This window comes from Canis lupus, chromosome X, assembly GCF_003254725.2.
Source record: "Canis lupus dingo isolate Sandy chromosome X, ASM325472v2, whole genome shotgun sequence".
NCBI lineage: Eukaryota > Metazoa > Chordata > Mammalia > Carnivora > Canidae > Canis > Canis lupus.
In genome coordinates, this window is record NC_064281.1 from 23,299,575 (window position 1) to 23,371,663 (window position 72,089).

Here is a 72,089-nt window from a genome sequence, read left to right on the forward strand (position 1 = left end):
TTTACATGTGTCTGTTGACCATTTATATGTCTTCTTTGAAGAAATAGCTGAATATGTCTTCCACCTATTTCTTGACTGAATTTTTTTTATTTTTGGGTATTTGGTAAATTTGTTAAATTTGGTAAATTCTTTATAGCTTTTAGATATTAACCCTTTATGGATATGTCATTTGTGAATATCTTCTTCCATCCTGTAGCTTGCCTTTTAGTTTTGTTGATTATTTCCTTTGCTGTGTCAAAGCATTACATCCTGATGAATTGCCAACAGTTTATTTTTCCTTTTGTTTCATTTGCCTTCAGAGACGTGTCTAACAAGAAGCTCATGCAAGCCAAAGTCAAAGAGATTGCTGCCTGTGTTCTTCTCTAGGATTTTGATGAAATCCTGTCTCAGATTTAGATCTTCCATCCACTTTGAGTTTGTTTTTGTGTGTGATGTAAGAAAATAGTCCAGGTTCATTCTTCTACATATGGCTGTCCAGTTTTCCCAGCACAATTTGATGAAGAGACGGTCTTTTTTCCATTGGATATTCTTTCCTGCCTTGTCAGGAAGATTAATTGGCCATAGAGGTAAGGGTCCATTTCTGAGTTTTCTGTTCTGTTCCATTGATCTATGTGTCTGTTTTTGTGCCCATGCTATATTGTCTTGATGATTACAGCTTTGTAATACAGCCTTAAAGTCTAGAATTGTGATGCTTCCAGCTTTGGTTTTCTTGTTCAACATTCCTCTGGCTATTTGGGGTCTTCTCCAGTTCCATACAAATTTTAGGATTCTTTGTTCCAGCTCTGTGAAAAATGCTGATAGTATTTTGATACAGATTGCATTGCACATACAGATTACTTTGGGTGGCATAGACATTTTTACAGTATTTGTTCTTCCAATCCATAAGCATAAATGTTTTTCCAGTTTTTGTCTTCCTCATTTACTTTCAGAAGTGTTCTATAGTTTTCAGAGTACAGATCCTTTACCTCTTTGATTATATTTATTCCTTGGTATCTTATGGGTTTTGGTGCAACCATAAATGCGATCAATTCCTTGATTTCTCTTTCTTCTGCTTCATTGTTGGTGTATAGAAATGCAACTGACTTTAATGGTTTGATTTTATATACTGTGACTATGATGAATTCCTTATCAGTTCTAGCAATTTTTTTGGTGGAGTCTTTTGGGTGTTCTACACAGAGTATCATGTCATCTGTGAAAAGTCAAAGTTTGACTTCTTTGCTGATTTGGATACTTTTTGTTTCTTTTTGGTGTCTGATTGCTGGGGCTAGAACTTCCAGTACTGTGTTGAAGAACAGTGGTGACAGTGGACATACCTGATGTGTTCCTGCTCTTAGGAGAAAAGCCCTCAGTTTTTCCCATTGAGGAGGATATTAACTGTGGGTCTTTTCTATATGGCTTTTGTCATGTTGCAGCATGTTCCCTACACTGCAGAGAATTTCTATCAAGAAAGGATCCTGTATTTTGTCAAATACTGTTTCTGCATCTACTGAAAAGGTCATATGATTCTTATCCTTTCTTTTATTAATGTGTATTGATTGACTTGCGGATGTTGAACCAACCCTCCAGTCCAGTAATAAATCCCACCTGGTCATGCTAAATAATCCTTTTAATGTATTGTTGGATCCTATTAATTAGTATCTTTGTGAGAATTTTGCCATCCATATTCATTGGGGATGTTGGTCTGTAATTTTCCTTTTTAGTGAGGTCTTTGTCTGGTTTTGGGATCAAAGTAATGCTGGCCTCATAGAATGAGTTAGGAAGTTTTCCTTCCATTTCTATGTTTCTTGAACAGTTTTGGAAGAATAAGTTTTAATTCTTCTTAAAATGTTTAGTAGAATTTCCTTGGGAAACCATCTAGTCCTGGACTCTTTGTCATGGGAGATTTTTGATTACTGCTTCAATTTCTTTGCTGGTTATGTGTCTGTTCAAATTTTCTATTTCTTCTTGTTTCAGTTTTGGTAGTTCATATATTTTTAGGAATTTATTTCTTCCAGATTGCGTAATTTGTAGGCATATAATTGCTTATAATATTCTAATTGTGGTCTCTCCTCTTTCAATCATGATTTATTGTGTCCTCTCTCTTTTTGATGAGTCTGGCTAGATGTTGATCAATTTTGTTAATTCTTTCAATGAATCACCTCCTAGTTTATTGATCTGTACTACTATTTTTTTTTATTTCTGCATCGATTTTTGCTCTATACTTTTTCGTTTCCCTTGCTGGATTTAGGTTGTATTGGATGTTCTTTTTTTTTAGCTCCTTTAGATATAAAGTTAGGCTGTATTTTTGAGACTTCTCTTCTTGAGAAAGATCCATATTGCTATATACTTCCCTCCTGTGACTGACTGCCTTTGCTGCATCACAAAGGTTTTGAACTATCGTGTCTTCATTTTCATTTGCTTCCATGTATTTTTTTAATTCTTCAATTTCCTGGTTGACTCATTCATTCTTTAGTAGCATGTTCTTTAACCTCCATGTATTTTTGGTTCTTCCAAATTTCATCTTGTGGTTGACTTCAAGTTTCATAATGTTGTGGTCTGAAAATGTGCATGGTACCATCTCAATCTTTTTGTACCAGTTGAAAACAGATATGTGACCCAGTATGTGATCTATTCTGGAGAATGTTCCATGTGCACTCAAAAAGAATGTGTATTCTGCTGCTGTAGGATGAAATGCCCTGAATATATCTGTGAAGTCCATCTGCTCTAGTGTGTCATTCGTAGCCACTGTTTCCTTGTGGATCTTCTGCTTAGATGATCTGTCCATTGCTCTGAGTGGGGTGTCAAAGTCCCGTACTATTATTGTATTATCATCAGCGAGTTTCTTTATGTTTGTTATTGTTTTATATATTTGGGTGCTCCCATGTTGGGTGCATAAATATTTATAGTTGTTAGATCTTGTTGGATAGACCCCTTTATTATGATACGGTGTCCTTCTTCATCTCTTATTACAGTCTTTGGCTTAACATCTAAAGGATGGCTACTCCAGCTTTCTTTTGATGTCCATTAGCATGATAAATGCTTTTCCATCCCCTCACTTTCAATCTGGAGGTGTGTTTGGGTCTAAAATTAGACTCTTTCTTATAAGTAGCATATCAATGGTCTTGTTTTTTTTTTGTTTGTTTGTTTTTGTTTTTTAATCCATTCTGATACCTATTTCTTTTGTTATAAGCATTTAGTCCACTTTCATTCAGAGTAATTATTGAAAGATAAGAATTTAGTGCCATTGTAGTCCTGTAAAGTTGCTTTTCCTGTAGCTTGCCTCTGTTGCTTTCTGGTCTTTGTTGCTTTTGGCCCTTCCTTCTCATTCAAAGATTCCCCTTTAATATTTATCGAAGGGCTGGTTCAGTTTCCATGAGCTCCTTCAGTTTTTGTTTGGGAAACTCCTACTCTCTTATTATATTATGGAATGATAGACTTGCTGGATAGAGTATTCTTGGCTGCAGATTTTTCCCACTCAGCACATTGAATTTTTCATGCTATTCCTTTCTGGCTTGCTAAATTTCAAAAACGATGTTTCAGATCTTTGTGTTTGTGACTAAATAGAATACTATGTTTTATATGTGAATCAGAGGGCTTCTTATCTTGAGTAACAGGTTCTAAGTCATTGGAATTGAGGACAAAAATAGCTAGACTATTGTTATCTGTGATCTCATGATAAGACCACAATAGAATTTATTATTTATTAATACCATGAAAGTTAGATATTGCCATATTAAAATGATAGGTCACACGTAAGATTTTACAAATGAAATTTGTATAAAATAAGAACAATTTGTTCTGCTAATTTTCTATATAGTAGATGCTGTGTAGTGTGCAAGAAAATCTTGGATTCCATCCCCAGTTCTGACACTTGCCAGCTATATGGCTTTAGATGTGTCATTAAACTTTGATAAGCTTATTTTCTTCTTCTGCTTCTAAAAATAGCTTTAACCATCTACAGAATAATTATTTTTAGAATTAGAAATGTTTGTAAAGCAGTTAGCATAGTGCCTGACTCATGTTAGGTGTTAAAGAAATGGTAAGAATTATTTTTATATTGCATATGTTGGGTATTTCTATTACTAAGGATATGATATAAGTATAGTTTGATTATATATCTTAGTTCTTATTCTTTTTCTTAGATGGTATGGTCCCATGCTAATGTTATTTTCATCACCTTGATTTCTTAAAATGTAATTTCCCTTAGAAACCTTTACTTACCTGACTGGACTAGATAGAAAGCACTAATCAGAGACACTGAAATAATTCAGCTCCTCAATCCTTGCCTATGCCTGCCAAAATTATTTTTGTGTGTCCTTGTATTAAAATCTACGGCCCCATTTACAACAGCATCAAAAAGAAAAAAACACTTTGGAAAAGTTTAACCAGGAAAGTGAAAAGTATGAAACATTGAAGAAAATAATTGGAGAAGACACAAATAAATGGGAAGATAATTTTTTCAGTCCATGAACACAGGATAAGATTGTTAGTTAAAATGTCCATAGTAACCAAAGCAATGTACAGATTTAATATAACTTGTATCAAAATTCCAATGGACTTTTTCACAGAAATTGAATTCTTTCAAAAATTTGTATGAAACCAAAAAAGACCCAAAATGAGAAAGGATAACAAAGTAGGACACATTATACTACCTTATTTAATATATTACTTCAGTAAATAGTTCTGGAAGACTGGATATTCACATGCAAAAGAATGAGATGGGATCCTTCTTTCAGCCACTCATAAATTTCTTTTGTTTGTTTTCACTCATAAAAATTAACTCAAAATGGATTAATGACATAAATGTAAGACCTAAAACCACATAACCCCTAGAAGACAACATTGAGAAAAAGTTCCTTGACATTGGTTTTGGCAATGATATTTTGGATATGACACCAAAAGGACATGCAACAAAAGCATAAATCAACAAATGACACTATATCAAACTAAAAAGTTTGTGCGTAGCAACAGAAACAAAATGAAAAGATATTTTGGAATAGAAGAAAATTATGCAAACCATAGAGCTGATAGGTGGCTAAAATAAAAATATATAAGGAACTCCTATAACTCAGTAGCAAGAAATATAGTCCAATTAAATAATGGGCACAAAATCTAAGTAAATGTTTTTCCAAAGAAGACATACAAATGGCCAAAAAGTATATGGAAAGGTTCTAAACATCATAATTTTCAAGGAAATGCACACTGAGAAATCATCTCATACCTGTTAGAGTAGCTATTACCAAAAAAGTCAAAATATAGCAAATGTTGGCAAGATTGTGGAGAAAAAGAAATCCTTGCACATTGTTAGTGGAAATATAAATTTATAGAGCCATTATAAAAAACATTACAGAGGTTCCTCCCTAAAATAAAAGTAGAACCACCATATGATCCAACAATCCCAACTTTGCAATACCTGAAGGAAATTAAATCAGTATCTCTCTTAGGAGATACCTGCATTTCCCATTGCTGGTTTATGCAGCTTCCAGGTATTCTCACCTGCCCTTTGTTCAGATGGAGCAATTTTACATTTCCTTTGCTTAGGCAAGATGGGAAGGGGCCACTCCAGGCCTTTCCTTTTTTTTCCAAACAAACTTTCCATTCCAGAGAGGCCAGAAGCTACCATTACTCTTGGTTATAAAATAATCCCTCTGGCTGGGCATAGCAAGGGGAACCCTCAGTGAAATTACACAAAGGATCAAAAAGAAAAAAGAAAAAGAGTGAAGAAAGCCTTTGAGCATTATGAGACACAATGAAAAGAAATAATATTTGCTTTATGGGAATTTCAAGAGTTGGAGACAGAAAGGAACATAAAGTATATTTAAAGCATTATTGGCTGAAAACTTCCTGAACCTTGGGAGAGAAATCAACATCCAGCTGCATAAAGCCTAAAAGAACCCAAATAAGAAAAACTCCTAGGGCTACATGAGACATATTATAATTTGTCAAACTTCTAAGACAAAGAATACTAAAAGCAGAAAGAAAAAAGTGAAAAGTTACATACAAGAGAAGCCCCATAAGATTATCAGATTTCTCAACAGAACATTTTCAGGCCAGGAAATAATGGGATGACATATTCAGAATACTGAAAGAAAAAAATTGTTAACCAAAATTCTATACCAGGCAGAATTGTACTTCAGAAATGAAGGATGGATAAACACTTTCCCAAGCAAAGAGAAGTTAAGGAAGTTCATTACCACCAGATCTTCCCTACAAGAAATTCCAAAAAGAGTTGAGTGGAAAGTAAAGGATACTAGTTTACATCAGAAAGAGATTAAAAATTTCTGTAAAACTGACTGGTAGTGGTAAGTATATAGTCAAAGTTAGATACTGTAAATTGGTAATAGTCCAGAATTCACTTAAAACTTAATTTTACTCTGTTCATTTTTTTTAATTTTTAACCATGACTATAATAAAAGGTTATTAAACAGTAACAAATATGTAAGTTATAACAGCAATATCCTAAAATGTGAGTAGGAGAAGTAAAAGTGTGAAGTTTAGGAATTCTACTGAAATTAAGTTGTTATCAGCTTAAATTAAGATGTTAAACTTTAAAGTATTTTATGTAATTCTCCTGATAACCTAAGAAGAAAAACCTGTAGCACTTACACCAAAGAACATGAATTAGAAGGCAATGCATAATGATATTAGAAGATATTAGGACACAAAAAAAGAGTAGGGTAAGAAATAATAAATAATGGATCTACAAAAACCAACAATATGGCAACAGTCTTTATCAATATTTACTTGAAATATAAGCAGATTAAATTTTCCAATCAAAAGACATACAATGGCTGTCCAGTAAAGCATAAGATTCAATGATATGCTGCCCAGAAGAGTCACTGTGGCCTTAAAGACACACAGACTGAGAGTAAACAGTTGGAAAAAGACACCTCAAATAGTAACAACAATAACAAAAAAAGCAGAGATAGCTATACTTCTATAAGGCAAAATACATGGTAAACTAAAAACAGTGATAGACAAGAACATAATTGTATAATAATAAAGGGGTCAATCAAAATAAAAAAGTCAAGTTTTTTTATCTTATCAAGAGATAAGACATTTGTAAATGTTTGAGTCCAATGCAGAGCACCTAAGTAGATAAAGCAAAAAGCTAAAAGAGTTAAAAAGAAAATAAACAGCAATACAGTAATCGTTGTGGGATTTAATACCTCTCAACAGTGGATAGATCATCCACAAATACTCAAAAAGTCAACAGTGTGTTAGAATAAAACTATAGAACAAATGGATCTAACAGACCTATGCAGAACATTCTATTCAATAAACACAAAATATATATTCTTCTAAAGAGAACATGGAACATTAATTTTTTGGATAGAACATATGTTAAGCCATGAAGTATGTCTTAGCAAATTCAAGAAGATTGAAATCACGAAATATTGTCTCTGATCACAGTGGCATGGAAGTACAAATCAGTAACGAGAGGAAAACTAAAATATTTATGAATACATGGAAATTAAGTAACATTCTCCTGAACAACCAGTGGATCAAAGAATAAACCAAAAGGGAAATAAAAAATCTTCTTGAGGGCACCTGGGTGGCTCAGTGGTTAAGCATCTGCCTTTGGCTCAGGTCGTGATCCCAGGGTCCTGGGATCAAGCCCTGCATCAGGGTCCCCAGAGAGAGCCTGCTTCTCCCTCTGCCTATGTCTCTCTTTCTGTGTCTCTCATGAATAAATAAAATCTTAAAAAAAATCTTCTTGAGACAAAAGTGGAAACACAATATACCAGAACTTATGGCATAGAGCAAAAAAGCAGTTCTAAGATGAAAGTTCATGGCCATAAACAATTATAAGTAAACAATCTAACTCTATGCCTTAAGGAACTAGGAAAAGAACAAATTGAGTTCAAGAACAATAGGATAAAACAAATAATAAAGATTAGAGCAAAAATAAATGTGATAGCAGAAAAACAATAGAAAAGATTAACCAAACTTGGTTTGGTTGAAAGACTTGGTTCTTAGGAAGATAAACAAAATTGACAAACCCTTAGGTAGCATAACCAGGGAAAAAAGAGAAAACTCATGATGGCTGAGGAGTAAAGGGACCGTAAGTTTGTCTCCTCCCTCTAATACAACTAGATAGCTATCAAATCATTCTGCACACCTGAGAAATATATTGGCACTCAGAGAAAAAAAATGCTGCAAGTCTTCAAATAGAAAAGGGATCAACATTTGGAAGTAAGAGGTGTGGAGACTTGAATCAGGTGTGATGTAGCTGAGGCTACAGCAAAGTATTATAAGCATTGGAGTGCACAATAGGAACTTTTGGATGTACTTGGATTAAAGGTGTTCAGGGGGTGAAGTGTGAAAGCATAGTCTTAGGATGCCAAGGGTGCAAGAAATGGTGGTCTCTGAGTGGGGCAGAGTTTCCAGGCATAGGAGCAGGAAAGCCGGCTGAGAACAGGGAGTCTAGGTGCTAGTGTTTCTGTTCTGTATTGCCATAAACTGCCAACTGCTGCAAGGGTGAGCTGCCACTTTCCTGGGAGGGGGCTAGCCAAAGGCAGAAGTGTGGAAGGCCCCTCCCCTTCCCAGGGAGGGACAGTGCTGGTCTGCACCTCGGGAGTCTATAAAATTTGGAGTTTAGAAAGTCACATGCATGAGATAAAAATGCTTGGTCATTGGCCTGGTGGACACCTAGTTCTGATGGAAACCCGGGAGACAAGAGTGACCGATTGCTTTTCTGCAAAGCAGAAAGAGAAGTAAAAGTGTGCAAGGGCTCACTCAAGAGTGAGGGGTACAAATTTTCAGCTTGGGGCTAGAGAGTGGGGCACACAGCCATTTTCTTCCTGCCCATCAGTGCTGAAAGCCTTCATGGAAAAAAACAGCGCCACCTAGTGGAACCCGAAGCTGCTTACACCAAACCCTCCCTCTGCGCAATGGAGGCAAAGGCACCTGAGAATTTTTCCACCAGGGCAAGTCCACCTAAGAATCAGTGCAGCAGGCCCATCCCCCAGAAGACCAGCACAAACAACTTGCTATCACCAAGTTTACAGATCTTAGAGGGCTGCAGAGCTTCAGCTGTTGGGGAAAACAGTATATAGCATGCTTTGTATTTTTATTCTTTAGTTCTTTAGTATTATTTTTTGTTATTATTTCTTCAATTTTTTAATTAGAAAAATTTATATATACTTTATGCATTTTACTTTTTGTTTTCCTCATTGTATTGTCATATATATATAGATATCTATCTATCTATCTATCTATATATATATCTGTTTTTCTTATTTTGGGATCTAGTTTCTTTTAATAAGCTGACCAAAACACACTGAGGATTTAGTTTTTTGCTTTTATGTTGCTTTTGTTTTTGTTGTTTTTCTATTCTTTTCTTTTCTGGACAAAATGACAAGACAAATTCACCGCAAAAGAAGCAACAGGAAGTAGTACTCATTGCCAGGGATTTAATCAATGTGGATTTAAAATAGATTTCTGAACTAGAATTTAAAACCAAGATTATAAAGATACTAGCTGGGCTTGAAAAAAACATAGAAGATACTAGAGAGTCCATTACTATAGAAATAAAAGAATTAATATCTAGTCAGACCAAAATTAAAAATGCTATTATCAAGATGAAGACCCATTGGAGGCCATAAAAACAAGGATGAACAAAGCAGAAAATCAGTGGTACAGAAGATAAAATTATGGAAAATAAGAAAGCTGAAAAGAAAAGGGAAAGAAAACAGATTACTAAGGTAGGTTTAGGACATTCATGGATTTCATAAATTGAAATATTATCTATATTATAGGAAGATGAGGAGTGGTAAAAAAGGGGTAGAAGGTTTATTTGAACAAATTGTATCTGAAAACTTCCCTAATCTGGGAAGGAAACAGGCACTCAAGTCCAGGAGGCACAGAGAAGCCCCCTTAAAATCAACAAAAATAGGTCAACACTTCAACATATTATACTGAAGCTTGCAAATTACAAAGAAAAAGATAAAATGCTGAAAGCAGTTTGGGGCAAGAGGTAGACACATAAGGCTGGCATCAGATCTGTCCATAGAGACCTGGCAGGCCAGAAAGGAGTGGTATGATATATTCAACGTGCTGACTGGGAAAAATCTGCAGCCAAGAATACTCTATCCAGCAAGTCTATCATTCCATAATATAATAAGAGAGTAGGAGTTTCCCAGACAAACAAAAACTGAAGGAGCTCATGGAAACTGAACCAGCCCTTCGATAAATATTAAAGGGGAATCTTTGAGTGGGAAGGAAGGGCCAAAAGCAACAAAGACCAGAAAGCAACAGAGGCAAGCTACAGGAAAAGCAACTTTACAGGACTACAATGGCACTAAATTCTTATCTTTCAATAATTACTCTGAATGTAAGTGGACTAAATGCTCATAACAAAAGAAATAGGTATCAGAATGGATTAAAAAACAAAAACAAACAAACAACAACAAAAAAAAAACAAGACCATCGATATGCTACTTATAAGAAAGAGTCCAATTTTAGACCCAAACACACCTCCAGATTGAAAGTGAGGGGATGGAAAAGCATTTATCATGCTAATGGACATCAAAAGAAAGCTGGAGTAGCCATCCTTTAGATGTTAAGCCAAAGACTGTAATAAGAGATGAAGAAGGACACCATATCATAATAAAGGGGTCTATCCAACAAGATCTAACAACTATAAATATTTATGCACCCAACATGGGAGCACCCAAATATATAAAACAATAACAAACATAAAGAAACTCGCTGATGATAATACAATAATAGTACGGGACTTTGACACCCCACTCAGATCAATGGACAGATCATCTAAGCAGAAGATCCACAAGGAAACAGTGGCTATGAATGACACACTAGAGCAGATGGACTTCACAGATACATTCAGGGCATTTCATCCTACAGCAGCAGAATACACATTCTTTTTGAGTGCACATGGAACATTCTCCAGAATAGATCACATACTGGGTCACATATCTGTTTTCAACTGGTACAAAAAGATTGAGATGGTTCCATGCACATTTTCAGACCACAACATTATGAAACTTGAAGTCAACCACAAGATGAAATTTGGAAGAACCAAAAATACATGGAGGTTAAAGAACATGCTACTAGGGGCACCTGGGTGGCTCAGTAGTTGAATGTCTGCTTTTGGCTCAGGTCCTGATCCTGAGGTCCTGGGATTGAGTCTCACATCAGGCCTATCGCAAGGAACCTGCTTCTCCTTCCGCCTATGTCTCTGCCTCTCTCTGTGTCTCTCATGAATAAATAAATAAAATCTTTAAAAAAGAACATGGTACTAACTAAAGAATGAATGGGTCAACCAGTAACTCAAATTAGAAATATAAAAAAAATAATATGTGGAAACAAATGAAAATGAGAACACAATGGTCCAAAACCTTTGGGATACAGCAAAAGTAGTCCTGAGAGGGAAGTATATACCAATATAGGCCTACCTCAAGAAGGAAGAAAAATCTCAAAAAACCTAACCTTCACCTAAAGGCACTATAAAAAGAACAATAAACAAAGCATAGAGCCAACAGAAAAGGGAAATAATAAAGATTAGAGCAGAAATAAATGATTTAGAAACTAAAAAAAAAAAATAGAGCAGAAAAATGAAACCAAGAACTGGTTCTTTGTGTTTTTCTTTTTCCTTTTTTCTATTTTTTGTATATTTTTTATTGGAGTTCGATTTGCCAACATATGGCATATCACCCAGTGCTCATCCCATCAAGTGCCCCCCCTCAGTGCCCATCACCCAGTCACCCCATTCCCCCTCACCCACTTCCCCTTCCACTACCCTTGTTCGTTTCCCAGAGTTAGGAGTCTCTCATGCTCTGTCACCCTCTCCGATTTTTCCCACTCATTTTCTCTCCTTTCCCCTATAACCCCTTTCACTATTTTTTATTTCACTCATATGGGGAATATAAAGAACTGGTTCTTTGAAAAAAGGAATAAAATTGATAAACTCCTAGCCAGATATATCAAAACGACCCAAATAAATAAAATCACAAATGAGAGGAGAAATAACACCACAGAAATATGAACAATTATAAGACAATATTATGAAAAACTATTTGCCAACAAATTGGACATGGAAGAAATGAATAAATTCCTGGAAACATATAAGCTACCAAAACTAAAACAGGAATAGAAAATTTAAACAGGGGATCCCTGGGTGGCTCAGTGGTTTAGTGCCTGCCTTTGGCCCAGGGCGTGATCCTGGAGTCCCGGGATCGAGTCCCACATCAGGCTCCCTGCATGGAGCCTGCTTCTCTCTCTGCCTGAGTCTCTGCCTCTCTCTGTGTGTCTCTCATGAATAAATAAATAAAATCTTTAAAAAAAAAAAGAAAATTGGGATCCCTGGGTGGCGCAGCGGTTTTGCGCCTGCCTTTGGCCCAGGGCGCGATCCTGGAGACCTGGGATCGAATCCCACGTCGGGCTCCCGGTGCATGGAGCCTGCTTCTCCCTCTGCCTATGTCTCTGCCTCTCTCTCTCTCTCTCTGTGACTATCATAAATAAATTAAAAAAAATTAAAAAAAATTTTAAACAGATCAATAACCAGCAATCAAAAATCTCCTAACAAACAAGAGTCCAGGTACAGATGGCTTCACAGAAAATTCTACCAAATATTTAAGGAAAAGTTAGTACCAATTCTTCTCAAACTATTCCAAACAATAGCAATGGAGGGAAAACGTACAAATTCATCCTACGAGGTCAGTATTACCTTGATTCCAAAACAGACAAAACACCTCCTCTAAAAAAAAAGAACTATAGGCCAATATCTCTGATGAACATGGATGCAAAAATCTCAACAAAATACTAGCAAATTGAATCCAACAGTACATTAAAAGAGTCATTCGCCACGATCAAGTGGGATTTATTCTAGGGCTGCAGTGGTAGTTCAATATTCACAAATCAACCTGATACACCACAATAAAAGAAAAGCAAAAACCATATGATCCTCTCAATAAATGCATAAAAAGCATTTGACAATGTACAACCTCCATTCATAATAAAAGCCCTCAACAAAGTAGGAATAGAGGAAACATACCTCAACATAATAAAGGCCATATATGAAAAAACCCACAGGTAATATCATCTTTAATAGGGAAAAACAGAGCTTTTTCTATACAGTCAGGAACAAGACAGGGATATCTACTCTCACCACTTTTATTCAACACAGCAGTGGAAGGCCTAGCCATAGTAATCAGACAATAAAAACAAATAAAATTGGCAAGAAGTCAATCTATAACTATTTGCAGATGACGTGATACTCTATATAGAAAACCCAAAAGAAAAAAAAAAAGAAAAAAAGAAAACCCAAAGAGTCCACCAAAACCTTGCTAGAACTATTATATGAATTCAGTTAAGTCACAGGATACAAAATAAACATAAATCAGTTGCATTTCTGTACACCAATAATGAAGCAGCAGAAAGAGGAATCAAGGAATCAGTCCCATTTTCAATTGGACCAAAAGATACCTAGAAATTAAATTATTAAAAGAGGTAAAAAAAATCTATATTCTAAAAACTATAAAACCCTGATGAAAGAAACTGAAGATAACACAAAGAAATAGGAACACATTCCATGCTCATGGACTGGAAGAACACATATTGTTAAAATGTCTGTACTACCCAGGGCAATCTACACATTTCATTCAATCTCTATCTAAATACTTTTACAGAGCTAGAACAAACAATCCTAAAATTTGTATGGAACTACAAAAATACCCTAATAGACAAAGCAATATTGAAAAAGAAAAGCAAAGCTGGAGACTTCACAACTCCAGACTTCAAGTTTTATTAGAAAGCTGTAGTGATCAAGACAGCATGGTACTGGCACAGAAACATAGACACATAAACACATAGATCAGTAGAAGTGAATAGAGATCCCAGAAATGGACTGCAAACTCCATGTTCAACTAATCTTCAACAAAGCAGGAAAGAATATCTAATGTCAAAAAGACAGTCTCTTCAGTGAATGGGGTTGGGAAAACTGGACAGCAATATACAGAAGAATGAAACTGGACCACTTTCTTACACCATACACAAAAATAAATTCAAAATGGATGGAAGACCAAAACGCGAGATGACAAAGGAAACCATCAAAATCTTAGAGGAGAACACAGGCAGTAACCTCTTTGACATTGGCCACAGCAACTTCTTACTAGACATGGTGCCAGAAGCAAGGGAAACAAAATGAACTATTGGGACTTCATCAAGATAAAAAGCTTCTACACAGAGAAGGAAATAGTCAACAAAACTAAAAGGCAGCATATGGAATGGGAGGAGATACTTGCAAACAACATATCTGATAAAAGGGTTAATATCCAAAACCTATGAAGAACTCATCAAACTCAATGCCTAAAAAACAAATAATCCTGTTAAGAAAAGAGCAGAAGACATGAATAGATATTTTTCCTAAATAAGACATCCACATGGCTAACAGCCACATGAAAAGATGTTCAACATCACTTACCATCAAGGAAATGATAAAAATCAAAACCAGGATGAGATATCCCCTCACACCTGTCAGAATGGCTAAAATTAACAAAGGAAACAATAGGTGTTGGTGATGATGTGGAGAAAGTCCCCTTAAGTCTCTCTTACATCGTTGGTGAGAATGCAAACTGGTGTAGCCACTCTGAAAACTAGTATGGAGATTCCTCAGAAGTTAGAAATAGAACTACCCTACCACTCAGGAATTGCATGACTAGGTATTTACCCAAAGGATACTAAAATACTAATTTGAAAGTTTACATGCACCTCAATGTTTGTAATATTATTAATATTAGCCAAACTATGGAAAGATCCCAAATGCCCATAGGCCGATGAATGAATAAAGATGTGGTGTGTGTATAGATATAGATATAACATACACATACCTATACATACAGTTGAATATTATTCAGCCATCAAAAAGAATGAAAACTTGTTATTTTCAATAATGTGGATGGAGCTAGGGTGTATTATGCTAAGTGAAATAATTCAGTCACAGAAAGACAAATACCATATTATTTCATTCATATGTAGAATTTAAGAAACAAAAAAAAATGACATTGAGGGGAAAAAGAAAAAAGGGGCAGACCAGAAAACACCCTCTTATAAAGAACAAACTGAGAGGTACTGGAGGTGAGGTGAGCAGGGGAATGGCTTAAATGTGTGATGGGTATTAAGGAGGGCACTTGTTTTGATGGGCACTAGGAGTTGTATGTGAGTGATGAATCACTAAATTCTACACCTGAAATTAATATTAAACTGGATGTTAACTGGAATTTAAAAATTTGGAGAAAGTGTGAAAATTAAAATGCATTGGAAAATATAAGACTGTGAAACAAACAAAAAAAACCCTATACATTTCAACACCAGAAAAATAATTTATGTATACAATGGAATATTACTCAGCTATTAGAAATGCCAAAACCCACCATTTGCTTCAACGTGGATGGAACTGGAGGGTATTATGCTGAGTGAAGTAAGCCAGTCAGAGAAGGACAAACATTATATGTTCTCATTCATTTGGGGAATATAAATAATAGTGAAAGGGAATATAAGGGAAGGGGGAAGAAATGTGTGGGAAATATCAGAAAGGGAGACAGAACGTAAAGACTGCTAACTCTGGGAAACGAACTAGGGGTGGTGGAAGGGGAGGAGGGCGGGGGGTGGGAGTGAATGGGTGACGGGCACTGGGGGTTATTCTGTATGTTAGTAAATTGAACACCAATAAAAAATAAATTAAAAAAAATAAAAAATAAAAATAATTTAAAAGATAAAGGATCTAGATAGACATTTGTCCAAAGAAGACATGCACATGGCCAACAGACACATGAAAAGATGCTCAACATCATGAATCAGCATGGAAATACAAATCAAAAGCACAATGAGATATCACCTCACACCTATTAGAATGGCTAGTATCAAAAACACAAGAAATAACAAGGGTGGGTGAGGATGTGGAGAAAAAGAAACCCTCATGCTCTGTAGGTGAGAATTTAAGTTGGTGCAACTGCTGTGAGAAACAGTATGAAGATTTGTTGAAAAATTAAAAACAGAAATACCAGTAATGGTATTTGACCATGGTATATGTAATGGTATATGACCCAGTAATTCCACTGCTGGTTATTTAACCAAATAAAAAGAAATTTCAAAAAGATAATATACATTCCCTTATTGCAACTTTACAGTAGCCAATATATAAAAGTAACCTATGTGTCTAACGATAGGTGCATGGATAAAGAAGCAGCTCTATATATACACAATGGAGTATTTCTCGAGCATAAAAATAAGATCTTGGGCAGCCCTGGTGGTGCAGCGGTTTAGCGCAGCCTGCAGCCGGGGGTATGATCCTGGAGACCCGGAATCGAGTTCCATGTCAGGCTCCCTGCATGGAGCCTGCTTCTCCCTCTGCCTGTGTCTCTGCTCCCCCCCTCAATAAATAAATAAATCTTAAAAATAAGATCTTGATTACAACCACATGGATGGACCTAGAGAGTACTATGCTAAGTGAAATAATTCTGAGAAAGACAAATACCAAATGAATTCAATTATATGCGGAATGTAAAAAAACAAAATGTAAACGAATGTAAAAAACAAAACTAACAGAAAACAGATTCACAAAGAAGAAACTGGTAGTTGCTGGGGAAGGGGTGTGGGGGAGTGAGTAAAATAGGTGAAGATGATTCAGAGTACATACTTTGAGTTGCAAGATAAGTAAGTTACAGAGATGAAAAGTACAAAATAGGGAATATACACAATAAGATTATAACAGCATTGTATTGCAACAGATGATACTATACTTATGGTGAGCAATGAGTATAGAATTGTTGAATCACTGTTGCATAACTGAAACCAATATATGAAGGTTGGGGTGCCTGATATGGGATATGATACCCTTGCTCCTCAGAGAAAAACTCTGATTTGTGAGATTCCTCCTGAGTGTGTGCACTGGGCTGGGGTTATGGTTTATAAGACCATTTCTCTGCCTCTCCTACCTGTGTCTTGAATGACCCTTTTATCATTTGTTATGCAGTAGCTGTTCAGGGAGTTTTCAGGTCTTTTTCAAAGGGAATTTTCCATATGTCGGTATAGATTCAGTGTGTCCAATGGAAATAAATTCAGGATCTTCCTGTGATCCCATTTTGCTGTTTTCTTTTTATTTATATGAGATGATGGATGCTAACTAACTAAACTAACTGTGGTAATTGTTTTACAATGTATGGAAATCAGATCACCTTGCTGTACACATTAAATTTATTTTTATTTTTTGTATATTTTTTATTGGAGTTCAATTTGCCAACATATAGCATAACACGAAGTGCTCATCCCATCAAGTGCCCCCCTCAGTGCCCGTCACCCAGTCACCCCAACCCCCCGCCCTCCTCCCCTTCCACTACCCCTTGTTCGTTTCCCAGAGTTATGAGTCTCTCATGCTCTGTCACCCTCACTGATATTTCCCACTCATTTTCTCTCCTTTCCCCTTTATTCCCTTTCACTATTTTTACATTAAATTTATACAGTAATGTATTTCAATTATTTCTCAATAAAACTGGAAAAAACTTTACAGTAAAATTAAAAATTGTGACTTCAGGTTCTTTGGCCTCTTCCAAAGTGATTTTTCAAACGTTTCTTTGAGAAGATATTAAAATTCCTTTGCATTCAAGTGTTATTTAAAAGCAGTCTAAAATACACTCAGAAAAAGATTTCTAATTTCTTAGAATTAATATTTATCTTATAATGCTAAAGTGTGCGATAATCGTTCTACAAACCTGTCTGCTACCTGCTTCATTCCATTGTATATTCATCCCTGTCCAGAGAAATAATGAAAGCAGTTAGAAACTGATGGGAGAATCTGAACTTAAAATCTCAGTAGCAGTAAAGGAACAAGAGAAAAAAATTAATTTTATAAATCAACTATAAACTGAAAGACCTCTACCTTTGAATTTCTAAAAGAAACATGTAAATAATGAACATTTATTCAGTTTTTAATTAGTGTAAAGTAAATACATAGATTTTGGGTTGCAAAAGCTATTAGTGCTAGGATAATTCAGGTATTAAATTGCTAGAATATAAAGTTAGTGGTCAGAAAAATTCTGAGACAACAAAATAGGAACAGTGAAATGGAGAAAAGTTTCTAAAAGCCCCTCATTTTTATCAAGATGAAAAGCATGAAGCAATGAGTGTCATTTTTACAGAGTTTACTGAAAATGTTCACATTTTTGCCAGGTCCTAAATTGTGATATTTGCTATTCCCACTTTCTGGATAAAATAATACAGCGCATAGAAATTGAGTATGACATATGGACAAAACGAGATCATTCATCTCACACAGTAATTATCCCTGCTCCACTAGGGTATTCCCTTTGCAGCAGAAGGGTCATTTTATCTTAAGGTCATGCCTACCTAAATTTTCCCATTCCCTGATGTTAACATCAATAACCCATGCTGGGATTAATACACCGTACCTTCCTAAAATAACCTTCTATTACAAGGTTGGATAGTTCTCAAAACTGCCTTCAATATCAATCTTATGTAATGATGAAAACACAAGGTTAGAAAGTTTAGGTTTAATATGAATCTCTGAGATTCTTTTTCATAATATCATGGGATGATAATGATTCAAAATAATGGGAGAATCTATGGCTTGCTATTGATTTCTTCAAACTACAGATAAAATATAAAACTCACAAATTAGGCAAACTCTTCATGGACAAATAGCTTAGCAATCAGCTTAATTACTGTACTGGTGGTGTAAGAAATACCGCATCTTGTCCCAGATACAGTATTGCTTCCAAGTTTTGTTTGACAATGTTGTAAAAAGGGTTTACACTTCATCTTATCTGCATAGATTTTTATCCCTATTTGGAGAGAGATACTACCAGTTATTCCTCATATATACAAGTATATGTTATATAAAACGTGGTAGGATAGCAATATAGTATAAAGAGAATCACATTTGAGGAAACACATTTGGGTTCAAATCCTGGTAAGCCTTTAGAAAAGGTAATTATTCAAGTAATTATAACCTATTTGTAAACGGCTATAAAGATAAGTCTGTCACAGTATTGATGTGAGGACACTGAGATTACCTACGTAAATCACCAAGGAGGTAATTGGTGTTCAAATACCTTGTTCTTTTTCAGTCTCATCAGTAACACCTTGTGGATTGTTTGAAAGAGTAACTGTGTGTATGGTTATTTAAAAGCCACAACAATTTAGAATTTAAGACTATTTTTTGAAATGCAAGGACAGTCTAAAAACTGAAGTGAAATGTGATTAGGGCTCTTTCATATAATGTCAGTTCAAGTAAGAGAAAAAGAGCATCATCTTCAAATGATGTTTATATAGAAAAATATTTATTATTTGTTATCTGATTATGAAAAAAGCAGGAATATATAAACACACTGCTTTATGTATCATAATCTATATAATACACATATTATATAAGACGTTCCATATAATATATATTACTCTATACTATATGCTAAATATATATAATATTCAAGAATATATATTACTAACTGTAATATGTAATTTGTTTACATAATTTGTATTATCACAAGTTAATGTCATATGCTGTGCCTTATATTACACATTTATAATATATTACATGTTTATATATATATACATAAAAGTCTTTATGTAAAATAACCACTTATTGCAGTTATTGATCTTATTTTCCTCAAGAAGGAATTTTTTTAAAAGATTTATTTATTTATTCATTCAGAGAGAGCGAGAGAGAGGCAGAGACACAGGCAGAGGGAGAAGCAGGCTCCATGCAGGAAGCCCGATGTGGGACTCGATCCCGGGTCTCCAGGATCACAACCCGGGCTGCAGGCGGTGCTAAACCGCTGCGCCACCAGGGCTACCCAAGAAGGATCTTTTACTGAGAAAGCATATTAATAGATTTTCAAAGATTTTTGTTATGTTAGTAGCTGCCATGTGTTAGGAAAAATAGGTTGAAGATTTCTTAGAATTAAGAGACTATCACAATAGAATTGTAAAAATTAAAATATAGCTCAGTGATATATACTAATAGAAAAATGTTTTTATCATTTGAAAACAATAGTTGTACTTTATATGGTTCTACTTTATAGCTCTCATTCATTAAAATTTTTGCCTCTGATTCCAAATTTTGTATAAGATTTTAAACAGGAGTGATAGAATAGAATCTGCCTGTTGACCACAAAAATTCTCCCTAGTTGTTTTGAAGATTTCTCCCATTTGTGTTTCAGAAGTAATAATTCTGTGAGCATCCTGTTTGAATCATTTTAATATTACCAAGTACTCTCTGTGATTACAGAACATCTAGATAAATTTAGTTTTATGAACACAGACTTTGTGTTCCTAAAACAGTATGTAGTGATAAAGTACTCATATTTTTGCTTTATTCTTAATTTACTGTGCCATTAAATCACACTGTTTGATATTGTGTGACAAATTTTATTTTATTATAACTTTCAAATACTATAAAAAACTTTCTCTTGCTTCTTTAACATTGTACTTGGGGGCTTTCAGAATGGCTCTCTAGAACGGGTCAAATATTAGCTTTCCATACAAAAAGAAGACACTAATATACATCAAGAATAATGAATATAATAAAAACAAATGAAAAGCCAAATAGTTTTTCCAAACTGCTGTAATTATCAGCTCATAAAATTTCTCCCATGTATCTCTGCAAACACACGGTACAAAGGAGAAAGCCAAATGTGGTGGTAGAAGCACAGGCTGAAGAGTCAAATAGACAAATGTTACAGTCTTGTTCTGGCACTTAGGAGATATGTGACTCTGAGCAAATTACATTACCTCTCTCAGCCTCAGGGTATATTAGTTTGTTTCTATGGTCTTCTGTTTTTCTGCAAAAGTGAGATAGAACCCACCTGAAATATTTTGATATATATTAATGCATTTAATATATATTTATTATGTGCAAAATATATAGCATAGATCCAGGCCTATACTCTCAATTCATAATTACTATATCCTCATCTTACTTTGCAATAGCCTTCCATCAGGTCTACTTGCCTCTAGTCCTGAATAATCTATTTTTTGCTAAGACTCCTTACTGTATGGGGGATTCTTAATAAACTTGTACCAACCAGCCACAACCTTTCTAACTTTATCTTTAAATATCTTTCCTCTCACAATAAACTTTACAATGAAGTACACCGGCCTCCTCACTTTTCTTTCATTCAAGTAGGCACTCATGCCCCATGCAATTCAGATAGAAATATTTAGAAATTCTCCAGAAGGAACTTAATGAAAATAAACTCTATGTACTTGTACTATGCTGGACAATGAGAAATGATGAAGATATACCAGAAACAAATCCTGTTTTCAGGGACAGGCAACTTTCTGGTTATTGAAGATAGATTTTTTTAAACTTAATTTTAACTTGGATTATCTAGAAGTAAAAACCATGGATAGTTGAATATTTTCCAAATGTTGATATTATTCTAATTATCCAGGCCTCAGTCTTATTCGCCTTAGTAATATTAAAACAAGAATGAAGGGTTAAACTTGATTGTCCCTTTACTCTTTAAGCTAAAAAGCACACAGAGTTTTAATATTTAATTCACAGCCACAATGCGTGTAAAGCAGTAGCAATGACAAGCTTTCAGTGCATGGTATAGTAAACATAAGCATGAAGCTGTATGGGTTCATAAAGACACTGGTAAGTGAGATTAAGTTTGCCCTTTATTAAGTAATTTGCTCTATGTAGTCTAAAACAACAGAAACAGAAAGAGAAAAATTAAAAATTCACAGTTAATATTCCCAGTCCTGAGATACACATACAATGAGAACACTACAAAGAGAGATATTGTTTGTAATCATGTACTGTTTTTAAATGTATCTCCAAAAATTCCCATGTGTGTGACAACATTTGTGTGCCATCCACAGCAGAGAAAAGGAAGGCAGAGTGCAGAAGAAGCTTATATGTGTGTATTTTGCATGTGGACAATAAATAAATTGAAAGGCCAGACTCATCCATTAGAATATAGATAAATTACACATAAAGGTTGGAAACTGAATTCTTAACTCTTGCCAGAAATATTGTAAAATGTATCCAGATTGCTCTAAATCAGTTAGAAGATTTGTTGGAAATACTATATCGTCTTTCCATATGCTGAAGGTTAGCAGCTTAACAGAAAAAAAAAGACACAGCATAGAAATTTGGGTTAAAAGTGGCTATTTGGCTGGGGTATGTTTTCTGCCTATTTTCTTGTCTTCCAGTGCTCTGAAATCAGTTGAAAGACTGATGTGCCTTCTCTGCTAATGGAATTCTTTTCTATTCTTTATTTGCTCCTGGACCATGTAAAACCATTTTATAGTACCTTGGACATTCCCAAGCGCAGCTTTAGCTTTTACCACCTGTGGTCTCTAAAATCCTCTTAACTAGACAGGTAGCCTAAAGTGTACAAGAGAATCAGGCCTCTGTTGCAAGGAAGTTTTCAGTCTCTGAAGACTGCCAAGGTAAACCTGACAAAAGGATTAGTAGTCAGAAGAGTAATAGAGAGCTAACCTAGACTAACTACCCAACAAAACCAGCAGCTCTATTTACAGATTTCAGGAAGATGATGAACCCACCAGTTATGGCACTTTTACAGAGAGGACAAGTTCAGTTCTTCATTTCATTGTTACATATCTTCAGTTACTAGAAGAGGCTAGCTTATGCCGAGCAGTAATTATCCTTCCAGTAACTTCTACTATTTGGTAGTGTCTTGTACATCAAAGGATTATTTTCTTCCTCTATATTATATTCTCAAGTACATACATTTATACAAACAATAGCATGTGCGCTAACATCCCAAATGTGGTGTCAAGGAGTAATTTGGAGTCATATTTTCACTTTAAAGGAAATATTTTTACATCAGATAGAAATTCAGCCTCTTAAATAGAGTATTCTGAACATAATTTATATTTTGCTCAATGGTTGTGGGTCATCACCATTATTAAAAGAAATTATTGTATTGTGTTTCATATGTTGATGCCTTCAGAGTTTATGCAAGTTGGTAGAAAAGTGTGTCTCTGTACTGCATGTTCTTAGGATCTTTACCTTTGGGGCTTTGTGTATTTTTTCTGTAGGTTTTCTCTTTTGTTTCCTAGTGTCAGATTGTGTGATCTCAATCCTGCCACTGTGCTTCCCTGTACTTCTAATCTTATGTGACTTTGGAAATTAGACAGCCACACTCATTGCAAAGGTATCTAAAAGTGCCTCTCTGAGTGAGACTTTCTTATAAATAAAATATACAAACTTAAATGCATGCTCCAATGGACAGAATCTCATCCCTTCTCCATGGTATCCAAGCCTTTGTGTATTCACGTCTTCTTGAGTGAGTACAACCTCTGACTTGCTTTGAAACAATAGAATATACAAAGTAGAGAGGATGCCACTCCTTTGATTAGGTTACATTAATGGCACTGTAAAGGGATTTCATAGATACAATTAAGGATGATAAACTGATTTTGAGGTATCAAAAAGATTATCCTGGATGGGCCTGACTTAATCAGGTGAAATCCCTTATAAGAGGAACTAGACCCTTCCTAAAGTTAGAGACTCTTCAGTTCTGGCTTTGAAGATGCACACTGTCATGTTATGAGGGGGCCTGTGGTGAGAACCATGTGGCAAGAAACTGCAGGTAGCCTCTAGGATGGGAAGGAAGCTGACAGCCATCAAAACTGCTGAGGCTGTCAATCTTACAGCTGTGAAAAAAAAATGAACTTTTTCCAACAACTTGAAGGAGCTTAGGACCAAATCTTCCCTCAATCAATCTAGTGATAATCCTGGGATGCCTGGGTGGCTCAGCAGTTGGGTGGCTGCCTTCAGCTCAGGTTGTGATCCCGGGATCTGGGATCGAGTCCAGCATCGGGCTCCTGCGAAAAGTCTGCTTCTCCCTCTGCCTATGTCTCTGCCTCTCTCTCTCTCTCTCCCTCTCTCTCTCTTTGTGCCTCTCATGAATAAATAAATCCTAAAAAAAAAAAACCTTGTGATAATCCAAAGTCTGACCAACACCTTGAGTGCAGCCTGGTGAGACTCTGAGCAGAGGACACAGCTAAACTTTACCCTGAGTCCTGCCCCACCAGAACTGTGAGATAATAAATGGGTATTGTTTTCAATTGCTGCATTTGTGGTAATGCATTCAGCACAGGTAACTAATACATATGTGCTACATGCCATTCGTTTTGTGTGTACAGAGAAACTTTGGGCTCTTTCTTGTCTTTTCCTGGTTTCCAGTTGGTTAACCTCATCTTCACTCATTAAAGTATTAACCAAAATATTGAATACACACATGCATGTTGTACATTTGAATATATGCATGTTAAGTACCTTTTCCAACTAGTATATATGCCATGAAAACATAAGATTATTCTGAATGTGCCTTAATTGCTTAAGGGAATGTATATTGATGGAGTGAAAGCAAAGAGGCTCTTTCAGCATAGGTGTAGGGCACCTTATACAAAGGTACTCAATAAGATGATATAACACAAATACTGAAAGAGCTTAATTTATTTTTTTGAAAGAGCTGAATACTATTCAAAATATTCTAAATAGGGAAGCCCCGGTGGCACAGTGGTTTGGTGCCGCCTTCAGCCCAGGGTGTAATTCTGGAGACCCAGGATTCGGTCCTGCATCGGGCTCCCTGCAAGGAGCCTGCTTCTCCCTCTGCCTGTGTCTCTGCCCCCCCCCCCGCTCTGGTCTCTCATGAATAAATGAATAAAATCTTTTAAAAAAACCCAAAATATTCTAAATAATAATATTTAGAATTTAGGATATTGTGTCACAAATTTAACTGTCTACCAGGCCTGACATTTCACTTAAATGAGTGAATCTGGCCACAGAATAAAAAATAAGGAGTGGTGGAGACTGTGGTGAAAATGTCACTGCCCAAAGAGGCAGCTGTTATTTTGCCCTTACCAGATAATTTTCATGTGAGTATGTGAACACAATTTTTCCAGATATGCTATTTCTCAAAAAGAAGGTAAAAATGTAGATGCTCACGTGGTATCTCCATCAAAATGAAAATTTTAAAAAATAAACAACTGTACTGGCCAAATAAGACAGTAATATAGGCCATATCTGGCTATCAATTTGTGTCTTGAATTAAAACTAATGACTTATATGTAAGAGTCTTCAAGCATATATATTTAGTTTTCTTAATCAGCACTAATGAACAGGTCAGCGAACTAGAGAAAGTCTACACAGGCTTTTACTAATATCCTAATGAAAGATACAGTATTCTTTACCTTTTGTTATTCTCATTTGTGTTTTATTTCCATTGCAACGCATGAGTAAACTGTCTGTATCTGACAAAAGTTTGTCCATTCTCAACTTAGTATTTTTGTGACTTAGTAAATTAGGGGAACTGAGAGGGAATTAGGAGCAAGGAGAAGAAAGATAAGGTACCTTAATATTTCTCATTCAGCCCCAGAAGGTCATGGTCCACACCTGACTCTCCTTTGCCAATAAAGTTTTACACTAAATAGAACTCCAAATTAATGGATTTCAGACAGCAGTTTATAAGGGAGGATAACCCATGTTTCTTGAAGTCATATTTGCCCAGGGCCTAAATGGTATCAGAGTAAAAGTAACTACTCCTATTTCTATAACCCTTACCACAAACTGATATGATAGCCATCCAGTCTACTACAAATTCCACCATCTTTCCCTACTCCAAGTTATATATGGGAACTCCATATAACTGTCCTTTGAGACATCATGCAAATGCCCTTTCAGCAACCACAGAGTATCTTCCAAGTCCTTCCTCTCTTGTTTCAGTGGCATTTCACCCTAGGCCCAAGAATCCTACTTTGTTATTTGAACACACATAAGCATAGTTACTACAGGTAGTGCTGGTGCTGATAGAAATCAACACGATCTAGAATTGGCACTGTGTCAATTACACAATGATTTACATGTACCTTGAGGCCCTCCCTGACAGTGTTCCCTGAGGTGTGCTTAGCATTATGCAAACACCTCATGCAAACCTCAGTTAGTGCTTACCATTTCTCTTGCCATAGACCCCAGCGTCTGATCCATGAAGTTTGAGTAAAGCTTCCTCCACATCATTAGCATAACCTGTGATCTTCTTAGAAATTCAGAATTTCCGGCCAAATTCTGAATATACAGGCTGAGAACCCAAATTTTAGCAGGTGATGTGTATGTATCTTAAAGTCTTGGCTAAAGGACCAATACCTGAGACAGATATACTAGCCATCTTCTAAATCTGTCATAAATATGTAAACTCCACCTGCAACCTATATTCCCTGTACCCCTTTTGATCAACCTTCTATCTTTTAGAATTTACAAAAAAACCCTATTGAAACAAAACTTACATTTCTTTTTTCACTATACAAGGTTATACTGGAAGATGTTGGTTTTTTTTTTACTAGAAACTGCCCTTTGTATCTAATATAAAATTGGACACATTACCTCCCATTATAATTATAAAACCACTTTTTATCACTTTTTAAATCCCCATTAAGAATTAAACATGCATACCTTTTAATCCAACAGTTATACTTCAAGGAATTTATCCTGAAGATATACTCACACAGGTGCAAAAGGATATATGTTCTAGGATGATCACTGTAACACACCGATTATAATACTGATATCTAAATATATAAATGCCCAGCCATCAGGAAGTGGGTAAAATAATTACATGTCCATATAATCTGTGCCTTTACAAAGTATAAAGAAAATCTGTATATGGCTGATCAGAAAGGTATCTAATAAATAATAAGGATGCCAACCATGTCATGAAATTTTATTTTGCATGCTGTCATTTGAATATTACAAATCCATATATCTACATATACGTATATGCTTGTTTGTGTGAGTATGTATATAGAACCTATATAGTTGTCATTGTATGTTGGCTTACCTGACCTCATTTTCAACTCTCTTCTGTCCTACCTGCCTTTCCTGCAGGGGCTGTAAAAGATAAAACCAATTTCTCAGATTTCTTTGCAGTTGAGGTTAAGCATGTCAAACTATTATGGATAATGATCTATAATAAGAAGTCACCCATTGGTGCCTCTTCCTCTTTTTTTACTCTGCTTAGAATACCACGAAGGCTGGAGGTGCAGCAGTCATTTAGTGACCATAAGACAGCAAGTGTCAGGACCAGAACCAATACCATAGAGAAGAAAAATATGTTTGAGTCTTTTGTGGCAACTTAAGACAACAATACTGGCACTGTTTTTTTTTTTTTTCTTTTTGTTTTTGTTTTTTGTTTTTTTTGTTTTTTTTTTGTTTTTTTGTTTTTTGTTGTTGTTGTTGTTTTTGCTATGAAAGATAATTAAATCCCTGGATATTTAAGTCACTATATAGGGGTTTTATGGTGATGGTGACAGTGGTGGTAATTAGGCATCACTAACAAATTCGAGTGTTAATTCCGGAAAGTGGGCAGAGGCATTATTTTTACTTTTCAAAAATTTTGCTCTTGTGATGTTTGAATTCTATAGTCAAGTAAGTGACCCACAAACAAACATAAACTCATTTTAAAATGCAAATAAAATCACTGAGTTTTGGGGTGCCTGGGAAATTCAGTAGGTTGAACATCTGCCTTTGACACAGGTAATGATCCCTACATCAGGCTCCCTGCTGAACAGGGAGCCTTCTCCTCCTTGTTTGTCCTCTCTCTCGCTATCTCTGTCACTGTCTGTCTCTCAAATATATAAATAAAATCTTTTTAAAAATCACTGAGTTTTATGCATAGATGTTTCAAACACTGGCTTAAAAGAGAACTATTTTTTTCACAGGATTGTTTCTGATATTTATATTGGATGGATAATAACAATTTAATATGTCATCCCATAACAGAATGGTTGCTTAAAAGGACAAATATAATTACATTAGTGATCATATAACTTATTTGACAAATCGTTACTCTTCTCAGGGAGAGGAGGTAATTTCTCCTCTCTTGTTTTAAAGGAAATTAGTTAACTATCTCTGTTTATGGAAAAATAATAGTGATAGTGCTGACTAATAATGCCCTTCATGTTTTCTTTCTTCTTGCTTTTTGATGTTTAGAGAAAAAAGAAGACAGAACTCAGAAGAAATGAGAAATATTTAGGGGATTGTTCTTTATGAAGCAGTTTTTTAAAGCAGTGGTCACAGGATGTGTTCTTGTGTAGGAAAGGACTAATTCAGTAGATGTGAATTGCTCAAACTCTGCACAATTTCAAAAAAGGCCTGTTTTTAGGACTGGCCCATGGCTGGCTCCTGAGAGCTGAACTCTGAGCTCTTAGAATGTTCTCTTTGTACTATTTTGACCTAATAGTTTATGCAAACAATGTGATTTATGGAAACACTTTTTTTTTTTCCTCTGGCAATGTGGTCTAAATAGCTAAGGTCAGTTATGCAGATACTGCACACCTACTTGGCTGACCCCTGATAAAAACCCTAGACATCAAGGCTTTGATGACCTTATCTGATTGGCAACACTTTGCATATGTTGTCACACATTGTTGTTGGGAGAATTAAGAATATTCCATGCCAGGGGACACCTGTGTGGCTCAGTGGTTGAGCATCTGCCTTCAGCTCAGGTCGTGATCCCAGAGTCCTGGGATGGAGTCCTACATGGGCTTCCTGTGGGAAACCTGCTTCTCCCTCTGCCTATGTCTATGCCTCTCTCTGTGTGTCTCTCATGGATAAATAAATCTTAAAAAAAAAGAATATCCCATGCCAGGGAGCAAAGTAGGGAGGGATTTGGAAGCCTGCTCCAGTTTTCTGCTGGACTTCACCTCTTGAGTCTTTTCCCTTTGCTGATTATCATCTATATTACTTTTGCTCTAATAAATCATAACAGTGAATATAACAGCTTCTGAATCCTGTCAGTCCTTCTAGTGAATCATTGAGCATCAGAGTAGTCTTGGAAACCCCTGACACAATTCCCTAAATAGCCAGAGCTTTAAATAATTACAAAGTTGCTTGATGCTAAATCATTATGAAGTCATAAATTACCCCTCAAAATATTTTATTCTAGAAATTGGATGAAAATATAAAGGCATATTTTATAAAAACATATAAATGTGTGGTAGAAACAGGATTCAACAATTAATGATCACTGAGAATTTTATCAATTATGTTTTCTAAAACTTTGGTTTAATTCTTTTAATAAAACATTTAATTTGGCATTAAAGAAAATAATTGCGTGGAAAATACATTACTCCTTTAGTGATGTCTAGAAGTAAAAGAGAGTCTCTAGCCAAGGTAGTTAAGACAATGAAATTTTTCAGACATACAGATAGCCAACAGGTACATGAAAAGATGTTCAGCACCACTAATCGTCAGGTAAATGCAAATCAAAACCACAGTGAGCTATCACCTCATACCTGTCAGAAAGGCTATTATCAAAAAGACAAGAAATATCAAGAGTTGCCAAGGATGTGGAGAAAAGGAAATCCTTGTAACTATTAGTTGGAATGTAAATTGATATAGCCACTATGGAAAACAGAAAGAACGCCCCTTAAAAGGTTAAAAACAACTATCACATGATCCAGCATTTATCCAACAAAAAATGAAAACACTAACTCAAAAGATATCTGTACCCCCAATTTCATTGCAGCATTATTTACAATAGCCAGGATATGGAAGCTACCTAAGGGTTTGTCAGTGGATGAATGGATAAAGAAAATGTGGCATTATAAACACAATGGAATATCATTTAGCCATAGAAAATAATGAAATTTTGCCATTTGTGACAACATGGACAGACCTTGAGGACATTAGGCTAAGTGAAATAAGTCAAAGAAAGACAAATAGCATGTGATCTCACATGTGGAATCCAAAAGAAGAAACAAGCTCTCAGCTACAAAGAACAGATTAGTAGTTGCCAGAGGGGTAGTTGGAGGTGAGTGAAATGAGTGAAGGGAGTCAAAAGGTACAAACTTCCAGTTATAAAATAAATAAGCCTTGGAAATGTAATGTACAGCATGTGGACAGTAGTTAACACTGCATTGCATATTTGAAAGTTACTAAGAACACAGATCTAAAAGTCCTCAACAGAAAAAAATATATGTATGGTGATGGATATTAACTAGACTTAACATGATGATCATTTCATAATATCATGACACTGTGTAATTGAAACTAATATAATGTTTTACTCAATAAAAAAAGACAATGGGACAAATGTAGGAAACATTTTGAAGAGGTAAAACTTTGTGCTTGAATCAAGAATAGCTTAATAGGTAGTCTGAAAATATTAAAAGGCTTAAATCTTTTAATTTTCTAATTTTTTATGATGCTGACAATCACTCTGCTTTCTATTCATGAACTGACACATTTTTAATATATATTTAGCAAGAAAAATCTGCATAAATATAATCTTAAAATATGAAGAGTGTGAATATTAAGAATATCTTCCCCTTAAACTTAATAAAATTGTTTACTTGTTATTTTGTTTGTGATTTATTTCTATTTCTATTTGGCCTTGTTCCAAATTCTATTTTTCTCTGAATGTGGGGAAACTGAGACATATGATCCTTTAATGAGAAACATTAAAATACCTGGAAATAACATTACAATATTGGTTATAAACTATAGAAATAAATAATTTCCATCATGTTCTCAAAGGCTGACATAAAACTGGCAGAAGCCTAGAAAGAATTATCTCAAGAATCAAAATGTAAAGAGTCAAAGTATATGTGGATATTCCTCAGTTCATTTAGTCGACTGTTACTTCTTCTGTTCCAACTGTGGGCCCAACCTTTCTCTAGAATGAGATACCATTAAAAGGTTTTTTTCATCATGGAATTTACATTGTTTAGGGTTAAACAGGCAATGAATAACTCCACAGTTAATACATTCTATGCGTGAGATGTTACAAAATGCTATCTAGAAAAATAAAGCAAGAAAGAGACTTATGGACATGGTAATATGTTTTGCAAATTTAAGTAACATCAAAATAGACTTGCTATGCATATAGATCTTAAAAGTCCTCATCAGAAGAAAAAAAATCCATATGTATGGTGACAGATGTTAACTAGACTTACTTTGATGATTTCATATATATGCAAATACTGAATCATTACATTGTACAACTGAAGCAGTTGTATGCTATAGTTATATGTCAATTATTCCTCAATAAAGACAATGAGACAAGTGTATATAAATACATATAAATACATGGACACACGCTTGAAAAGGTTATCAAAAAATACAATGTCAGTTTAAAACACATTTGAGGGATGCCTGAGTGGCTCAGTGGTTGAGTATCTGCCTTTGGCTTGGGGTGTGATCCCGGAGTCCCTGGATGGAGTCCTACATCAGGCTCCCTGGGAGGAGCCTGCTTCTCCTTCTGCCTAGTCTCTGCCTCTCTTTGTGTGTCTCTCACGAATAAATAAAATCTTTAAAAATAATATAAAACACACTTAAAATGACAACATACAGTAAGTATCTATCATGAGTCAGATCAAGTTTGGTATATGATTCACCAGTCAAATCATATTAGAATATGAGAATAAAGTTAAAGACACATTTGTTGGAATGGAGATAGAGAAGTACTGTTTGTTAGATAAGTCCACCGTTTATGTGGAAACAGCATAAAAACATCTCTTGTAAATCAAAGCAATGTCAACACACATCCTTAAATAACAACTACATTGCAACTGAATAATTTGAAAAACAAAGTCATTTGATTCAAATCAAATTCCTAAATGGACCTACCTAAATTGTTATTAAATTGAAAAACAAGAAGTACATGTTTGTTAGACTGCCTTCTCAATTGGTGTGGAATGCTCCGTCTTCCATCTCCCCGTATCTCTCTTATTTTTTTTTAAGATTTTTAAATTTATTCATGAGAGGCATAGAAGGAGAGAGATAGAGAGAGAGAGAGAGAGAGAGAGAGAGAGGCAGGAACTCAGGGAGAAGGAGAAGCAGGCTTCCTGTGGGGAGCCCGATGCGGGACTTGATCCCAGATCCCTGGGATCACAACCTGAGCCAAAGGCAGATGTTCAACCACTGAACCACCCAGGTACCCCATCTCCCAGTATCTCTACCCTTGTATAACTTCTTCCTTTTGTGTGTGGGCTGAACAAAGTGATTCCCTTTTAACAAATAGGATAGCAAAGGAGATGGCATGTCACTTCTGAGATTAGGTCACAAGACTGACTTCTGTCTTAGGGGCGCTCTCTTAGTCTCACTAGCTCACCTTGATAAAGCAGGCTACAATGTTATGAGTTACCCTATGCAAAGGCTTATGTGGCAAGGAACTGAGGGCAACTTCCATTCAAACTTCAGAAAGAAATCAAGGCCCTCAGCTCAACAGCTTTCAAGGCATTCACTTCTGCCAACAACACTGAGTCAGGCTAGAAGTGGATAATTAATACTCTAGTTTTACCCTGGGATGACTAAGGCCCCAGGTGACAACTTGATCACAGCCCTGAGAGCCTAAGCTGGAGAATTCAACTAAACCATGCTCGGATTCCTGATACATAGAAAAAAGATGTTATTCTTAGGTCACTATGTTTTGGGGGATCATTTGTAGGCAGCAATAAATTAGACATCACTATTCTCTAAGATTTCTAAGGCAATATCTATTTTCTTACACCTGGAAATTTAATATAGTATTTTTGTTATCTATTAAAGCGATTCAAAAGATTACTTGTTAAAAGCAAGTTAAACCTAGTTTAGATTTTGTTTATGTGAATCAGTAAATTAGAGCCTGTAGCTCCCACTAAATGATCCAATCAAGACTGGAATATTAACAGTTACAAAGTTTAAAATATTTAATTTTTTAAAGATTTTTGTTATCATTTTTTATTAAATGCTTACTACAAATTCAGTAATGAAGGGGAGATAGCATAGGAAGAGAGATGAATTGGTATAAGAATGTCACTAAAATAATAGTACCTAATAATTTTATAAAGTCTAAAATAATAGTACCTAATTTATAATTATAAATTAACACATCCTATAATTATAATTCTGTAACAAATAATATGTTCCTTAAAATCTACAGGAAAATTGTTATCTTGAGGTGAACGCACTGAAATAATATTGTGGTGATGAAAGCAAACAGGAATGACAGAGTTGTGTATATAGAGTAGTGTGTATATATGCGTGTAGACTGTGAAAATAGAGGAAGTGGAAAGATTTTTCCTGACAGAGACCACAAAAGTGACAACAAAAGCTATAGTATTGCTGGCTACTTTAATATTCACAGAGTGCCTGCTATTTTATATTTTTGAAAGGTAAGATAGTTTTTTTGCATTCTTATTTCCAATATGCTTAACCTGCCTTGCTGCCTATGCCTGTTACCAAGGAAACAAATTGGGCCTTTGCACAAAATACATAAAATCTCTCATATAAGGTAAACATGGGATTTTTCCATTCATACTATGATTTATCCATCCTCTGTATTCATTTATGTCTTCTCCTTCTGACCTGTGATATTTTCCAAATAATAGAAGATCCTACTGCTACTTTCATTTAAGTACTAGCTTCTTGTCATCCTTTCTCCCTCATGCCCTAGGTTGGAACAATCATTAGTAATGGACTTCATTTTCCCCAACTCACCACTGCAGTATTATTCACAAATGCCAAGCCAAGATATGGAAACAACCTGTATACATCAATGAATGAATGAATAAAGAAATCGTGAGATATATACACATATACACACACAAAATGTTTTTCAACCTCAAAAAAAGAGAGAGATCATGCAATTTGCAACAATGTTAATGGATCTGAAGGACCTTATGCTAAGTGAAATAAACCAGATACAGAAAGAGGAAAAAAAGAAGCCACATCATATCACTTATAGATGGAATCTAAAAAGAATCAAATACAGGGAAGTAGAGAGTAGAATGGTAGTTACCAGGGTTGGGAAATAGGGGAAATAGACATAGGTCAAAGGATACAAAGTTGTTATATAAGATGACTAAGTTGAGATTTAATGTACAGTATGATGACAATAGTTAATATTGTATTGAACACTACAACTTTTCTGAGAATAAATTTCACGTGTTCTCATCACAAAAAATGGTAATTGAGATGTTAATTAGCTTGATTCTAATAACCATTTCACTATGTATACCAAATTATATTGTATACCTTAAAATATAATTTTTATTTAAAAATAAATCTTAAAAATTATTTCCAAAAAAACCAATCTATATTAAACATACTTTTATTTTTTCAAGAGTCATCAATTTTCTAGAATAAGTGTATCTGCCAAGCTTCTATGTAGAATGCATGAAAATTTATAACATCAACTGTATTAATTTTCTATGGCTGCCATAATAAATTACCATAAACTTGGTGGCTTAAAACAACCTAAATTTATTCTTTCACAGTTCTAGAGTCTAGAAGTCTGAAATCACTATCCCTAGAAAGAAATCAAGGTGTTGGGGTCACACTCTCTGGAGGCTCTAGAGAATCTGTTATTGCCTCTTACAGTTTCTCCTGGCTGCTGGAATTCCTTGGGCAGTTCTGGACTTGCAGCTACATCACTTCTGTCTTTGCCTCCATGGTCACAATGCTGCCCTCTCTTCTGTGTCAAATGTCCCTCTGCCTTCCCTTAAAAGGATATTAGTATGTTTAGGTTGTGGATGAACAAGCATAATCTCTACCATCTGAACATCCTTAACTTAATCACATATGCAAAGACCTTTTTCCATATTTACAGATTCCACAGATTAAGATTTTCAAGTCTTTAGGAGCCATTATTCAAGCCACCACAACAACCAACTTTAAATTATAAAATAGTACTCTTTAACAACCTGAGGCATCACACACTTACATCACTGATTAATAGAATTGAGTTGGAGGGTACAACCATTAAAATAGATCTGGCTTTCATCAATTCATGGGGAAAATGAATTCCATAAATGGAAACACTTCATGAGAAACACCTGATGTTGAAGGTCAACTCGTTATCAACTTAAATACCACAGTTATTTCAAATACTGAATCAGTGCCCACGAGACACATTAACTGGAATGCAAGCAAGGCCATGAGCTTCTAAATGGCTAAATTAAGATCGTCTTTTATCAGAATGAAGATGCAAACAGATAGCTGCTTCTCTCTCAAGAAACCCAAACTGACAAAATAGTGATTAGATATAATCATCTATATATTAAAAGGTGGTTTTATAGGTTTCACCTTTTAGTGAGTCATGTAAAGATTCACCACACACTTTGTTTAAATGGTAAAGTCCATTAATTTTATTTCTGGATATTATTGACTTTATGAGAAATTATAAAAGGTAAACTTGATGTCTCATCCCATGTTGAGAAATATTTTAAATTTTTCTTATGTTTAAATTACATTTTTTCCTGATTTTCAAGATTAAGATTTTTTTCTGCATAATTTTTTTAAAGATTTTATTTATTTGTTTATTTGAGAGAGAGAGAGCACAAGAGCTGGGTGAGGGGGAGAGGCAGATGGAGAGGGAAAAGCAGACTCCCCACTGAGCACAGAACCCAACACAGGGCTCAATCCCAGGACCCTGAGATCATGACCTAGGCTGAAGGCAGATGCTTAACCTACTGGCCACCCAGATGCCCCTTCCTGCAGAATTTTTAAAACCGTTTTCCACTGTCTTCTAAATTTGTAAATATGTTTGCATCCAAATATATAAACTAGCCTATTATGATTTTTATTGGTTCAATTTTATTAGATTTTTGTATAACTATTAGCCTTGCTTCACAAAACCAGGGAATTTCCAACTATTCTGTCATATTAAATGACATCCGAAACATCTTTTTTTTCGAGGTGAGGTGTTAACTGATCCAATGCTCAGTGTTATTTCACATAAAATATTTCTATTAATTTTTTAATCTCTTCCATGAAAATTTGTTTGAACAATTTTGATATTTTGTATTCTGTTAAAAAATAATCCACCTCATTTGGTTTGTTGAATTTGTCAGTTTTATGTTACATTTTTTTAAAGATTTTATTTATTTATTCATGAGAGACACAGAGAGAAGGCAGAGACATTGGCAGAGGGAGAAGCAGGCTCCCCACAGGGAGCCAGATGTGGGACTGGATCCCAGAACTCCGGGATCACGCCCTGAGCGGAAGGCAGAGGCTCAACCACTGAGCCACCCAGGCGTCCCTGTAACATTTTTCTATAATTATTTTAAGCTCTCTATACAGCTGATAAGTTTTCTTTCATGTGTGTGTGTTTTAGAGAGGAGTGTGAGGGGCAGAAGGAGAGGGGGAGAAAATTTTAAGCAGGCTCTATGCCCAGTGTGGGAGCCTAATACCAGGCTTGCTCTCAACTCTGAGATCATGATCTGAGCTGAAATCAAGTATTGGCTGCTCAACCGACTGAGCCACCTAGGTGCTCCTGTTTTTGTTTTTTTTTTTTCTTAATTAGGTTCATGAGATGTTATTGTACTCTATGTAGCCAAGATACAAATTTGAGTTCATCTTGCTGAAACAGAAATACCTGGGTAAATGCTCCAGGCTTTCAGATGACACCACTGAAGGACTACATTCTAGAAGCAACAGCAAAGCATAAGACAACCAACTATCCTAAAGTAAGAAATCCAGCTTCAAATAATCTGAGATCCACTGAAACATGGGAATAAGCCCTTATCTACTTTCTTGCCAGAAGAAAATTAAATTATCCCACGAAAAAGATAACATATCTAGGGATTTTAATATTTGTTATATCTAGCATTTGATCAAAATTATCAGGTATGTCTCTCCATGCAATGAAATATTTATCATTTTTAAAAAAGAGTTATCTGTTAATAGACATGGAATTATCCACCCCTGCCAAGATTTTATTTAAATTCCAGTTAACGGGGCAGCCCGGGTGGCTCAGCGGTTTAGCACCACCTTCAGCCCAGGGCCTGATCCTGGAGACCCAGGATCGAGTCCCACGTTGGGCTTCCTGCATGGAACCTGCTTCTCTCTCTGCCTGTGTCTCAGCCTCTCTCTCTCTCTCTCTCTCTCTCTGTGCCTCTCATGAATAAATAAAATAAAATCTTTAAAAATAAATAAATAATAAATAAATTCCAGTTAACATACAGTGTAATATTTGTTTCAGGTATAGAATCTAGTAATTCATCACTTACATACAATATCCAGTGTACATGACAACATGTGCCCTCCTGAATACCCATAATCCATTTAACCAGGACCCACTACCACCACCCTCACTCACCTCCTCTTCCAGTAACCCTCAGTTTGTTCTCTATAGTTGAGTGTTTTCTGCTTTGCCCCTCTCTTTTATTCCCCCATGTTCATGTGTTTTGTTTCTTAAATTCCACATATGAGTGAAATCATATGGTGTCTTTCTCTGACTTAGTTCACTTAGTGCAATACACTTTAGCTCCATCCATGTCATTGCAAATGGCAAGACTTCATTCTTTTTGATGGCTGAGTAATATTCCATTACACACACACACACACACACACACACACACACACACACACCATACTACATCTTCTTTATCTATTCATCTGTCAATGGACACTTGGGCTGTTTCCATAATTTGGCTATTGTTGATATAATGTTTATAACATATAAACACCAGGGTGCATGTATTCCTTCCAATCAGTATTTTTGTATCCTTTGGGTAAATACCTAGCAGTGCAATTCCTGGATCATAGGATAGTTCTATTTTAACACTTTGAAAATCTCCATACTGGTTTCCAGAGGGGCTGCACCCATTTGCATTCAACATGGAAGAACTTTAAATGCATGTTGTTAAGTGGTAGAAGCCACTTTCAAAGACTAATTATTATATGATTCCAACTAGATATTCTGGAAAAGGCAAAACAACAAAGACAATAAAATTATCACTGGTTGCCAGAGAGATTCAAGGGGAGAGGGACAGATGAACATGTGGAATTACAGGGTCTTTTAAGGCAGTAATACTATTCATTATGGTACCATAATGGTAGATGCACCGCATTATACATTTGTTAAAACCCATGGAACTACACAACACAAAGAATGATCCATAGTGTATACTACAAACTTCAGTTATTAATAATGTTATCAATGTTGGTTAATCAATTTTAACAAATATACCATATCAAGGCAAGATGTTAGTAATATAGGAAACTGGGGTGTGGTGGAGTGGGTGGGGAAGAGAAAGGGTATACAGGAATTCTATACTTATTGCTCAGTTTTTTTTGTAAATCTAAAACTTCTCTAAAAATTAAAGTTTATTAACTAAAAAATAATTACTAAAAATGCAGAGACAAGATCAATGGACTGAAAACTGAAGAATATTAAAATAGGTCCACAAGTGATCCAGATGATTCTTAGGCACAGACCTCAAAATACATAGGACAGCAACACCATGTTGATTTCACCTTCTCATGGATAAATCAACTCCTATAGAAGGATTGAGTACTGACTGAACAGCTTCTGCACAACAAAGGATAGAGGGACCATACAGAATAACAGGAGAGTAGACACTGCTACATGAGGAACTCCATCCCTAAATGTGCAAATAGCAGTCAGGAAGGATAGCAATGAGGAACCTGCATGCAGATTCACTCACCCTGGGACACAGAAGAAAAAAAAAGCCAGGGTTTAAAGGGGAACCAGACTATAAGTGAAGAAAACTCATTCACTAACTTGATCATTTACCAAATGGTAGGGGAACTGCTGTAACTCTCTCCAGGGTCAGAGGTACTGGCAACCACCACTGTTTATGCTCCCCCTTCACCTTGACAGCAAAGACAGAACAAAGTCTAGGCACTTAGGTGGCCTGTCCCCTCAGTGAGCACAGACCAGGGCACACAACAGCTCCAGGCACACCCCCAAGTAAGCTTCAGCATGAGACACACCAGGACTCCCAAAGCCCACACTCCCTTCAGCTCTAGTTGCCCTACCAACATGCCATGAGCACAGAGCACCACAGGACCCCCAGCCCATGCCTGCTTCAGCTCCACCTGTCCAACTAGGGTAGCCTCAGCACAGAGTGCCCTGAGATCATCCAGCCTGGCACACTTCAGTTCCAGTGGTCCCACCAGGGTGACCCTTGAACAGAGTATGTCAGAATCCTCTAGCACTCTCCCACTTTATCTCTAGCTATCCTACTAGGGTGCTTCCTATGCAGAGCACCCAGGAGTCCCATGGCTAATACCCACTTTAGCTCCAACCATTCCACCAGGGTGGCCCCTATGTGGATCACCCTGGGACCCCCAACCCATACCTGCTATAGCTTCTGTCACCCAGCCAAAGCTGTCAGCCACTTGCAATCTACACAAGGCATCTCCTTCAAGGCTGGGAGAAGTAGCTGTTTCACCCAATTCATAGAACCAATACTGACAGTCAAACAAAATGAGGAGACAGTTCAAAGTAATGGTCATAAAGATGCTTACCAGAATTTAGAGAAGAGTGGATGGACTCAGTGAAAACTTTAACAAAGTCAAATGCAAAAAAAAAAAAAAAAAAAAAAAAAAAAAAGCACTAACCAGATTTGAAGAGTACAATAAGTGAAATGAAAAATATACTAGAAAAAATCAAGAGCAGATTAGAGGATGCAGAAGAACATATCAGCAATCTGGAAGACAGGGTAATGGAAAGCACACAAATTGAACAGCAAAAGGAAAAAATAAAAAAAAATAAGCATAATTTAAGAGACCTCTGCAGCAACATCGAGGATACTAACAATCATAAGGGCCTCAGAGAGAAAAAGAGGTAAAAAAAAAAACTTATTTGAGGAAATATTACCTAAAAAATTCCCTAAATCTGGAGAAGTAAACAGACATTCAGGTCCAAGAAGCACAGAAAGCCTCAAACAAGATGAAGCTAAGGAGGTCCTCATCAAGACACATAATAATTAAAAGGTAGTGTATGATCACTGATAAAGCTAGTATGAAGGTTAACAGACAAAAGTAGTAAAATCAGTTATATCTAAAACATTAGTTAAGGGATTCACAAAATGAAAAGCTATAAAATATAAAGGGGAAAGGAGAAAAATGAGTGGTAAATATCAGAAAGGGAGACAGAACATGAGAGACTCCTAACTCTGGGAAACGAACTAGGGGGGGTGGAAGGGGAGGTGGGGGGTGGGGTGACTGGGTGGCGGGCACTGAGGGGGGCACTTGATGGGATGAGCACTGGGTGTTATTCTATATGTTGGCAAATTGAACACCAATAAAAAATAAATTTATTAAAAATATAAAAAATAAGACACTAAAAAAATAAAATATGACAACATCTAAATAAAATGTGGAGGGGGGAATAAAAATGCAGTGCTTTTAGAATTTGTTTGAACTTAAGCAACCATCAACTTAATATAGACTCCTATACACTTAGAATGTTATATATGAACCTCATGGTAATGACAAAACAACCTATAATACACACACAAAAAATAAAGAGAAAGGAGTCCAAGCATAACCCTAAAGAGTGTCATTAATCACAAGAGAATAAAAGAGGAAAAAGGAACAGAGAAGAATTACAAAAACCAGAAAACAATGAACAAAATGGCAATACGTACATACCTATTGATAATTATTTGAAATATAAGTTGTTTAAATGTGCCAACCAAAAGACAGAGGTGACTGAATGGATATAAGAACAAGATTTATCTATAAGCTGCCTACAAGAGACTCACTTCAGACCTAGACACAAACAGACTGAAAATGAAGGAATAGAAAAATACTCCATGCAAATTTAAGTGAAAAAAAGCCACATAGCAATACTTATATCAGACAAAATTGACCTTAAAACAAAAACAGTAACAGGAGAGAATGTATGGCATTATATAATAATACAGAAGCCAATCCAATATGACAGAACAATTGTAAATATCTATGAATCCAACAAAAGAACACCTAAATATATAAAGCAAATATTAACAGACATAAAGGGGGAAACTGATAGTAAGTAATACAATAATAGTAAGGGACTTTAACACCCCACTTACATCAATGGATAAATTATCCAAACAGAAAATCAATAAGGAAACAGTGGCTTTGAATAAGACACTAGACCAGATGGACTTAACAGATATATACAGAATATTCCACCCAAAAACAACAGCATACACATTCAAGTGCACATGGAACATTCTCCAGGATAGATCATACATTAGGACACAAAACACATCTCAATAATTTTAAGAAGACTAAAATCAAATCAAGCATCTTTTCTGACCACAATGATATGAAACTAGAAATCAATTAGGAGGAAAAAAAGACTGGAAAAAAATACAAATATGGAAGCTAAACAACTGACAGGTCAATGAATAAGTTAAAAAGGAAGTCAAAAAGTACCTGAAAACAACTGAAAATGAGAACACAACACTTCCAAATCTTTGGGACATAGCAAAAGCAGTTATAAGAGTGAAGTTACAGTGATACTGGCCTACTTTAAAAAAAAATAAGAAAAAAAAACTCAAATGAACAGTCTAACTCTACACCTAAAGGAACTAGAAAAAGAAAGACAAACAAAGCCTAAAGTTAGTATCAGGAAGGAAATAAGAGAAAAAAGTAAATGAGATAGAGACTAAAAATAAAAATAGAAAAGATCAATGAAACTAAGAACTGGTTCATTGAAAGGATAAACAAAATGAATAAACCCTTAGCCAGACTCATGAAGAAAAAAAGAAAGAGGACTTAAATAAAAAATTATAAATAAAAGAGAAGTTACAACCAACACCACAGAAATGCAATGGATTATAAGGGACTAATATGAAAAATTATATGCCAAAAAATTGGACAACCTGGAAGAAATGATTCCTAGAAATATATAATTTTCTAAGAATGAATCAGAAAGAAACAGAAAATCTGAACAAACCCATTTCTAGTAACAAAATTGAATATGTAATAAAAAAAAAACAACAGAAGTCTAAGACTAGATAGCTTCATATATGAATTCTACCAAACATTTAAAGATAAGTTAATACCTATTCTCTCAAACTCTTCCAAAAAGTAGAAGAAGGAAAATTTCAATTTCATTCTGTGATGTGTCATTACCCTGACACCCTGACAGCAAAACTAGACAAACTATCAAAAAAGAAAAATCCAGGAAAATACCCCAGATAAACACAGTTGCAAATATCTTCAACAAAATATTTGCAAACCAAAATCAACAGTACATTAAAGGGAGTGCACATGGAACATTCTCCAGAATAGATCACATACTGGGTCACAAATCAGATCTCAACTGGTACCAAAAGATTGGGATTATTTCCTACTTATTTTCAGACCACAATATTTTGAAACTTGAACTCAATCACAAGAGGAAATTTGGAAGGAAATAAAATACTTAGAGTTTAAAGAGCAATGGGTCAACCAGGAAATTAAGGGGAATTAAAAAAATTCATAGAGACAAATGAAAATGAAAACACAACTGTTTAAAACCTTTGGGATGCAGCAAAGGTAGTCCTAAGAGGGAGGTACATAGCAATACAAGCCCTTCTCAAGAAACTAGCAAATTCCAAAAACACAAGCTAACCTTTTACCTAAAGTCTGGAGAAAGAACAGCAAATAAAGCCTAAACTAAGCATGAGATGAGAAATAATGAAGATTAGAGCAGAAATTAATGAAATAGAAACCAAAAGAACAGTAGAACAAATCAAAGAAACCAGAATCTGGTTGTTTGAAAGAATTATTAGGAAAAAAAAGAATTATTAGGATTGATAGACTCCTAGCCAGACTTATCAAAGGGAAAAGAGAAAGGAGCCAAATTAATAAAAGTATTAATGGAAGAGGAGAGATCATGACCAACACCAAGGAAATACAAAGAATTTTAAGAATATATGAGCAACAATATGCCAACTAATTAGGCAATCTCAAAGAAATGGATGCATTCCTAGAAACTTATAAACTACCCAAACTGAAATCTAGAAATAGAAAACCTAAACAGACCCATAACCAGCAAGCAAATTGAACCAGTAATCAAAAATCTCCCAACAAATGAGAGTCCAGGGCTGGATGGCTTCCCAGGGGAATTCTACCAAACATTTAAAGAACTAATACCTATTTTCTTGAGGCTGTTTCAAAAAATAGAAATGGAAGAAAAACTTCCAAACTCGTTCTATGAGGCCAGCATTACCTTGATCCCAAAACCAGACTAAGATTTCACCAGAAAGGAGAATTACAGACCAATATCTCTGATGAACATGGATGCCAAAATTCTCACCAAGATACTAGCCAATAGGGTCCAACCGTACATTAAAAGGAGATTATTCAAAAAAAAATAAAAATAAAAAAAATAAAAGGAGATTATTCAGCACAACCAAGTGGGATTTATTCCTGGGCTGCAAGCGTGGTTCAACATTCTTAAGTCAATCAATGTGACACCTCACATTAATAAAGGAAAGGACTAGGACCATATGGTCCTCTCAATTGATACAGAAAAAGCATTTGACAAAATACAGCACCTTTTCTTGATTAAAACTCTCCACAGTGTAAGAGTAGAGGGAACATGGCTCAATATCATAAAAGCCATCTATGAAAAGCCCACAGCAAGTATAATTCTCAATGGGGAAAAACTGAGAGCTTTTCCCCTAAGGTCAGGACCACAACAGGGATGCCCACTCTCACTACTATTGTTCAACATAGTACTAGAAGTCCTAGCCTCAGCAATCAGACAACAAAAAGAAATAAAAAGCATCAAAATTGGCAAGGAATAAGTCAAACTCTCACTCTTTGCAGATGACAGGGTACTTTACGTGGAAAACCCAAAACTCATACAGGAATTCAACAATGTGGCAGGATACAAAATCAATGCACAGAAATCAGTTGCATTTCTATAAATTAACAAGACAAAAGAAAGAAATTAAGGAATCAATCCCATTTACAATTGCATCAAAAACCATAAGATACTGAGGAATAAAGCTACTCAAAGAGATAAAGGATCTGTACTCTAAAAACTACAGAACACATATGAAAGAAATTGAGGAAGACACAAAGGAATTGAAAAAAATGTTCCATATTCATGGATTGGAAGAATAAATATTATTAAAATGTTTATGCTACCCAGGGCAATTTACACATTCAATGCAATCCCTATCAAAATACCATCAACATTTTTCACAGAGCTGGAACAAATAATCTTAAAATTTGTATGGAACCAGAATAGACCTCAAAGAGCCAGAGGAATGTTGAAAAAGAAAACCAAAGTTGGTGGCATCACAATGCCAGATTTCAAGCTCTATTACCAAAAACACAAAACACTGTTTTGTAGCACAAAAACAGACATACAGATCAATAAAACAGAATATAGAACCCAGAAATGGATCCTCAACTAATCTTCAACAAAGAAGGAAAGAATATCCAATGGAAAAAAGACAGTCTCTTCAACAAATGGTGCTGAGAGAATTGGACAGCCACTTGTGGAAGAATGAAAATGGACCATTTTCTTACACCATACACACAGATAAACTCAAAATGGATGAAAGACCTAAATGTGAGACAGGAAACCATCAAAATCCCAGAAGAAAACACAGGCAGCAACCTCTTTGATCTCATCTGCAGAAACTTCTTGCTAGACACATCTCCAAGGGCAAGGGAAACAAAAGCAAAAATGAACTATGGGGAGTTCATCTAGGTTAAAACTTCTGCACAGTAAAGGAAACAGTAAACAAAACTAAAAGGCAACCTACTAGAATGGGAAAAGATATTTGCAATTAATGTATCAGGTAAAGGGCTAGTATCCAAGGTCTATAAAGAACTTATTAAACTCAATACTCAAAAAAAACCAAATAATCCAGTCAAGAAATGGGCTGAAGACATGAACAGACATTTCTCCAAAGACGACATACAAATGGCCAACGGACACATGAAAAACTGCTCCACATCATTTGGCATTAGGGAAATACAAATCAAAAACCACAATGAGATACCATCTCGCACCAGTCAGAATGGCAAAAATTAACAAGTCAGGAAACAACAAATGTTGGCATGGATGCAGAGAAAGGGGACCCTGTTACACTGTTGGTGGGAATAGAAGCTAGTACAGCCACTCTGGTAAACAGTATGGAGGTTCCTCAAGAAGTTAAAAGTAGAGCGACCCTATGACCCAGCAATTTCACTACTAGGTATTTACCCCAAAGATGCAAATGTAATGATCTGAAGGGGCACATACACCCCAATGTTTATAGCAACAATGTCTATAATAGACAAACCATAAAAAGAGCCAAGATGTCCATTGACAGATGAATGGATAAAGATGTGGGATATATATACACAGTGGAATATTGCCTAGTCATCAGAAAGGATGAATATGTACTATTTACATCGATGTGGATGGAACTGGAGGGTATTACTCTGAGCTAAATAAGTTAATCAGAGAAAGACATTTATCATATGGTTTCACTCCTATGTGGAATATAAGAAACAGCACAGAGGATCATAGGGGAAGGGAGAGAAAACTAAATGGGAATTAATCAGAGAAGGAGACAAACCATGAGACATCCTTTTTTTTTTTTTCATGAGACATTCTTAAGTATAGGAAACAACCTGATGGTTGCTGGAGGGGAAGGTGTGTGTGTAGGGGATGGAGTAATTAGGTGATGGGCATAAAGGAGGGCATGTGAAGGGATGAGCACTGGTCATCAATATGCAATTGATGAATTACTGAACTCTACATCTAAAGCTAATGATGTACTATATGTTGGCTAATTGAATTTAAATTTTTAAAAAACAGTACATTAAAGGATCATTCACCACAATCAAGTGGTATTTATTCCTGAGATAGGAGGATGATTGGAAATCCAGAAAACAATGAACACAATACATTACCTTAACAACTTTTAGAGCATCGGCAAACCTGACAGTTTACTATTCAACAGAAACAGAAACATGATACTGGGAATAAACTTGAGTGAGTTATTTAAAGTTCTGAAAGTGGGTAACAGCTAAAATTGTGTAACTCTCAAAGATTTCCTCCAAAAAAAAAAAAATAAAGTGCAGTTTTTAAAGACAACCCAAGATTTGGGAAAGCATGGGGTTAGATGACCTTCATTAAAAGATTACTAAATATTATTTAGGCAGAGGAAAAATGATTCCATGTGGAAGTACAATAATGCAGTAAGGAATAATGTACTCCAAAGACTATAAAATGAATGAACATCAATGATTTCAAAAGGCAGGAGTGTATTTCTCTGTTGTCTTTAAAAAGTATATATGAGGTAAGAACTCCAAGGCTGGTAGGCAATTCCATGGGTGCAGCTCTCTTTTTCTGCCCCATGACAACCAACATTTCACGAACTTTAAGAAGAATGAATTAACCCATTCATCTCTTCCATGTTTTTTGCACGATAAAGGAAGAATGAAGAACACACTTCTCCCTGGTACTAAATGGAACAGGGCAAGAATCTGTCCTAACTAGAACAACCCATTTCTAATTATATCCCATTGACCAGAATTCAGTTATATAGACCCATTTGGCTACTAAGCAAGCTGAGAAGTGTAGTCTTTATTCTGGGCATCCCTGTGCCCTATTAAACATCAGGACATCTAATACTAAATTAGATATTGATAATAGGTTGATTTGGGGAACACCTTGTAGACCTGCAACCCAACTATCCATCACCACTTTTCTTTTTTTTTTTTTTAAGAAATAGACTTTTTTTTCTTTTAAACATTTTATTTATTTATTCATGAGAGAGGTAGAGAGACATAGACATAGGGAGAAGCGGGCCCCCCATAGAGAGCCTAATGTGGGATTCAATCCCCCAGACCCGGGATCATGCCCTGAGCCAAAGGCAGATGCTCAACAGCTGAGCCACCCTGGCATCCCCATGACCATTTTCTTATATAAAAAATCATATCAATCCATTTTTCAAGGGAACTCCAATGAACCAAATAATTACTATATTTCAAAATCCGAGCTCTGTCTGTGATAACCATCTTTTCCCTCAGATTCATATTTGGTATTTGTTTTCTAGACATGTATCATGAGCTCAGGAATTGATGGAGTGTTAATAGAACTAAAATGAAGCTCTCATTCAAAATAGGAAAATAGGAAACACAAACAGCAATAACTGATTCATAGCCAATATCAAAACCTTTAGGGCAGGGACTGTAAATATTGCCTATCATAGCAGTGCAGTAGTTGGAAGTCCCCCCGATTGTCTTCTTGGAGCATTTTTTTTTCTTTACCTTCCTCTATGATGCATGTGTTTGCCCTTTGGGAGGCTCTTTCTTTTCTTTTCTATTACCTTCCATGGCCAAATTTGAAGCATAGATGGGAAAGCTTTTGCAACTCGTTTCATGCTGCAGTGGCCTGGGGATTGCTTTATGGGTTAAACAGTTACAGGATTTTTCAGTCCTAGCTTGTATTTTGTGCTTGTCTCCTTTTGGGCTTTTTATGGTAAAAAATTTTTTACCTCAAAAATATATGATTTCTGGCCTATTTGCTATAGGCTATTTCCATATTTAGATATGTATTTAAGCCTTCAGACTCTAGTCTTTTACTTACTGGCCTCCAAATCATACTCAACCCTTTTCTTTGAGTAACAGCAGCCTTCTTGTAGGCCATTTGAAACCCTAGACTTTGATGAGAAGGAAATAACCTAATCTCTTCCTCGATTAAATGTCCACTGTCCTTTATGTGAGCATATCCTTCTAAAGCTACCCTTTGATACTACCATGTATACAGAAAGTTACTTTTCAGATACATAAACAAATTCTGGAAATAAATAACTTAGGACTTCATAATCTTCAGGTATTCCAGCACTTTCTGTCTTAAAACTCTATTAAACTCAACATACATTCTCCAACTCATGGTCCAAAATAACTACAGAGCTTTAGCCATCATATCTGCATCCCTGTCAGAATAGAAGACTTTACTAGAAATGTAACTTTTTAAAATTTTTATTTATTTACTCATAAGAGGCACAGAGAGAGAGAGAGGCAGAGACACAGGCAGAGGGAGAAGCAGGTTCCATGCAGGGAGCCCGATGTGGGATTCAATCCCAGGTCTCCAGATTCAGGCCCTGGGCCAAAGGCCGCGCTAAACCACTGAGCCACCCGGGCTGCCCAGAAATGTAACTTTTAAGTTAGACAGCCACTGATGATTCTATTATTTTTTAAAAAGGGGAGGGTCAATGTGCACAGTTGCCCTTTATTCTATCTTCTGGTCTTTGTATTAATAAAATTCTACATTTTAATTCTACCTTATCACTAATAAAACCTTCATCAATACTGTGTTTAATATGTACTATTTTCTAATGTCTTGTGATGTTTAATTTCTTAACATGGTTATTCATTGAGCATTCTTCTTTATTAACAATAAAGGCATTTAATGTTTAAGGGCACCTTTTGCTGTTTTCCATATATTCTGGTATGAAGTGTTCTCTTTTACATTATTTTACAGATATTTAGTAATTTCCTTCCTGATATCGTAGTATATGTCTTCACTTCAAAGTTGCCAAAAAATATTGGAAACAGATATACATGGAAGAAAATATTTGTAAACCACATATCTGACAAAGAACTGGTATCTAGACTGTGATAAATTCTTCATACTTAGCAATTAAAAAGATGATAATTAGAAACTGAATGGAAGACATGAAGAGACATTTCACCAAAGAAGAGGATATGCACATGGCAAACAAGTTATGCACACTATGTGTCATTAAGGAAATGCAAATTATAGCCAGAGTGAGATTTCACTATATGCCTATCAGAATAGTAAAACAAACAAAATACCATTGACAATACCAAATATTGATGAGTATGCTGAGAAACTGCAACACTTAATACATACTGGATTACTTATACATTACCCTTGTTGGTGGAAATATAAAATAGTTTAGCCACTCTGGAAAACAGTGTGTTAATTTTTTCTAAAATTAAACATGCTACAATCCTGTGACTCAACAATTGCACTTGTGGGCATTCATACCCTAGAAAAGTAAAAACTTATAATCACATAAAAATTGCTACACAAATGTTTATCAAGGCTTTATTTACAATAACCAAAAACTTGAAACAACCCGTATATCTTTCAATGAATGAACAGTTAAACTGTGGCAAGTCTATACCATGAACTACCACTCAGTGATGAAAAGGAACATGCTATTGATATACACATCAGCTTAGATAGATCTCTGGAATTAACTTAATGGAAAAAGCCAATCTCTAAAATTGCAGAACAGTCAATTTAGATAACATTCTTGAAATGACAAAATTATTGAAATGGAAAACAGACTTGTTGCCAAGGAATAAGTCTAGGTGAGGTTAGATGGAAGGGAAGTATCAGTGGTAACAAAAAGACAATATTAGGGATCCTTGTGATGATGGAAATGCTCTATATCTTGACTGTATCAATGTCAATATTCTGATTATGATACTGCACTATACATTTGCAAGATGTCATCACTGGGAGAAACTAGGTCAAGAGTACAAGGGATCTCCATATACTATTTCTTACACTTATATGTGAAACCACAGTTATCTTAAAATAAAAACTTAAAAAAGTCAAAGAATTATCTTGATGAAATTTTTCTCCTGTAAAGATAATAAAAGTTTTTTTAAAGGTTTATAAGGCATATAGCATGATGGTTTGATTTATATCGATTGGGAAATGATTATCACAACCTATTGTTGATTTATTCATCATTTCACATAGATTAAGTAAAAAGAGAAAAATTTTCTCCTTGTGATGAGAACTCTTAGGATCTACTCTCTTAAAATTTTGCTATATAGTGTACAGCTATAGACATAGCTATATAGTCATCATGCTTTACTAGTACTTATTTATCTTTTAACTGGGAGTTTGTGCCTTTGATGACCTTTCTTCATTTCCCCCTTACCTTGCCCTCCACCTATGGTAACCACAAATTTGATCTCTCTTTTTTTATTAGTTTGGTGGTTTGTTTTTAGATTCCACATATAAATGAGATCAAACAGTATTTGTCTCTCTGCTTTATTTCACTTAGCATATATCCTTCAAGGCTCGTTCATGTTGTCACAAATGGCAAGATATTCATTCTTCAAAATACACTAAAGTCTTTTCCATGGAAACTTTTCATTTTTTGCAGATGACATGATACTATATATAGAAAACCTAAAAGACTCCACCAAAAAACTGCTAGAACTGATAAACAAATTCAGTAAAGTGGCAGGATATAAAATCAACTCCAGAACTCTGTTGAGTTTCTATATACCAATAATGAAGTGGCAGGAAGAAAAATTAAGAAATCAATTCCATTTACAATTGCACCAAAAACAATAAGATATCCAGGAATAATCTAACCGAAGAGATAAAAGACCTGTACTCTGAAAACTATAAAACACTGATGAAAGAAATGGAAGATGACACAAAGAAATGGAAAGACATTCCATTCCCATGGTTTGGAATTGTTAAATATTGTTAAAATATCTATATTATCCATATTTTGCTATTTAAATAATACTGATACAAATAAGGAGGTGCAGATATCTTTTTTAATTTGCTTTTTTGCTCTAACTCCCTGCGGGTGCCTTTCCACCCGGGAAGTTTGCAAATGACGTATCAGATAAAGGGCTAGTTTCTAAGATCTATAAAGAACTTCTTAAACTCAACACCAAAGAAACAAACAATCCAATCATGAAATGGGCAAAAGACATGAAGAGAAATCTCACAGAGGAAGACATAGACATGGCCAACAAGCACATGAGAAAATGCTCTGCATCACTTGCCATCAGGGAAATACAAATCAAAACCACAATGAGATACCACCTCACACCAGTGAGAATGGGGAAAATTAACAAGGCAGGAAACCACAAATGTTGGAGAGGATGTGGAGAAAGGGGAACCCTCTTACACTGTTGGTGGGAATGTGAACTGGTGCAGCCACTCTGGAAAACTGTGTGGAGGTTCCTCAAAGAGTTAAAAATAGACCTGCCCTACGACCCAGCAATTGCACTGCTGGGGATTTACCCCAAAGATTCAGATGCAATGAAATGCTGGGACACCTGCACCCCGATGTTTCTAGCAGCAATGTCCACAATAGCCAAACTGTGGAAGGAGCCTCGGTGTCCATCGAAAGATGAATGGATAAAGAAGATGTAGTCTATGTATACAATGGAATATTACTCAGCCATTAGAAAGGACAAATACCCACCATTTGCTTCAACGTGGATAGAACTGGAGGGTATTATGCTGAGTGAAGTAAGTCAATCGGAGAAGGACAAACATTATATGTTCTCATTCATTTGGGGAATATAAATAATAGTGAAAGGGAATATAAGGGAAGGGAGAAGAAATGTGTGGGAAATATCAGAAAGGGAGACAGAACATAAAGACTCCTAACTCTGGGAAACGAACTAGGGGTGGTGGAAGGGGAGGAGGGCAGGAGGTGGGGATGAATGGGTGACGGGCACTGAGGGGGGCACTTGACAGGATGAGCACTGGGTGTTATTCTGTATGTTGGTAAACTGAACACCAATAAAAATAAATTTATTTAAAAAAAATTTGCTTTTTTGTTTTCTTCAGATATACTCCCAGAAGTGGGATTGCTGATTATATGTTAGCTCTATTTTTCATTTTGGGGGAAACCTACATATTGTTTTCCACAGCGGCTGCACCAATTTACATAGCTACCAACAGTGCGCAAGGGTTCCCTGTTATCCACATTCATGCCATAAACTCAAACTATTTAACTTAATATACCCTTCATAGCCTGAAATCATCAAATTTTTCTCCTTTCCTACTATCCAGACTCACCAAGTGACTGATCTTTCTCTAATTAAGATGTATCTCACCATAATGTTACTTTTCCCTGTCGTTATTTCTTCATGGAGTGTTACTGTTCTTGCCTATCTCCCCAGCGCATTTTCTTTCTCATCTTTCAAGGCTAACTCAACTATTACTACTTTCTCAGTGAAAGTCTTCTTCAGGCACTCTCCATAGTAACAGACAGTTGTTCTCTTTTTCTTTGTGCTCCTATATAGCATTGTCCATACTGTTTTTATGGCTTATTACTTGGTACTGAAATGGTTTATTTGTATGACACTCCTAATAGACTGAGGGCAAAGGTCTTAATTTATCTTTGTATATTCAGGGTATAGTTCAATGCTTGATATTCAGGACTTCATTAATAACCAGTCCATACATTGCCTCAGTCATCATTTTGAATACCTATCTCTTATTTAGTACAACCTTATCTGTAAAATGTGGAATTGAACTAAATCTTTATTTCTCAAACATTTGTTTTAATCAGCAATTGCCAATGATGTTGGTTTTTTTCTACCTCTGTTGAACAGCTAGTGTCTTTCTAGAGTACGCTTGAAGGGTGCTACATCTTGATGAGAAGATGAAAAGTATTCTGTTTAATCAATGGTGTTATTGATATGAGGTTGATAGTTGGGTTTTTGCTATCAATTTACTATTAAGTCTTATTTTCCTAAATTTGTGATATCAATTTCTTTCATGTTGTGTCTGTGTTTTTGTGGATGCCAAAAGCAAGGTACTAAAGAAAAGAGAAAAAAATACAGGTAATAATTTCCGATCAAAAATATGTTCAAATTGAATTTTTCTGATGTGTAAACTATGAATATATTGTAAAACATGCACAGAACACACATTTTACAATCGAATTGTACTGTACTGATTTCTGTTCTTACGTGATTGATGTCTTTAACATTGTAACATTCTAAATGGTTTGTTACCAAGTGATGGTTTGTGAAAACAGAAGGTATATTAATAATTTCTAACATTCTTCCTACTTTTCAAAAGTAGACAGGGAAACCATGTAGAAACCAAAAAACTGACATGAAAAGAGAAAGCATGACATGCCCCTAGATTAGCAACTTTTTACAGTCATTTAAATGCTATAAGAGAAGGATGAATTATTTATAAGTACTCTAAATCCCTTATCTGTAGGTTTTTCAGTTTATATTTCCTTGATTCATTGCCTAAAGGGAGTGTGATAGCAAAATAGTAAAATCCCTGGATCTACAGCCACACAATAGTTCACACAGATAACCTGTGCACTCCTTATGGGTAATATGGACTTCAATAGAAGTCTTAAAAGACTACATTTCAATTTCCATCCACTCACTTCACAATCTAAGTTGACAACAAAATGTTATCTCTTCAAGAATATTTAGAATGTGTCCTTACATTTAACATTTGCTTTTCTTTCTTTTTTCTTTTTTTTTTTTTTTTTTGCTTTTCTTTCTTGCTTTTAATGTACAACCACAGAAATTGGAAGAAATCTTAAGCAGCAATGTTTTTAGTTATCAAAAAAAATTAATGGAAGGACATTTAATAACATTCATAAATTTGGGCTAAATATTAAAAGTATATGCCCTCTAAGTGAAGAAATATATGTAATGGAAAGATTAAATGAGGCTGCATCTATTTCTTCAAGTAAAATATTAATTTTGAAATCCATTCAATTCTCAATCATATAGTATTTATTAACTATTTATGAAGCACCAGTATTGTTCATAGTACTATTCTAGTTAGTAGAGGTTTAAAGAAATTAAAGACATATAAACAATGTAAAAACTGGCAGTATTTATAATTGGTGTTCACCTAAACATCCTCCACAAATCCAAAAACCTGATGGAAATTTACAAACTGAACATGTTTACACTCTGCTGACCTCAATATTTTTCCTTCTCTGAAGTCTAAGGCACTACATACAAATTACAATCAATTGTGGAGGTCTCAATAATAAATACAGTATTTCTGCTGAAACAACAATCACAAGGATACTATATTTTATTATATTTAAATAATCCAGGATAATATACTAGACTGAGCCTAGGTGTAATTATTCCTCCATAAATATATCAACACAAGCTCATGGATTATTTTATTGGGTTATCTAGTTGTAACCCTGGAAATTAGAGAAAATGGCCCCAAAATGATCATACTCAAAGCAAATAATTTTTGACGGTAAGAGAAAGAAAAGATGAATCAATAGGTTTTGCCTTTGAAAAGCAATCCAAGTAGGATTATTTATAGAGGTAGGGCCACGCAGAGTCCTGTTTGAAAAGTGGACTAGTTAAGTATTACAAAAGAAATTTGTGTGTTTGCAAATTTTGCATATTTGTATACATTTGCCTATGTCTTCCAATATGTATTTTCTAGGCTAAAAGTGACAATGTTGGTGCTATAGTGTAGAAAATAGAAGTGTACATTTCATTTAATATCAAACTTTGTAGGAGCTTATATATGGGAAAAAACATTTTACATTATTCAACCAAATTCTCTCATTTCACACATGGAAAAATTATCTTAACATTGCCCTTACCCCACAAGGGCCCATTATTTTCAGTTGTTACAGACATCTCTTAGCAGATACAAAATATGAAGATAGCAAGAGACATGAAAAATCCTAAGTCTAAATAAATACCCCTTAAAAAGTGTTTCTATGACATGAGATGTATTTTTAAAATCTCATTAAAAGTATTTCTCATTTATTTTTTTAAGATTTATTTATTTATTTATTCATGATAGACATAGACAGAGAGAGAGACGCAGAGACACAGGAGGAGGGAGAAGCAGGCTCCATGCCGGGAGCCCGACGCGGACTCGATCCCGGAACTCCAGGATCACACCCTGGGCCAAACGCAAGCGCTAAACCGCTGAGCCACCCAGGGATCCCCTGTATTTCTCATTTATAATCAATTTAACATTATATGTGATTGAATGCTTACTATGGGCCACGCACAGTGCTAAATTCTAGAGATTCTTTGAATAAATCCATTTCTTCCATCCTTAAGCTCATAATTTGGAAAGAAAAATAAACTTGTATCCCTCTATGATTTTTCAAAGTGTTATAAGAAGTCATATGATGTAATATTTAATTTCTTGAAATATATTTGGTAATCTATTGCTTTATGATGGGCAAAAATCTTTCATATACATGTATTCATGAAATTCTCACAACTGTGTAAAGTTGGTACTATTATCATTGCAAGAATAATAATTACAGATAACCAAGAATATGATTTAAGAATAGACATATACATGGGATGCCTGGGTGGCTCAGCAGTTGAGCATTTGCCTTTGGTTCAGGGCGTGATCCCGGAGTCTGAGGATCGAGTCCTGCATTGGGCTCTCTGCATAGAACCTGCTTATCCTCCCTCTTCCTATGTCCCTGCCTCTCTCTCTCATGAATAAATAAAATCTTTAAAAAATGGATTATTAATAAAAGAACAGATACATACATAATTGAGAAGACCATATTCTTGTTAAGAAAATAATGTATACTAACAGAAAAAGAAGTGTTTAATTTCTAAGAGGTTTATATCATTAAAAGTTTAATTAATCTTATACCATATGAATTAGGACATTATTTTAGAAGGCTATTTTCTATTAAAACAAATCTCAACAATTATCAAGGTATTGCTATTGTGCTCTAGGAAATGGTTAGAGAATGGGGTTTTAGTCAAACTGAATTTAAAATTTAACTAAGAATCCCCTATGTGTTAAATACAACAGCCTAAGGCAAGGACACTGATGCATAAGCTATGGGAACAGGTGGCCCAAAGCCCTCTCATGAGTGGACAATTATATTGCTTGCTTTCACAAGTTATTTCTTTTTAGAAATATAGCACTTACCAACCACAAATCTTTAATATAGTGAACACAGCATCAACCACAAAGTTGAAAGAGAGGTCAGAAATCATAAAGCTTAAGTTATTGCTTCTGGCATTCTAGCAGACTAAGTAACCTGAACAAACCCTTTCAAGAAAAAAAAAAGAAAACAAAACAAAAATGCTGGACAAAATATTTAAAAAATATTTTTAATTGCATCCAAGAGTTGAAAAACTGGTAAAGAAACATTCAGAAGCCAATAAAAATTCAGAAGCCAATAAATAAAATAAAAGCCAATAATAAAAAATAAAATATTTTTAATTGCATCCAAGAGTTGAAAAACTGGTAAAGAAACATTCAGAAGCCAATAAAAATAAAGCCAATCCAGAAGAAAATTTTGTAAGTTGAAGGGTGGCTGTCAACTTGAACTTCAACTTTCAGATCCTCTCACAGCCCAGAGGAGAACAGGAAAATCCCAGAAGTCAACCAAATTGGAGTATCTAATAGGATATAACTCCCATGGAGAGCTAGGGTCTCAAGAAACTATATCTTCAAAATAAGAATATACTAGAAGCAAGTCTGCCCATTCTCTGCCTGTCTCATTGAACTTCAGCGTTGAATGCAGGGGAAAAAAATGAATTTGTAGCCAAAATTCAGCCCTCGTGTACATTTGCAACCTGAATTGCCCTACATGAGTAGTCTGAAAAATCTCTAGCCAAGACTTTAAATCGTCCAGAGCTGGTAAAGCCTCCTGGTAGCCTACAAAAGAAAATGAAAATAATTTTTAGATGAACTCACCTAAAACCCAGGTTTCAGAGGATTTCCAGGGGTAAACTTTCTAGAATTATTAACTCAAATTCAAAAACCACTAAACACAAAATGAAATAAAGTATAAAGAATCCAGAAAAAGCATCAGACAGTGGAATCAGACCTCGATACTTCATATATTTGAATTATGAGGAGAACATAAAAATAATACATTTAAAAAATCAAAGTTACTAAATATGAGATAGATAAGAAAGTATTAAAATGAACAAACTGATCTAAAATATATCTGTATTGAACTTGAAGAATTAAATAATATTGAATATTAAGGGTTCAATAGGTGAGGAAAACATGCTTGATAAAATTTAACATCAATTTTTAACTTAAAAAATTATTTCAAAAAATGTAATGAAAGGAAACCTCCCTAGTTGGATAAAAGAGAGCTCCATAAATCCTATATTAAAAATCAGAATTAATGGAAAAACATGAAGAATGCTCCCTTTATATTCAGGAACATGATACGACTTCTATTAAACATTATACTGAAGAAGTTAAAAGGCAGATTAATCAATGAAGAAAAATAAATCAAATGATTAGAAAGGAAAAGGCAAGATCATTGTTTTTTTCTGATAACAGCACTGTGATTTTTAAAAATCATTATCTAGGGGCACCTGGGTGGCACAGTTAGGCGTCTGACTCTCGGTTTCCACTCAAGTTGTGATCTTAGGGTCCTGAGATCGAGCCGCACGTCAAGTTCTGTACTTACCTTGGAGACTGCTTGAGGTTCTCTCTCTCTCTCTCCCTCTGCCCCTTGCACTTGTGCTCTTGTACTCTCTGTCTCTCTAAAGTAAACAAGCCTTTAAAAATACAAAAATGAAATCACACCAGATTTTTAAATTACATTTTAGCAAGTTTCCTAAAAGAAAGGGAGACAGAACATGAGAGACTCCTAACCCTGGGAAATGAACTAGGGGTGGTGGAAGGGGAGGTGGGCGGGGGGTGGGGGTGACTGGATGATGGGCACTGAGGGGGGCACTTGATGGGATGAGCACTGGGTGTTATTCTATATGTTGGCAAATTGAACACCAATAAAAAATAAATTTATAAATAAAAAAAAAGAAAGTTTCCTAAAAGTTGCTTGATTTTAAAAAATCAATATATAAAAATCAGGTGCATTTTTTTTAAATTTCACTTATTAATTTGAGAGAGAGCAGACAGAGAGAGAGAGAGAGCAAAAGAGCACAAACAGGGTAGAGGGCCACAGGGAAAAGGAAAAGCAGGCTCCTCACTGAGCAGGGAGCCCAATATGGGGCTTGATCCCAGGACCCTGGGATCATGAGCTGAGCCAAGGGCAGACACTTAAACTACTGAGCCACTCAGGTGCCACAAATCAGTTGCATTTCTAATCAATAGCAGCAACAGAGGCAAAGTGTAACTTTTTCAATTTTCACATTTATATTCAGAGTAGAGCATACACTTCTATTCACAGTTTAGCAAATATTAACAGAGAACCACATAGCCAATGTTTAGTCACAAAGTAGAATATTGTCAGCCTTTTGGTAACCCCCTACATACTACTCCTTAATTGTAATTACTTCCTTCCCCCTAAATGTCAACACTATCCTGGTTTGGGGAATAATTCCCATATTTTTACTACTAACTTTAACATATACATAGGTATGAATGTGACTTGGTAATAATCACTTTGAAAAAATGAACTAGCTTTATAAATTGCAACTGGAAATGCACATATTCTATGTTCCAACCTTTCCACTTTCAGGTAAATAATAAGTAATAAGCAAGTAAACTCTTAACTAATTATGATATATTCATGTAAACAGTTCTTAGTAACATTGTTTTTATAGCAAAACCAGGAAACAACTCAAATGCAATAGTAAAACATAGTTGAAATAATGAATTACAATAAATACAATACTGTACTAATACTACAAAATTGTTAAATTATAGTTACAAATTATGATGGTGAATACAAATACTAACATTTCTAGACCTCAGACACTTTGTAAAATTAAGGGTTTTCCCAGAAGAGGAATTTGTATTATCCCTTACAAGCAAATGGAAAAAAAAATCCTCTAAGAAAAAATTGTCAATACAAAAAAAAAATCAGATTATTCATTAAAGAATAAATCAGGATAGTGGAGCCTGGGTGGCTCAGTTGGTTAAGTGACTGACTCCTGATTTCTGCCCAGGACATGATCTAAGGGTTATAAGACCAAGCTCCATGTCGGGCTCCATGCCCAGTAGAACTTAAAGATTCCCTCTCTCCCTCTTCTCCTGCCCCTCTTCCCATTCTCCAAAAAGAGAAAGAAAGAAAGAAAGAAAGAAAGAAAGAAAGAAAGAAAGAAAGAAAGAAAGAAAGAAAGAAAGAAAGAAAGAAAAAAGAAAAGAAAGAAAAGAAAGAAAAGAAAAAAGAAAAGAAAAGAAAAAAAAGAAAAAAGAAAAAAGAAAAGAAAGAAAATTCAGGGTATATTATGCAGAAGTTTGGTGATTTCATTTGTGTAATGTTTTACTCAATGTTTTTTTTTTTAAATGGGATTTTTTTTTTGTCTACAGACAGAGGAGGAGTCTGTAGTGCAAAGTTGTGCCCATGCAGAATACTGGCCAAGGTGGGTTAAAAATGTGACTAGTTACAATATTTTACCAAGAAATATTTATCATTAGAAAACCAGGCTAGGGGGCCTAAGTGGCTCAGCATTTGGGCATCTGCCCTTGCTCAGAGTGTGATCCTGGGGTCCTGGGATGGAGTATCACATAGGGCTCCCTGCAGGGAGCCTGCTTCTCCCTGTGCCTGTCTCTGCCTCTCTCTGTGTCTGTCATAAATAAATAAATAAAATCTTTAAAAAAGAAAAGAAAAGAAAAGAAAACCAGGCTGAGGAAATGTCAAGAGGGAAAATAGAAGTCCAAAGCTGAACAGAAGAAGAATGCTGAGAGGAGAGAGAGGCAGCTGATGAGTAATATCTGAAGAAGGTAATCTCAAATACACTGTATGCTTATGTCAAAATATACTAGAAGAGGAAGCTCAAAGTCTGAGTAAGTTGATCCTGTTATTTCTGTTACAAGTGCTTCCTTTATAAGGAATAAAACTGGACATCTTAAATGACTATGTAAGTAAAATCAACTAAATCCATTTGAGAGGTTGGGGAGGGAGGATGGATTTTCACCAGCATTACAAATTGAAAATTAATTTCCAATTACTTCCCTGTTTTGATAAACTGATTACATAATCAGTAGCAGAAGGGGAGGCACTAGAATGACACAGTAACATGGAGATTATATTTGAACATGGATCATTACAGTAAAATGTGTGTTTTCTCCTTTGTGACTTTTAATGAAACATCAACAAATGGACATGCAGGTCAATTTGATTCTGTCTACTAGGAGACAGGGATCTTTATAGCCTTACATCCTAGAGAATCTCAAATTGTGTTTCTCAGCTTCTAGCCATTGGATTACCAGGCCATACTTTCATTGCTTTGCACCAGAACCATCTTTGCCCCTTCATACAGCAGTTAGTTTCTCTACTCTCTTCATTCTCTCTCTCATTCCTGGGCCCAGACCAAAGAGGTGGTCTCCAAGTTCACCATTCTGGACCATTTTTGTAATCTCATGATGGTCACATTAAATGATTTAAAATCCTACACCAGATACTGTGATGTATCAAGTCTAATTTACTATTATCTGAGGTACACAGTATAGGCCTAGTATTTCAACATCTTCATCTTTGCAGTAAAACACTGGAAGATAAAAGCCAAATTTTAGTCAGAAGTAATTTAATATTTAATTTCAGGAATATTGAGTTGGTTTCCCCAAAGGCAAAGACTGAGATGGTGATTCATGAGCAAGTAATTTTTGGAAGAATGTTCTCAGAGGAAAGGAAGTTAAGGAAGCAGGTATAGTAGGAAAAAAAAAAAGCAAGAATGTAGTTTAGAGTCCACATTAAGCATGAACTGTACCACAGAGTAGGTACTGCCATTTGTATGCCCATACTAGTCGCTTCTGGGAGTATGGGTGGCTCTAAGGTTAGGGAGGTCCATTACTCCTCCAGCAAGGTGAAGGCAATTCTCCAGAGAGGGGCCATAAATGTTGGCAGCCAAAACTCACAGCGGGTGAAGGATGGGAGCAACAGCCAGGAAAGAGGATCTTGATATGGTGCCAAGAAGGTCTACTAGAAGCAGAAAGAAATTTTCTAGAAACACTTTCAGTGATTACTGGACCATGGAATTGGTATAATAAAAGTTGCCAAGTTTGAATTCTGTACAATATATTGCTAGATATTTCACAAGCATATTTCAATTTACTAGAACAAAAAAGACTGGTTTTTAAGAATAACTTCAGTTTAAAATGAGATAGGATCTATACTTTTAGGGCATAACTTCTAATAAGATTTCACTTAGCAACAATATTTATAAACTGTATCACTGATGATTGTCAAATGGAAGAAGCTATACCAATATAAATTGCAACATTTTGAAATATCTTACAGAATATGGAGGATTTGGGGCATTTTAAGATCCTTATATAATTTTTGAAATATTATATTTATAAAGCACAAGTAAATCACATTTATCTGATCAAAAGAGGGGAAACTTCATAAAAAGAGATATTTCCCCAGAGAACTCTGAGTAGCAACATAAAGCTTTTCTCTCACAATAAATCTAAAATCAACATTCATCAATGATACTAAATCAGATATAATTTTTAAAAAGACCTACTGGTAATAAGTTTTATTCTCATTTATAAGCAAAAGAGATGACTAATTACTATAATTGGTATCCATTAGCCTAGAGCCAAGCAAGATCTTAGGCTGCAGCTGAGGCTAGGATGCTTCCCAGTTTTATTACAAGGATCTTAACTCAGCAGTTTTTCCTTCCTCCTGCCTCATGTAAATGAGAGTGGCCATCTTTCCATACCACCTAATGTAAGACCTAGGAGCTTCACACGTCTGCTACTTCTGATGACACACTAACACTGCTCCATTTCACTGTGCTCATTCTCATTCACTATTGAAAACAGTAGTAATTTTATTGCAAGGGGAAAGTGGAGGGTATCAATATTTGTTGAGTATCTTTCAGAAGATAGGAAAATGTACATATGTTTTCATCAAGTCACAAATTTTGAGGGCGCCTGGGTGGCTCAGCCAGTTAAGCATCTGCCTGTGGCTCAGGTCATGATCCCAGGTCCTGGGATCGGGCCCGGCATTGGGCTCCCAGCTCAGAGGGGAGTCTGCTTCTCCCTCTCCCTCTGCCCCTCCCAATACTTGTGTGCGCTCTCTCTCTAATAAATAAATAAAATCTTTTTATATAAAATCTTTTTTAAAAGAGTAGTAAATTTTCACTTCCATTATCTTTTTAAATAACCATATAAACTTTATTCTTATCCTAAAGCCAAAGAAGCTCAATCTAAAAGAAACTAAATAACTTGCCAGATGTCTCACAAATAATAAATGACTGGAGAGATATTTGTGCCCAAAGACTGGCCTATTAAAAAAAAATCTGTGCCCTATTATACTAGTTGCTCCCAAAGTGCAGTGCCTGGACCAACAGCATTACCTCAGAATTTGTTGGAAGTTACAAGTTCGTGTACCTTATTCCAAATCTACTAACTAGATACTGCCAGATGTAGGCCCAGAAGTCTGCATTTTAACAAGTCCTTCGGATAATTATAGTGCATCCTGAAGTGTGGGAATCTCTGTCGTACACTATATTTCTTTTTTGTGTGTGTGAAAAGAAACAGATGATGTCTATGACCTAGCTTTATGTACTTTTTCCTATTAGAAATTCTATATCCTGTGGACCCCCAAAGATAACCCTGAACTTTGACTATAAACACTGTTGCTGTTAATAAGTTTATTCAAGGTTTTAACTTTTTCTTGATGCTGGTTAACAGGTCTATTTCCTAGACATCAACCTAAGTCCTCCATCATTACCCCACTTTTCACTTAATGCTTATTTATTCATTTATTCATCCATACACTCTTTCATGGAGCAACTATTATTTGAAAGCCTTGTATGCATCAGGTCTTGTACTAGGCAGGTTAATAGTCCCCCAAAGAGGTCCATGTTCTCATCTCCAGAAATTTTGAATATGTTGTGTTACACGGCAAAGGGAAGTTAAGGTTGCAGATAGAATTAAGGTTTTGGGGATGACTAGGTGGCTCAGCGGTTGAGCGTCTGCCTTTGGCTCAGGGCATAATCCTGGAGTCCCAGAATTGAGTCCCACATTGGGCTTCCTGCATGGAGCCTGCTTCTCCCTCTGCCTATGTCTCTGCCTCTTTCTCTCTGTGTGTCTCTCATGAATAAAAAAAATAAAGTCTTAAAGAAATAATTAAAGTTTTGAATCAGCTAGCCTTAAAATAGTGAGGTTTTCCTGGATTATTAGTACTTAAAAGATGAAATACCTAATAAGGAAAGGAAAAAATAAGATAAAAACAGGAGGGAGGCAAACCATAAGAGACTCTTAACTCTAGGAAACAAACAGGGTTGCTGAAGAGTAGGGTAGGGTGGGGTAACTGGGTGATGGGCATTAAGGAGGGCACATGATGGAACAAGCACTGGGTGTTATATGTAACTGATGAATCACTAAATTCTACCCCTGAAACTAATAAGAGAGTATATGTTAACTAAATTGAATTTAAATAATTTTTAAATGCAAAAGATCTATATGAGAAAAACTACAAAACTGCTGAACAAAATCAAAGAATAATTAAATAAATAGAGAGACATTCTGTGTTCATGTACAGGAAGACTCAATATTGTCAAGACGTGTTTTCATCCCAATTTGATCTATGGATTCAATACAATCCAAACAAAAATCCCAGAAAGTTATTTTATGGGTATCAATAAACTTATTCTAAAGTTTATATGAAGCGCAAAAGCTAAAACAATATTGACAGAGAACAAAATTGGAGGACTAATGCCACCTGGCTTCAAGACTTGATAATAAAGCTACAGTAATCAAGACAATGTAGTTTTGATGAAAGAAGAGTCAAATTAATGGGACAAAACAGAGAGCCCAGACACAGACCCACATAAATATAGTTACCTGAAATTTAACAAAGGAGCAAAAGAAATACAATGGAGCAAAGATAAGGCTCTTCAAGAAATGGTGCTGGAATAACTGGACATTCACATGCAAAACAACATTAATCTAGACACAGACCTTATACCTTTCACAAAAATTAACTCAAAATAGATCATAGAATTAAATGTAAAATTCAAAACTATAAAATTCTTAGTAACATAGGAAAAAAACCTAGAAGACTTTGGATATGGTGATGACTTTTTAGGTATAATAACAAAGATACAATCCATGAAAAAATAACTGAGAAGCTAGACTTCATTAAAATGAAAAATTCTGCTCTGTGAAAGATCACATCAAGAAGATAGGAAAACAATCCACAAATTGGGAGCAAATATTTGTAAAAGACACACCTGATAAAGGACTGTTGTCCAAAATGTACAAAGAGCTTTTAAAGTTCAACGATAAGAAAACAATCTGATTTTAAAATGGGCCAAAGACCTCCAAAGACCCCTTACCAAAGAAGATATACAAATGGCAGATAAAGATATAAAAAGATGCTCCACATTATATGTCATCAAGGCAACGTGACTTAACAAGACAGCATGAAGGACATATCAGAATGCCTAAAATCTGAAATACTGCTGACATCAAATACTAATGAGGAAATGGAGTATCAGGAATTGTTATACATTGCTGTTGGGAATGCAGAATAGTTCAGTTACTCTGAGAGGTGGCTTGGTAGTTTCTTACAGAATTAAACATTGTTTTACCATACAACCTACCAATTCATCCAAAGGAGGTGAAAACTTATAACTACACAAAAACCTGCAAATGGGTGTTTAGAGCAGCTTCATTCATAACTGCCAAAACTTGGAAACAGCCAAGATGTTCTTCAGTAGGTGAATGAATAAACTGCAGTATGTCCAGATGATGGAATATTTTCAGTGTTAAAATAAAGGAGCTGTCTACCCATGAAAAGACATCGAGTAATGTATATTCATATTACTTAGTAAAAGAAGCCAATCTGAGAAGACTACATACTGTATTATTTCAATTATAGGACATCCTGGAAAAGGCCAAACTATGGAGACAATAAAAAGATCGTTGGTTGCTGGAGAGGGTGGGGAAGATAAATAGAGCACAGTGAAATTTTAGGGTGGTGAAAATACTCTGTATGATATTATTTTTTTAAGATTTTATTTATTTATTCATGAGAGACGCAGAGAGAGAGAGAGAGAAAGGCAGAGGCACAGGCAGAGGGAGAAGCAGGCTCCATGCAGGCATCCCGGGACTCCAGGACCACACCCTGGGCCGAAGGCAGCATCAAACCGCTGAGCCACCCGGACTGCCCTCTGTGTGATATTATAATACTGGGTATATGTCATTATACACTTGTCCAAGCTCACTGACTATACAACACCGAGAGCCAACCCTAAGGTAAACTATGGACTTTGAGAGATTATGATGTATCAGTGTAGGTTTATCCTTGGTAAAAAAAGTTTACTACTCTGGTGAGAAATGTAGGATGGTATGACTGTGTGTGATCAGGTCATATATGGGAAATCTCTATATGTTTTACTGAATTTTATTGTAAAACTATAAAATTGCTCTAAAAATAATGACTTAAATAAATAAAAAGCTCTATTTAAAGAGCAACTTTAGGTCCCTTAAAAATGAGTTTCTTCCTTAGCATTTCTTTCACCAATGTGAGTGTGTGGGAAGAGAAGTTGTTTTTCTAAAGGCTTCTAAATGATAATTTTTTCTAGCTACAGATTTTGAAAAGCATTTAAAAACAGTTTCACAGTGTACTCTCCTGGATGACATCTTTCTCTTGATGTAGAGGAATGACATTTTTTTTAAAATGTATTTTTTAAATAGTTGCTCTCCCCAAGGCAAAGATACTTCATTCTAATGTCTCTTCAGCCTCTTGCCTTTTTTCATCCTTCAATTTTTTCCAAGTCTTTTAACACCACTGATACCATTACCCAACATTTTATTATTTTTTCCCAACATTTTATTAAATGGACTGGACCAAATGAAATATTTTATTCTATTTTGCCATCCATTTTGAAGTTATAAAGAAAAATATTCTAGGTACTAGAACTCAATTTCTGTATGGGTTTAATTCCATTACCCATTCTAATTAACTCAACTGTTTCTGATTTTTCTTTTTAATAAAAGAAGCGCAAAAAGCTCAAATACACATGATTGGAGGTAGAGATATTAAGATTAAAAATGGATGTGCTTAAAGGACTCAACAATTAAAAATAAAGAAAATAAACAATGTCCTGGAGTTTTACTGCAACACTCACAGTAGCAGAAGAGAGGTGTCATATTTACTATGATCTTTCTTGGTAGTTCACCAAACAGTATAATGTAATTTGAATTTCCCAAGCCTTGTTAATAATGCAGGAACCCCATATTTGTATATAAACTTCTTCCTGGAGAGTTTAAATCTCCTCCATAACATTTTCTCTAACCATGCCAATGTTCTACTTGGAAGTCTTAGTTATTTGTTTTCTTCCCAATGCTACAAGTGAGAAAGTGAGTTATAAAGACTCAGAATATCTGATGACCTGAGAAATTGTTGAATCAAAGCTATGATGCATCACTTAAGTTCCAAACTAATTATCCATTCAACTTTGATTCTTTCCTAGGTTAAAAGTTTAAAAAAATGATTCAGACACTGTATATCAGTATCACAGAACAATGATCTCTCAGATAGGAAAACCAATGGGATAATACCCTGATTATACCACCTAGAGAAAGTTTCTAAGCTTATAGCACAGGGGTTGAGAACACAAGCAGAAGGTCACACTGATTTGAGGAGTTGGAGCTAGAAACTGGGGATACCATGGCAGCTAGAGTTGTCAAGATAGTATACTAGACAGGAAAGAGTTTCACCAAGAGAGACTTTAGAGACCTGCAGAAGGTCCTCAAGTCATCTTCTAACTATAGATCAACATAAATGGAATTATCTGATGTCAGGCAAAGAACTATTTAGAGACAATTCTCCATGGGTATCTGTATTAGTACTCCATGGATTGCATTACAGAATAACACAAACTGGGTGATATAAACAACAGAAATTTATTTTCTCACACTTCTGGTAGCTGGAAGTCCAAGATCAAGGTGCTAACAGGGTTGGTTTCTCATAAGGCCTCTCCTGATTTGCAGATGGCCTCCTCCTTCTTGTGTCCTCCCATGGTCTTTTCTCTGTGAATGTATAACTCTGCTATTTCTTCCTCTTTTTTAAGGATATAAGTCATGTTGGATTGAGCCCTGCCCCTATGACCTCAGTTGATCTCTATTACCTCTTTAAAGGCTCTGTCTCCAAATACAGTCACATTGAGGATAAGGGTTTTGACACATACATTTTGGGGGTTTGTAATTAAAGTCCATAACAATCTCTTTCTGTACATCTTCCAAATATATTCACTAACTGCCTCTGTTCTAGTATATAATTTCAAGGATGTTTATACAGTGAACTGTCTTACAAGATAGATATAATGACTCCCTGTGAAGTAAAGGACAGGCATGTTTACTATCCAGTATAAAATATCTATATTCACTAGGCTTAGAGTTCCCTCCTATAATGAAACCTACTACACACACCGGAGTCACCTGGTCCTTTTCACATTGCCCTGTGAGAAGTGGGGCTCATAGAAGTTAACTCCATTCAGGACCTTACAGCTTCTGTCAACATTTATGTTACTGTGGCAGCTAAGTTGTTGTCTCGCAAGTAGAACAAAAGCTCAGACTCTTCATAAAAGTCCAAAAGAACTATCCAAAATAATTACAGCAGGTCCAGAAATAGTTCATGGTTCCATCAATCAAATGGAAAACTTTGTAAGTCACAGGGTATATGGGAGAGGACTCAGAATGACACCGATACAATAATGGAGAAAATTTACCCCTAAAGACTGCTCTAGTTCTATTTAGCAATGCTTAAAATCAAGTCTTGAGAGGATCAAAGCATTGCAAAATAATTTAACTGCAACTCAGAAGAAAGTTCAAGAATATAGGGCCTAACAAGGTAAGAACTTGACATTTCTGACATTCAATAAAAATATGATTAGGCTTACAAAGAAGCAGGAAAATATATCCACAATAAGGAGAAAAATAGATCAATTGGAACTGATCCAGAAATTACAGAAATGTTAGGATTATTAGATAAGGACTCCAAAACAGTTCTCATAACTAATGCTATATGTTCAAAAAGGTAGAAGAAAAATTCAGCATATGAAACAGAGAAAAACTCTTAGAAATTAAAAAGCACACTCTGATAAAAAAATACATTGTGTAATATTAACAGAAAATTAGCCACTACAGAAGAAAAAACATTAGTGAACTGGAAGACATGCCAGTAGGAACTGTCACAAATAAAAGAGAAAAAGACTGAATAAAATGAACAGAGTATCACCGAGCTGTAGGACATATCAAGCTGTTTAATGTATATGTAAATGGAGTCCTCAAAAGTGAGGAGTGGTATGGTGAACACGAAAAAAAAATCTTTGAAGAAACAATAGCCAAAAATTTTCTAACTTTGAGGAAAACTATAAATCCAATCCACAAAGCTCAACAGTCCACAGGCACGAGAAACATCAAGAAATATTTATCATGACATAATCACACTCAAATTGTGTAAAACTAGTTGTAAAGAGAAAAATCTTAAAAGGACCCAGAGACAAAAAAGACATTACATACAAGGGGAACAAAAGTAAGAATTACAGTAGATTTTGCTCCGGATTCAATGTAAATGAGAAGACCCCGGAGCAGCACCTTTAAAACAATGTAAGGAAAGAAGGAAAAGAAGGGAAGGAAGAAAATCGTAAACCTGAATTATATACCTAGCAAAAATATATTTCAAAAACAAAATTGAAATAAAGACCTTTCATACTTACAAAAGCTGAAATAATTCCTCATCCAGACTTGCATTTAAAAGAAAAAAGTTAAAAGAATTCTTCCAGTAAGATGAAAATAATACTAGATGAAAATCTGTTTTTTTTTTTCACAAAGGAGTAAAGAACACCAGAATTGGCAAATACAAAGACTTTTAAAATTATTTTTAACACTCTTTAAAATATAACTGTCAATTTAAAATCAAAATAATAATGCAGGGTGTTGTTTACAGCATATATAGAAATAAAATCCATAAAGACCATAACTTAAGGGCTGAGACAGGGGAAAATGGTCAGAAGGTTCTTATACCATAGATCAAGTACTATAATATTAATCTAACGATGAGGAAAAATTATAAATGTGTCTTGTAAACCCTGAAGCAATCACATAAAAAGAAGAAACATAGCTAATTAGCCAACAGGAAATAAAATAATAAAAAACCAATCCCCCCCCAAAAAAAAGGCAGAATAGGAGGAAAAAACAAATAATTGATTCATGTAGACACAAAAAGACAAATGGTAAATTTAAACCCACCCATATCAGTAATCACATTAAAGTGGTCTAAATACTGCAATAAAAGATAGAAATAGTTAGATTGAATAATATAGAAAGGAATATTAAACCAAAGGGAAACCAAGAAACCCACTTTGAATGTGAAGATGAAGGTAGACTAAAAAGAAAATAATGACAACAGATATACATACTGACACTAATTGAAAGAAGACCAGACCAGTTATATTAATACCAGAAAAAGTAGATTTCATAACAGAATATTCTTTAGGGTGAGGCCCCTGGGGTCTCAGTTGGCTAAGTGTCTGACTCTTCTTTTAGTTAAGGTCATGATCTCAGAGTCTAGAGATCAAGCCCCATGTCAGGCTCTGTACTCAGTGTGGAGCCTGCTTAAGATTCTCTCTCCTCTCCTTTCTCCTTTCTCCTGCAAACAAAACAAAACAAAACAAAACAAAACAAAACAAAACAAAACAAAAACAAAAGAATATTCTTTATGGCAAATAAGAGGCTACTTTGAATACTGTACCTCCTCCTGAAGAAAAACAAAATATGGTCAATTATTAACTCAAATTTGCATTCTGGTCACCATCCACCTTTTTCTTTCCTGAGCTTTATTTTCCTCAGATATGTGAGAAGAGACATGGACTAGGAGATTCTTAATTCTTGAACATTATTAGAAATCTAGTTTTTATTAAGTTTTGACTACTGAAAATTATCCAACTATTTGACAACTCATGGGTCACGCTTTTGATGGTATTTATGAATGGTATATAATTCGGATGTTACAGTCATCAAGTCTCTTATAAAACTGGAATTATAAGTTTTTATATCAATATTGGTAACCACATATTTTACAAAAATTTATGAATTACTGAATAAAATAAATATCTTACAACAACTCCATGAGAGTTTTGTTGGTGGGCCCAAAAAAGTCTTCCTTGAAAGTCCAATTAAATATTTTTTAAGATTTTTTAAATTTCTACATTGGTAGGTAGACCTAGAAGGAGATGAGGCAAGCCTGTTTCAAGGCTCAGCAACAGATGGCAGGTAAAAGATGTTTCATATACCCTCAAGCAGGCAGGAGAAATTGGTCAAATATATTTTAGCAGCTGCCAAAGCAAATAGAGATACGGAGGAGATAAGACAAAAGAATTTCAAATGATCCTATGGAGACTAATTAAAGAATTGTACAGGTTTAAAGCTATATATTTCTGTAAATTCCAGCCTTCTCTAAGTTCTTAATTACTCTTTTAAACTTTTAACACATCTGGGAACTGTTAATCCTGTGTCCTGGTGCTCTGCCCATCTTAAAGAACTACCAAAAAGTCCAGAGGTGTCTCCTGGGGAAAAGTGAAACTCAAGTTACCAAGGCCAAGTCAATTTCTAGCTACAGAACTGATTGTTCTCAACACTGAAATATATGTCCTAATTGACTTATGGAATTGATTTGGCAGGCTAAAAGGTTTGAAGTCACAGTGACAGATTGGGTTGTGTGCTGAGAAAAATAATGGTCCAGGATTCAGGAGATAGGTCTTTGTTATGATAGTAACAGTATAGGAGCCCTGATAAGTTACTCAGCATCTCATGGCTCAATTTTCTCATTTATACATTGGGAAATCATTCCTACCGTGCTTATCTCAGAGACCTCATTGTGGATAAGTTATATAAATTTTATAAAGTATTTAGAAATAGTAAATAGAATGAAAAGAGAAAATGGACAATAACAAGGGAAAACTATTTTTTAAAGATTTTATTTATTTATTCATGAGAGACACACAGAGAGAGACAGAGACAGGCAGAGGGAGAAGCAGCTTCCCATGGGCAGCCTGATGCAGGACTCGATCCCAGGACCCCAGGATCCTGACCTGAGCTGAGGGCAAATGCTCAACCACTGAGCCACTTCGGTGTCCCAGAGAAAAATTATTTGTGAATTATTCTAAATATTTTAAAGTTTAGTGGTGCCTGAATGGCTCAGTGGGTTGAGTGTCTTTTTTTTTTTTTTTTTTTTTTTTTAAATTTATTTATGATAGGCACACAGTGAGAGAGAGAGAGGCAGAGACACAGGCAGAGGGAGAAGCAGGCTCCATGCACCGGGAGCCCGATGTGGGATTCGATCCCGGGTCTCCAGGATCGCGCCCTGGGCCAAAGGCAGGCGCCAAACCGCTGCGCCACCCAGGGATCCCCTGAGTGTCTGACTCTGTTTTGGCTCAGGTCATGATCTCATGGGTCATTTCATTATTTTGTTATTATTATTAAAGCTAGTCTTTGAATTCTATATGGAAAACATTCAATTTTCTAAAAAAAAAAAAAAAAAAAAAAAAAAAAAACTGAAAAAGGAATTACCCAAGTTCAAAACCTAATTCATGACATACTCATCAACCTATCTTCTATGTAAGGAAGACATTTTCCAACAATTTGAGGTGCCTAGAAAATGGAAGAATCTGTCTTCTAAAGAAAGAAGTTTCATTCTTGTAGATATTATAAGGATTATTCCTGCATTGAAAGGAAGGAGGCAAAGGAATATTAAATGAACCCTAAGCTGCCAAATAGGTTCATGTCACAAAAAAAAATGCTAAAGACCTCTAGGGCCTAGTGATTCTCCCAAATGGGGTTTGACCTTGACATGCAGGCAAAGGCAAGATATGAGCAAACTGTGGGAAAGAGAGCAGAAGAGATTTGCACAAACTATGTTTTTCTACGGGATAGGAAAAAACAATGTATTGTACTATCCTCTGTTTGTGATATATGAAAAACGTTTACCCCAATTGACAATGGCAGTGAACGTTCTGTTCTGGTGTCCAGTTTAAGAAGATGAAGTAAGCAGCCACTGCTCTGCTCTGAAATATTAATGAAGCCTGGTAAAATTCTGGTTAGATGCACTAATGGCCAAGATAACATAACACACACACATACACACACACACACATACACACACAACTCTAGTATCAGACCAGGGTAATATCTTATTTCACCCTATATCAAACAAGTTGTATACATTGATATATGTATATATCTGTAGTAAAAAAATAAAACTTAAATTCCTATATCTGTGTATAATCCAAACAATGAAACAGACCTGAGGTTACCTCTAAGATACTTGTGTTCATTGAAGAAGAAAAATTTTCAGCAATTGTATTTTAGAGGAAAAGCAAATATTCCCTAGAGGTCTATGTTCCAGTATTTTCTTTAGTTATAAATTGAACTTTAAAATTTACAAATTGTCACAAAAGCATTGAGTTTTTCACTGAGGTTCTAAGAAAGACAGTAACACATTAATGATATTGTAAAGATATTTATATATCTTTATAACATGGTAATATAGAGAGTAACAATATATTAAACAATTACTAATACTCACAAGAACCTTATGAGGTAAGTACTAATATTATCTCTGTTTCAAAATAGAAGCATGGGATTTAGAGAGATTAAAGTATTTGCCCACGGTCACGAAAGTCGAGAAGCCTGGATTTGAACTAATTCATTTAGAATGAGATCATTGCTGTATGT